Below are 60,948 nucleotides of genomic sequence, written 5' to 3' on the forward strand. Positions count from 1 at the left end.
ATGATATGTTGTCTCCTGAATGAGAGCCTTATTTGACATGACAAGCCAAATCAACCCATTTCCCATGTAATTATGGTGCAAACTAATCTAATACTATAGTTTTTAAATGATGAGTAGTGTAACAAGTCATTTTATTGTCATTATAATATAGAATTTAATATCCTGCACACTCAGATACCCCTTTCTTTTGAGGATACTCAGAAGGACTAAAATATGTAGAATAGGACTATGCAGAAGTTACCTTGCTTTGATTGCCATACCCCTTTTCACAGCATGACTTTAAATCTACCTTCTGTTGTGCAACAACATTCATGTATTAACATGAAAAACTCCCAGGGCACAGAATTTTTTTTTTTTTTTTTTTTTACTTCTCAGCCTCAACATTTACCTGTTGTGGTATATTGCAACGTCCAGGATCTCGTGATTTTAGCCTTCATTTCAACAAATAAATGTTAGCATACCCAATTGCTTCTGCCCTTTATTAATGCTTTATTCATTTACATCTTAGATGATAACTCAGTCATGTCTTTTTTTTTATATAAAATGGTGAAAAGCATGTTCCCTCTGTTACTATGTTTAGGCCCAATGGTTTTCTGGCAATTATGGTGTGGATGAAGCAAGTTTATGAAACATGATGTGGTGACAGCAGAATATTTACTAAGTGGAAAAAGGTTGAGATGTTCCCTGTGGATGTTGCATGCTGAGAAAAATTAATTTGTAATTATTCAAAATAGCTTGGTCAGTTAATTAGTCAGCCAGCTCCCAGTAGAGTAAGTCTAAATTGTCTTGGTTTCAGTCAGGGGACCGAGACGTCTCTTTAACATATACAAGTATGAGTGGTCTCCGACAATGCCTTTGAGAACTTGCCCAGCACACATTTAAGCAAATATAGGCACATTTTAACATGTAGACACTTTTTACATTTGCAGGAAAAATGTTGTGAATTCTTTGGATTTTTTTTTTTTTTTTTACTTAGATCAGTTATGACTAATTTATGCAAAAATATATTGAAATGTATTATTACATACATTCTTCAATATGTAATACTTTTCTTCACATATATTTCTTGTGAGTGCATATTAAATATATAGTCAGTATGATACGTAACCAGATATTATTGTATGCCATTAAAAGTAAAGTCAGAGTTGTGCATTTTATTTTTAGTTGCTATTATTCACCTGTGATAAAAAGATGATCTAAGCACACGGCACTACAACTCTGAATAGGCTTTTGGTCTTTTTGGATAGAGAAAAGAAACAGAGATGTTGTTCATACTGTTAATTTATTCATAAGGCATCTGTAACATTTCCATTTCATGTTCTTATTCAATTGCTAACAATCAAAGATGAAGTGAACTGAGTTGTCCTTATTTCACATAGCAAAGTTGTTACTTTATTTCTGCAAACAATACTCTTTCAGCATAAGCCTGTCACCACAGTTTCATCAATGAGATGATGTATGCTCCTTGAAGTGATTTTTGTGAAAAACAATAATCAGAAATAAGTTAGCTGTGGAGGAACAATATCGTTCTTTCTGAGTTATGATTTTGGTACATAGATTTCAAGGTAATCAATCTCTATCAAGATTCAAGAGCAAGCTTTGAGGAACCCAGCAAATTTAGATGGACAAGGTGTTATTGAAAGCTAAAGTAATGGCTGTTTAAACTGAAATCATATAGTTCAGTGTTTCTGTGTCCCAACATTTTTTATCTTGTAAGTAGTACACTGTCGTTCAAAGCTTTGGAGTTAGCAAGTTTAAAAAATTAGAAAATAAAAAAATAATTTTGCAATGATTCATTAAATTTATCAAAAGTGTCAGTAAATATATTTAAAACGTTACAAAATATTTCTATTTTTCAATAGATGCTGTTCTTTTGAACTTTCTATTTATCAAATAATTCTGAAACAAAAACTTTTATCTCAGTTTTTATTAAAATTTTAAGCAGCACAATTGTTTTAAACATTGATAAGAAATGTTTCTTGAGCACCAAGTCAACATATTATCATTAACATGTTCATTATCATGTGACTCTGAAGACTGGAGTAATGGCTGCTGAAATACAGTTTTGCCATCACAGGAATAAATTACTTAGGAATTATTTTAAAATATATTAAAATAGAAAACTGTTTAATTGAAGTAATATTTCAGTGTTACTGTGAATTCAAATAAATGCATATAATAAAATAAAAATAATAAATAATAAAAAACTTTCAAAAATATAATAAAACATTTTAAATGGTAGTGTATGTCTTTATTTACTAATAAAGCATATATTTTAGACCTGTCATAAATATTGTTAAATGTTTTTATTAGAATTAACATTTAAACTAAAATAATTGATAATGTGGGTGAAAACAGACTCACAAATTGTATTCTACTCAAAGTAAAAAAGAATGTTATTTTATATTAACTGATTAAGTTTGATTAGTTGAGACATTTGGTGAGATAAAAATAGGACAGAGCACTGTGTTTTTTTTGTGGAGATGTGCGAGGGAGATGAAAAATATCACTGTTGCATATGTCTGGAGTCTTAACGGATATTTCTGTAACGGTCATTTCAAATGGACAACTTAAACATAATATCTTGTTTTCTTTACTTGACAAGTTAATTAAAAAATTGTAATCATTGTAATATTTTGATAGCCCCAAAATTTATTTTTAAGTTGCCATTTCTCTTTTATAGTTGTTTTAGATAAAGCAAAATCCAAATCCAAAGGTATCTCGGTAGCATTATAACGGTATAACAGTTTATTTAGTTCATTCCTCTGTGGGAAAAGTACAGCAACCTTTTTGGCTTCTGTTTAAGCTCTGATTTCTCCACTTAACATGCCAGTTTTCAAGGTTATGTCCTCTGCGCCATCCAGGCAGGTTCATCCACTTAATTTTATGATGCATGTAACAATGACACTGTGCTCCCAGTGCCCTACGAGCACCCACAGGCGAGCACTCCGTGCTGCAAAAACGGTGAAAGACGTATTTATGGCACGAGAGGGAGAGACATCCTTTCACATGGCAGTTCATTAAGATGACGCCTCCCACTAGGGGACCTCATAGTCACTGTGACTAATGTGTTTCCTGTAGCACGCTTAGGAAATACAAACCTGGGGTTCATACTGCAGCATAGCCTGAAACCTCCTGGTTTACTAATAAATGCTTTAGCCCTGTCCCTAGACACTACATAGTGTGTGATCTCCAGGGTTTAGTCCTGGACTTAATTAGGCAGGTCTGGCCTGGTTACAAGCAACTGGAAGGGACGTTACAAGAGGAAACTGTACTTCTGCTGTTGCAGTACCAGTGAATGATTTTGGTTCACGCAACCTTCCTCACCAGTGTCATCTCAGTTCTTGTGGATGTGTTTTATGTGCTCAGTGATTTATGGCTTTCATTATGTACACTTGATTCAAATTAGCATGGACTTGTCTTAGCTTCTAGTTGTGCGTTCATTCATTTTGGCAGGAACATCATGGGTCATCTGTCCCCCACTTCTGTAATCGAAGAGGTTAATTGTCTCAGGATAAAGGATATTTTACTGCAGATTCTGGGAGTAAATTTCTCTGTCATCGTTACAAAACCCAAGAGTGCAAGACAAAGGGGTTTATTTGAATTTAACTGTGGTGATTCAGTACAACCAAAGCATTTTTTCTTCATCAAACTAAATATTAGCTAAATAAATGCTCCTCTGTCCAAATCGCAAGCTGTGGGACCGCTGTTGCCTCACTGCTCTCACAAACCCTTCTTCCCATGTTTTCCAATTGATTATGCTGACCAAGACCTTGAGATGAACCATCAGGCTCTCCATTGAGCTCTTGCATGTGTCACACTATTGTCTGCTTTTGCCTTCCTTCATCCATCAACTTAGGAACCCCGCATTACTGGGCAGATGTTCCATTCTCAACAACGCTCCTTGAGAGCATGAGTTTCGGAATGCAGATTTGAGGCGTGGGGGGTGGAGAGGCTTCTTCTCCATCTTTCCCAGCCTCTTCTATAATGGGCCTACTCTGGGGTTGTGCAGTAGCCGTGAGTGTCTCCATTGAACCCTCACAGAGCGCAGGGCAAGAGCCTGGCGTCAGGGTCAAGGTGACAGCGCTTGGGTTGATGAATATGGATGACGTTGCTCCATCTGCTCTCGCTGCTGTGTGTAAACAAACACAAGCGTGTGAATAAGAGGCGGGTGACACGCTCCCACAAAATGACTCTTGTGCGGTAAGTAATAGCAAAGAGGCAACTTTCCCAGGCTTTACTGCGTAAGTGTATGTTTGTGCATTAAACCATCCATGAAAGAAAGCAGAGTCTGCTTTGTTTCAGAGGTGTTGTGAAATGGTACTACATATTGCTATCATGTGGCTCTTTGTAAAGCTCAATGTAACAGGGCTCCGAAATAAAATTACAAAATTTTGACAAAAAAAATAAACATTTGTGACAATTTAAAATCTAGTAAGGGATTGCTTTGTGCACATCCATATTTTTTCCATTTTTAGGTCTTTAGTATTGTGCATGCAACACAGTGCAAGCTGTGATGTCCGATTTACAAACAAATGACTCTTTTGAACCAGGGGCTGGATTCTTAAGAATAAGGGGGCATTCACACCTGGCACATTTTCTGCGGTCTGAGTCCGAGCGCAATTGTTCACATTCCCGATTGAATCATCAGCACTGTTATCTCTTACATATGTTTTGTTGAACGAATGACATCATTATCAACTAAAATGCACGTGCAGGCTACTTTACTTCCTGAACAAGTGCGCACCCGAGTCCGAGTGGGTTTCACATTCCAGTGCAACCGAACTCAGAACACCTGCCACAGGTTTTGAACTAAAATGCTAGTGTAAAAGCACCCTAAAATTCTTTTTTAACGGGTATTTAATAATGTTAAGTATATTTTGTATTACCAAACACAATTCTGAAGAATATTCTAACCTTTTTTTCTTAAGATTGTTCTAAAGACAAAGAATTTGATTTCCTGTAAGGATATTTAAAAAAAAAATCCTCTTAAAGGATAACCTCCAACTTGTATTAAATCCCCAAAGGTAGATGTTTAATTGATTTAGAATAGAATAGAATCCTTGTTGCTTCAGATATTATTCATAAACCTAGATATAATACATATTACTGTTACTAGGGATGTGCACGAGACTCGAGTCCAATTATGATAATGTAAAAATGTTCACGATAATGACTTTTTGCTGAATTTGAGATTCAAGGACTTTCTTGCTTAGGAACATTCTTACAGACATGATTTTTTTCATTAATGGTTTGAAATGAACCAGGAAACCAGTACTGTGATGTACAAGTTTATGTGGGTTATTACTTAGTATATTTTGTGAATTTAAATATCCATATTCACAAGATAGTGATAATACTATAAATAGTGAGGGCTAATAAAGACTGTTGGATATGTTAAAACTATAAACAACACAACATTGATTTTTTATTTCATTTCTTTTCTTCAATTTTTTTAATTTCTAGAACTAAACAGAGTTATACAGAGTTATACAGCTTCAAATTAGAGTCTGTTATCTACCCACAAATAAACCTGAAAAGTGCCCGAGATTTATGCTTGTATTGTTTTACGGCTCTAAGGGGGAGCTTGCGCCTGTCTGCAAATTTAATTTTCTCATCTGATACATCTACGATGTTGTCCTCTTTCATGTGTTACACTGATAAGAATCCCAGAGGAGTCTCACAGCGGACAGCAAATGTCATATTTGTATAAGGCCAGGTCATAATGGCCCTGCATGAAGATTGTGCTTGCATGATATTTTACAAACCACAATGAAAGTGTGTTTGATAATCATGTAATATATAAATCAGTAAAGATTCATTGAATGTCTAAGAGCCCAACAAGAAGCATTTGAGTCATATTAAGACAGAGATTGCAGATGGCACTAAATCAAGATTTCACAGGAGGCAAAATGGATTATAAACGTAAAAGTTGAGAAGAAGCCAATCACAGCACTGTTGTACAAGCGACCATTATAAGTATCTTAAGCTCTTTGCGTTGGGGGGTTTTAACATTGGCTGGTTGTTTGGTCTAGTGTTTGTAAGCCCCATGTGGTCCAACTTTAAGCCCCTTCTGTCTGAAATGCCAATCAGCTGTGCGAAGTGAATGCGTGCAGAATTCACGCATTCTGAATGGCAGTCTAGAGAGTTTAAAGAGGACTATTGTTCCCTGATCCTTTCTGCCTTAAACTAGCAGGTGTAATCCACAGTTTGCATGTAGTTTAGTTAGAATCATCTTAAACTAGGGAGCGTGTGCAAACAATAGCAAAGTGATGCCCATATATGTCTGTATATTTTTAGAAGCAAGACATCTTGATGGGATTTAAAATGGCCTAGGGGGCGAATTTACCACTGTTTTATGTAATATTGTACATAATTGTGTATGTTTGTCATGATTACTGCCACAAGTTTTGTTTTGTACCTTGTTTATATTATGTATTAAAATCATAAAAAAAATGTTGCTTTAAAAGATATCATACATTTTGTGTTTAGTATTAGAAGATGCAAATGATAGCAAAATGTTCAAATAGCCTAATGTTAAATACATTTTGTTACAATACAAATACTTCTGTAAAGCAACCAGAGACTAAAGACTACCATCTGTTACATGGCATGGTAATTCCTAAAATCCTTCTTCGATCTTATGGTTAGCTGCTTTGCCTATTTTGAGAGGAGTGACTACTCTTTGTGAATTACCTGGAATTTTGAGTAATAATTTAAGATAGTTTTCAGTCATTCACTCTTCTTTGGTGGCCTAGCTAACACCGCTCTGCTGGAGAAAATAAATAAATAATGGGAATCTCCAAACTGCAATGGCTTTGGAACAAGACGTCCCATATCTGCTGAAAGCCCTATATTATAGCCCTATATTGTATAAACAAACACCAGGCACAGTGTGAGGAAGCAGTAATGTGAGGGATTCAAGATAAAGGCTTGTCTGGATTTCAATCTGTGATAATTTAATTCTACATAGTGTACATGAGGAAAAAGTCAATATTGAGCCTTTAACGCTTCCTCATTCACGCAAATGACTGAGTTGCTTTCACATTAGTAGTTTTGAAGCATGACCCAAAATATAAAAGCAGCATGGAAATGGCAGCTAAATGACATTATTACAGTTTCATATGCCATGGTCCTTTGTTTGTTTTAATTGCTCTGAAAGGTAATGGTTACTGGCTATACAAGTAGAATCAATAAATCAGTTTCAGTTTTGCTATTTTTGTAGCAGATTTACTTTGTCCTTGTGGCCTTAAGCGAGCCACATATACGCACTGTCAACATTTCTGAGTGCCTTAAGGTGTACTGAAAAAGATTTATCCCAAATGATCTATAGTGTCATTTTAGGATAGGGAATAGTACATACTTTATAAACTGCCAGCTGACTCTCTTCTGCCATGGCAATAAAAAGATTCTGATCTTTTCCAGGAGACCTGATCCTTATCCATTTCTTAATCCATGAACATATTGGTTATTTAATTAAAGAGAAAAAAATGCATTTTGTGCAGATGTCCTAATAATTCTAATAGTCCTTATACCGTGTTTTACTGTATTTGTGCATTCATTTAATTTTATTCAGTGGTTTCAGTGCTTATTAGCTTTCTCCTTTTCTTTCATATATATTTGTAAGGCCGTCTAACTCCAATGGCGGTATTCGAATTAGCGGTGAAGGTCTTTGCGTATTACTGTCTTTTCTCACGGCAAAGTATTTTTGGTAAAATTCAATAAATTTTTTCATATGTATATACTCGTTATTTCATCTGACTCCATAAATGAAAAGGCTTTAATGATATCTGTGCATCATTAAATGTGAGCGAATGTTTTACTATTCTTTTAAACTCTTGAATGAAAATAATGTCAAAGTCAATTAGAATAATCAAATGTCACAATTTAATATGTCAGGTAAATGTATCATTATAATTTCATAATCAATTCAAGGATAATCAATGCAAAACATCAAATGCTCTAGAACAAAGAGGAAAAAGTTTACCCGACAAGAAATGCGTGAGGCTGAGAGTCTCGCAACTCTCAGCCTCACGGGCCGATCTCAGATATAGAAAAGGCCCTGAGCTCTCGCTGCGTTTCATTATATACCCAGACCTCATTTCAAATCTAAACATCAACCACAGTGGTAAGTCACCATTTGCTAGCAGTGGAAAATCAGCATTCAGTCAGTAAATGGTCAGAAGGTGTTAACTCAAAGACACACCCTCCATTGTGGAAGATGTTTCTAAACTTCCCAAGAACTTTATTACCTTTTGGGTTTACTTCTTTGGGAATGAGACATTTGTACCAGTCGCACCGAGACATTTCAAATAATACCAAACATGTATAAAACTTGATTATAATCATTCACATTAAACCATTTAGATTCTTGTGTGAGTTTGGGAGATCTCTGCCAGGATGAAGAATGGGGGAGAGAAATGTAGATCAGGATGAGGGAGGTGAGACCTTCGTCTCAATAGTGCATGAGGGGAGTTCAAATGTTAATTTCCTTTGTTTTCTCAGATAGTTTCCCTCTCTTAAAGTCCTTCCAGTTTTTCCAGTCTTATATTCTTTATTATATTATTATATTTTGCCGGGTGGTGGGGGATCAGTGGTTGAAAGTGGCACACAATCTGATTTGAAACCTATGATAAAAGGTTTGTAGGAATGGTTGACTACTTCTTTTTCGACACTTTTTTTACTTGCTCTCTTTCAGACTCACAGTGGTTTAGAGCTTTTCGAAAGATGATTTTATTACCACTATCCATGGTGCTGAAATCCTGAGGGATAAACTGTCTCCGATTTGGAGCAAAAAAAGGACAGTTAACGAATGCAAATACTTATCTGGTTAGGTTTCTATATATATTCTACTTACATATGCATGCTTATCTGCATTGCTTATCAGATAGCTTTTATTTCTTGTTTGATAAATTATGTTAAATTTTATATATTTGCATAAGAAAATCTTGACATTTTCAGAGGGGGAAAAGGGGGATTTTAAGTCTCACTGAAAGATGACCTACTCTGAACTAGAGGCTGACATTTTTTCGGGAATCCCACGGGTCACGGGATTCCCGTGGGAATCCTGCAGGATGGGAGTCATCTTTGCTATCAATCACGGGATTTGGACGGTACAGGATAAATGGTTAACGGGAGCAGACGGGAGCGGGAATCAACCAATAGCAAAGACGACAAAAAAAGAAAAAAGTAAATGCATCATTTTGTAGTTTCCTTTTAATACGCCTACAATGTAACGCAATTAAAAAATAACTACACGACCCAGCCGTCCCAGAAGCCATCAGTGCTTTTTGTCACGGCTTACCGCCGAAATTCAAAGAGCAGTGATGGAGGGAGCTAACAGCCGCGGAGAAGTCGATGTGGCAAAAAATGATTTACAGCGCAAAGTCAGAAGTAATGACATGTCTATTAAGTTCACAGAACTGGTCGGAAAGTCTGAAATATTAATTAAGTTTATGAGAGTAGAATGTGACGGTGATAGCACAATGTACGCTGCTTGTAAGACATGCTTAGTCTTAGTCAAGTACGCAAGTGATTCAGGGACGAGCGGTCTGAAGAAGCACACTTGCAAGGCAAATTCGGGAAAGAATCAGGCAAGCATCGCTTCGTTCATCAAGCGAAAATTGCCGTATATGGGAGCGGTACAGGAGCGGGAGTCAGTTTAAACAGGAGCGGGATGGGATTGGGAGTCAATTTACCAGGAGCGGGATGGGATGGGATTATTTTTTAAACTTTGGTCTGGGAGTGGGACGGGACAAGATTTCTTTCTATGGGAGTGGGACGGGACAGGAGTGAAAATCCACTCCCGTGTCATCCTCTACTCTGAACCTCAACAGAGTTCCTTGAACATTCTATGAAATATTCACTTTAACCTGTGAGGACTTTTTCCAGCATATTCAGAGACAGCAGTTTCTTTACATTGAATAAACAACTTGCAAAATATTTTCTGTAAAAGGTAGCCAGAATAAAACATAATGTAAATAAAAAATATGTACTGTAGATCTGTATTGAATGGATGCTTTCAAATTTGAATATCAAAATTTCTACTCATATTTATATAAAATGACTCATTAAGTTTTTAAATTTATATTTATGTGCATATATTTGGTTACCAGGTAGAGCTGCTTAATATTTAAACTACTTGTGGGCCAAAGTGAATCGTGGCGAAGACACTGACTCCACTGAGAAAGGAGAAGATTTCAGGAGATGCTCTTGAACAATTAAATATTGAATAGTTCAGCTTTAAATTTTAAATAGGTGAGTATATGGGGGTGTCTCTCCAATATTTAAGCTTTTTGCATCCAAGCACATTTAAACGAAATTTGATTGCTACAAATCCCTTTATTGGTCCTGATTAAAAGTACATTAGGTTCTTCAATATATTAAACGATTTGTTTTTGTAAAATGGTAAGAACATTAACTCTGTTCTTGGTCAACTCACCAATTTCCTTTTTTTATTCCCCTCAATCTACAAATGCAAAACAATTCTTCTTCTGTTAATGAGGCTTCAAGTGTTTTGTTATTGCATTTTCCTGAGTGGAGGAACAATGTCTGTTAGTGCGTGGATGTGATTTTTAGCTCTGCATTGCACCAATTGTACTAATTAATTTTGTACATTCATGATTATGGACCTCCATTTTGAAGAAAGTAAGAAGTATAATTCTGTTTGTAAAAGGGGGAAATTGCAGTCTGACTGTGTATTTTATATAAAGGAGAGAGCAAGATGGAGTTGACATGAGAACATGTTTTGCTATAGCGGATTAGATTCCACCATCAGGAGAATAACTCACATGTTAGCCAGTATCAAGGCATCCAATCTGCCTGGCAACCGTTGCCGTGCAAGCATGAGCTCTCTCAGCTGTATGTGAGAGAATTCCTTGCACTGAAAAGAATGCTCCTATATCTCCCCCACCCTTTCTCTTCTTCTTATCCATTCTCTGTGCAAGGGGTCATAACCCTGACCCTAAACAAGGTCACCATTGTGACACCAAGACAAGAGATTTTCCCTCAAGTCTCTCTCTTTGTTTGGAAGGAGGAAGGGCACCTATGAAGGCACTATCATCCATCTCTAAGAGTTTCATGAGACTCAGTACCATGGTTTTAATGATTAATACTATATATTCTTAAAAGTTGGTATTTGGCATTTTTCTTACAGTAGTTAATGTTAAAATGATGCGACATTTGAGTTTTTAACTACTTCAAATGTTTATCACATTTCTTAATGTACTTCAGTCTTTGAAATAAAAGTAACTGTTATTCCTATAGAGTCAAATGAAACCACTATAATCAATCACCATATCCTTGTAGAGGAGAGACCACAGCGATTTTGCTACCACCCACCCAAGAGAATGAGCAATACAGCTGGTGCTCTCATGCTTTGGATTTAATCTGCTCCTTCACTGCTTCTTGAGCCAACACATCATTCCCCATGACCATTAATCCCCTGGTTAAAGTCACTGATAGAATTCAATTAAAATGAAATGAGGGTGTTATTCTTTCTCTTCACTCAACCCATACCCCTTATTCAAATTAGTCTTAATTTACTGCTCTCTAATGTTACATTTTTCTGACCATATTCACCTGAAAGTGTCGTACATAAACTCTTAATTCAGGCTAGAATGGTAGGCATGGAGACTAGGTTTGGAGCAATGATGATTCTCTCTATGTAGACACTGAGAGGTTTGGTGAGGAAAGCAATGCATTATGGAGGAGGTCTTGGTGTGGGCTGGAAAGATGAGAATGCCTAGAGAAAGAAAAAATGTTCTTGTCTATGAAAAAGTGCGTATGTATTGAGCTATTTAAATTGCTTGTGTGTGTGTGTGTGTGTGTGTGTGTGTGTGTGTGTGTGTGTGTGTGTGTGTGTGTGTGTGTGTGTGTGTGTGTGTGTGTGTGTGTGTGTGTCTGTGTGTGTGTGTGTGTTTGTGTAATTACATTAAATCTATGATGTTGATTCTGTAAAATAGTGAACCACAGGAAAACGGGGGCCTGTCTGCTTTGGATTATGTATCTCTGTGTTTGTGTGTGTGTGGTTGTGTAGGTTTATGTTTAGGCGAGTGTATGAGATTTTGAAAGCTGATCATTTGATCAGGGGTGCACTAAATGAGCTGACATATTTACACAGACACTATACATAAAATAAATATATATATATATATATATATATATATATATATATATATATATATATATATATATATATATATATATATATATATATATATATATATTTATTTATTTTATGTATAGTGTCTGTTTGAAATGGGGGCTTCTCGTCCTGGTCTTAATTTTTCTATAATTATGTCCAATTGTGATTTATTTTAATTTTATTATTAATACGATTTTTAAAAAAAATCATTAATTAATGTTTACAAATATATTTAAAAAATGCACATTCTGATCCAACAAATGGATTTTTTTGGAATAAAATGACTTGCTCTCTTGTTCTCATTGCATCTTAACAAACAACTTTATGGGGGTAAAAATGACGTCACAACTGAAAGGCAATCATAATTTGTGAAAAAAATTATATTTAAATAATAACACATCATTTTTACACAATTAAAATTGAAATAGATTATTTGACTCTTTATTAGATTATTGTTGTTGTTGTAAAAATAAAATATATATAATATGTAATGTAATAAAAATGGTGGATTTTCATACAAGGGTAAAACAAAATAAAAAAGTTGTTTCTCTTGTAAAGGTTTCATCCATTTCACAACCATTTACAAGCACTGAATGCATGTACCAGCATCAACAATTTGCTGTACAGGGCCATGTACAACTTGTCTCACTTCTACAGAACACCAAGGCTTTAATGTGGCCTTATTGACTGACTGACCTCTGCCAGCACCCCACAGCCACAGGTCCCATCTGACTCAGTGCTACTGTGAACCCTCTCACAACAAATTCATGATTTTAAAACTCATTGTGGCAGATTACTCTTACCCCAGGCTACAGTTTAACTTCTCTTAACCTCTGTGTCAGTCTGAAGGAGATGGTGGCCATTCTAAAGCCTGCAGGACTGGTTCAGAGATTCAAGAACTTGATTTTATCCATAGAGTAGGAAACTATTTATCAAATAATTGATAGCTTCAATATTGCATTATAATTATTCGTTTTCCATAATATAATGGTCAAATCTGTCATGAAAAAATGTAGCAAATGGAAAAAATAACTAATTCAAAAGATAGCGCTCATTTTTTGAATATTATGTTCTGTTCTGCTGAATCTTATTTAACATTACTTTATAAACTGCTGTTAAGGGGTAGAAATTTGTGTGTGGGCTGACTAAACCTTTGTTAGGCATGGTTTGGCATGCTGAGGGAATCCTGTGAAACAGACATATCTTACTCTGTTTGCTGTCTGCCTTAATGGAATAAATCAATATCTTCAATCAATGAATGTGACTTGAATATTCCTGCAACTGAAGCAAGACTGTAAAATGTCAATTTGGTCCAATGCGCAGCGGTTTCCTACTTCTTGTGTTTGTGGTGTAACCTGATGTAGTCACATTCATTCAGTCATATGAGATAATATCTTTGACTTGCATGCTATAAAGCAGGGGCATCCAGTCCTGAACCTGGAGGGCCACTGTCCAGCAACGTTTAGCTCCAACCCCAATTAACCACCTGAACCAGCTAATCAAGGTCTTCTAAGATAAAGGTTTAGTTATGTGGGTGCATGTGTTTGATCCTCACCATTATATCACAATTTAAATATAGCCAATGCACCTACAGCATTTCTATTTACCTGCCAGCTAAGGCTTTTAGGGCAACAGTGACCTCAAAAAGTTTCCCTGTTACAACACTCCATCTGTCTGGATCCTTGGGGATAAAGCCTACCATGGGGAGGCAATGCAGGAGCTGTATTCTCTGCTTGCCTCCAGTTCTCTACTTATATGTCTGAAGGTGACTCAGAAAGAGCGCCCACGCATTTATCCAGTGGTTTAAACTCATTGACTCTCTGGGTAATTGTGGTATTTAATTCAGTGGAGATCAGATTATGTTCAGTTACGTATGCTTTTGAATTCGTTTTTTTATTATTTTTGGATGTGTTAAGGCCTGTTCACAACTAGGACGATAAAGATAACTGAAGTTTAATAATCGTTCTAATTATATGAGAATATGGAAGTCACATCAAAAATATGACACAATGGAATGACATCTTTGAAATTACTTTCAGAACGATTTTTTTCCAGCTGATGATCGATAAAAAAATCAGAATCCACCCGACTTTAAAGAGCTCTAACATTTAACCCTCTGGGTCCAAGGTGTTTTTGGGGTCCTTGAGATGTTTTGAAATGCCCTAAAACTTTGTGCTTTTTTCAGTTGCTTATAAACATATTAATAGCAAAGGTGTAATTACACTCTATTTAGCACAAACAGGGCTACCATAATATGTGAGCAAAATGTATGTACATGTTTGCATTTTTGAGAGAATACTGTTTATGCATGGTTATTGAAAAAATTAAAACTTAAAGTGTCAGAAATAAGGTCACAAAACACATACTAAATATGTGTCCACAAGACTTTTGACTAATGGGCATTGTTGGCTAGCGTTTTTGCTTCAAAATGATCTGAAAATCATCCTGCCTAATCATTTACACAAAACAATACATTGATTTAAATTTTATAAGACACCTTTTGTTTGGAAAGGCAATTTCCATTTCATGGAATTGGCAATTTCTATTTCCATTTCATTCCAAAGGGAATTTTCCTTGTTCCCCACCATTTTAAGACAACATTTCCACGCCATTGATGGAAATTTCTGGCTAGTGGGCGCTATTAAGCATCTTCTGAAAGATTACTGATCGAAACACAGGCGAAGAAGCAGAAACAAGCGATATCATACAGTAAACATATCATCTAGGCCTATGTAAAATAACGCGATCATCACCATTAAACACCATAAATCAAAACTGCCTAATGTTCTTAAATGAAATGTCGACCCAAAGCATGCTAGGCCTATGAAGCTCTAGGGGTGTTGATGGACTTGATCTACTACTCCATCTATGTTTTGATCATCGTTCTGAATCCCACAAAAACACAATTTTCTCAGCTTTTTGCTGATTCTAGAAATGATTCTAGAATAAAAGTTTTTTTTTTTTTTTTTTCCAAGCAGAGGGTCTGTTCTTTCTTCTGATATAGTGCATAGTCAAATATCAACACAACAAAAATATTCTGGGGGCCATGAAACTTTTGTGCAAATTATCAAAAAAAATCTATATATTTCTACAAATGAATCTTTTCAAAAGAAAATTAGAAATGAATGACCCCAAATTTCAGACATTCACGCTTAGGCCTACTGCATAATGTTTTTGTTTTTTTTTCTCGTCAAGTGTGCTTATTGTGACCAGACTAATTACAGGCGAATAAATGAGCTCGGAAATGTTTTCATCCACCGGGTCTCATGAGATTTATTTATTTATTAGTATTATTTTGCATGTTATGTAGAGCGTGAAGTTGTATAACACCCTCTTTTTCCATCATAACCACACACACACACAAACACACACACACACACACACACACACACACACACACACACACACACACACACACACACACACACAAATTCATTTGTTTTTATTTTAAGCTATTAACAAATGTAATCTTTGTTTTAAAACAGGAATTTTTGTCTGAAAATGTCCTCTAGCCTAAACAATGCACAAAGATAGATGGATTAGGAAGAAAAAAACTTTCCTCAAAGTGAGACACCGAACAAAGGGACATTGTCTTATTGTAAATCTTTGGTGAGTTGGACACCATGCAGAGTCCTCCATCCTACGTCAAAGAGGAGGAGGGAGTCAGTGGAAGACGTTCTCATAAGAGAATATCACCTCCTTAGCATTTCAGCTTCCACACCCCGCGTTATCCCCACCGCGCTCCACCATGCCCGCCTTTGTTCGCATCACAACAATCCCTGAACAGATGGTACTCTGCTTGGGAATCGAGTGACAGCCACCGTCTAGCAACCAATCGCCTGCTCGGGAATCAGCTGACTCGCCTGGACAGCGCCAGGTGCTGTCATCATATTTTCCTTGGCGACGAAGCCCGGGTTCCACAGTAACACGGAGACGCGGCGGATGGGAGCCAGTCAGCGGATTTCTGTTGCAAGGATCCATGCAAAACCTGACCATGCGCGTGACGAAGGTTGCACATGCATTTTCGCGGAGTGGATGTAACGAAATGATGCCGCTGTAATCGTTAAGCAGTTTATCATACAGAACTTATGAGCAACGTGATTGTGTTAATTATCTATGGATTTTCTTTAAGTGCTCATTCTTCTGTTCACAAGGACATAGATACTGTATCTAGGTATGCTACTGTAAGTGCATGAACCAGTCAGAGCGGAGGGAGGACTTCAATGCCACTCGGAACGTGTAGCAAGCCAAAGAGGTATGTTCAGATATATTCTGAAACATTCAAATAGCTATTCCCTTTGCATGTTAAACCTGAACCATGGGCAAATAGGTTTCATCCTGTGCGGTGCAATAATAAAAAAAAACTATAGCCACTGTAATAATGAGCTGTGCAACTCAGGCCAAAATGTGTTTCCTTGGTTTAATGAAAATAGATATCTGTGTTGCTTTGCTTTTGAGGCTTCTTTTATGGATTGGATGTATGGCAAGCCATTTTTGCATTTATTAATTTAACTGTCTCTTTTCATACTAACAATACTTACTTATTTATGAACAATAGCCTACTTATTTATTGTATTATATAAAAATAGTACTTAGGTTTTTTAAATTTTTAGTAAGCAATCCAATTCAGTTTCACTTGCAACTATTAGATATAGGCTATTTGCGCTTAATCATTAGATACTAGGAACTTTCCCAATATTTAAATATTTAACAGAATTCAGTTACAAAATGTTGCTAATTGTTACCAGCGTGATACTATTAGGATAGCTGACTATTAGCCTAATAAATACCAGTTTGTAGGGGATTAAATGTGGATTGAGTATATAGTCAATATTGGATAACTTACTGGTAATTAAAATATAACTACTAATAATATAAAAAAGTACTAGCAATATCAAAATTGATAATAGTTAGTTTTAAGAAATAACTGTTCAAATGGCTTGCCATGCGGCGTGATTTACTGCATTTAATAGCAAGGACGCATTGGCTGTTGCTTGAGATGTTCAAGGGCAAAACGTGTGCGATTTTTCATAATTTATGGTTTGTTTATGAGTTCACACAATCCATGCGGGGTTTGTCTGAACGATACTGTGGTAAAAGATAGTGCCACAATGTATGCTATGGAGTAAGCAGAACGCAAAGGTAATGGGATACGGTCGACTTTTTTAAAGCTTTGTGTAAAACATGAATGCAACTCTGCATTAACTGAATGGATGAAGCATTGGTTGCGTCTTGTATGTAGTAGCATACCACAGTTTTACTTTTAAATCTTCCTAATTATCCCGTTTGTATAGTTTAAATTCTTCGCAGTGACTAATTTGTTATATTTAGTTTCCTGAGTGTGATTTTACACTGTAATTGTGGTGGAAATCGATCGCAAACTTTGATCTGATCACGCTATTGCTGGCTTACCGCAGGCGCGCGCATGGGGTCTGGTTGGCGATGCAGAAATGTGATTTGCATCTCAATGTCCAGGCACTAGCAGATGTTTCGTTGCTTACTCAATCGAAATAAGACGACACAACTTCCATAGGAAAGACAATAAACACGGGAAGACGTCTTTTAGTCAGGGAAGGATGTATAATGAGGTTTGAGGAGGGGGTTTGTATTGTCCCTGAGGACGCCACCCCTTGTTGCAGCTGTTGCGTCTGTTGCAGAAGTTGTTTTCTGACATTTGAAGAGAAGCGTCCTCATATGCAACAACAACGTAAGGGAAAATGTCGGGCAAATTATGAGATGAGGACAATAGCGTAGGCTGCAGGTGGTTACATCTATGAAAGGTATGTGGAAAAATATATATTTTTCAATTTGTGGAATTTAATTTATTTTTATTTATTACTCTTATGTACTTTTTTAATCGAAATATTAATTCATATTAGATAATGAACATTTTATAATGTCAATAAAAAATAAAATAAGAACAAATTATAATGTGAATAAATAGGTGAAGGGCAGTCGGTGAAATAAAAACTGTTCTATTATTATTATTTTTCGAAATGATATAGCTCTTGTAGTCTTGTTTACCTGTTATATTTATAGCAAACACTACTGTATTGTTTAAATATGAGTGTAGAAAGCCCTTTAATATATACATATATAAAAGTTTTTTTTTCTTTGTCATTCAAATAGTCATTGAAATATTATTATGTCACTATCTTGTAGACTGTGGTTTATCATGACATAATATATTATAGACAGATGTAAGGCTGTCTGGAGCTGTAAAAGGCCTGTTATTGTTTTTTCCTATAAATGTGCATTTGAATGTATCTGTCTGTTGATTAGAAGCAACAGTGGTCAGTTCCATGTAGTGGTGAAAAGAACAAGTCTGGCTCTTGTGTTGGTCACTGAGATAAAGAGTGGAATAGACCAAGCAGCTGTTTGACTAATTCTGTGACCATAATCTGGTTAAGAAATCACTCTGCAAAGGATCTGTTTGGAGAGCAGGTAAAGGAGGAAAATACATTCTGCTCTTATAAATAAGACAGGACTGTATAAATTGTAATTATTCTGTTTTGTAAAATCATACATTATGAATGTAATGCATTTTTAAATAAAATTGAATTTAAGTATTTAAAATAAATTTAAAATAGTTATGTATTTAGATATTTATTTTAAACAGCATTAGTAATGTACAGATATGAATTTTAAATTTATAAACTAGAAGAAACAAAAATCTATGTTCACATGCCATTATAGGCTATTTGAGGTTTTGAGTTTTAGATAATCCAAATTCTGGGATTCACTTAGCAACATTTATAAGTGCTAATAGTTGGAAACTGAAATGGGACCTTTGGGGACTCCTGTGCATTTACTCCTCAGCACTTATCCTTGTGTAGTGTCACAGAGACTCAATTTGATCGGCAATCAATGTTTTTATGCCATTCACAGTAGTCCCCATCTCTACAGCACTGTACCGCCCATGCCATTACCCCACAGTTAAACCCTGGGTAAAGCTATGATTCACCATGCAATTAATAATACCCCTCAGATTAAGAGTTGGCAAGCGTAAAGGGTCTTGGAGGTTGGATGTGAAAAGATCTGCTCACTTGGCCCTTTGCAAACCCTTTTTGATCCAAGAATAAAATTAATTACCATTAATTTCTCACTCACTTTCTGTGAAGGTTTTCAGGAAGCGAATCCTTTGGGGAGATTAGCGGAGAAAAGGCTGTGGAGTTAGAGACAAGATGTTTTTTTTTTATGATGTCAAAATCATTTTAGCAGGCCTTTTGAGTTTCTCCACTTGTTTATTTGGACTTTCATATTGTATAATGGGAATGTATTTCTGGTGTTTCCTCTGCCGCAAACTGTGTGCATATAGAGTTAGAAAAGCAAATTTATTTTTGGTCATGTAGGCTGTGAGAAACATCAACAAAATCAGCCCTGTTTATATCTGTAGCAACAAGAGAATTTCTGTTGCTATTCAGTAAGTGGCTTGATGAATCACTGAATCAAATCATGAACAACAAATGATGTGTTCTAATGTTTGTGTAGATCCTGGCCATTAGTAGCTTAGGCTTGTGTACCAATCCAAATACCCTTATTTTTTATACAAGCATAAACCCATTAGTGTTGTTTGTTAGAATATTGATTTTCTGCTAAGATTTAAAAACTGCACTTTACCATGCTCAAGTTGAGATTTTGAAAGCATAGTGAGGTTGCTTAGAAGATAGGAGAATGTATCTTCATTACCTAAATATATTTAGGGTTTGTTTTTACAGCCATCTTGTAAGTTTCATTGACAGACTTGTATGGTTGTAATCATCTGAGCTATTAGAATTTGAGGCTATTTAGGATTTCTCTCAAATCTCAGTTTAGCTTTTAGTGTACAGTTCAAATAAAACTGGTAGCTTAAAGTATACATTTTCTTCAAACTTCAAACACAGACACTAGCAGTACTGTGACCCATAGATCAGATGTGCCTTCAAAACAGAAGTCTTCACTCTCTGCAGAGAATAGATCTGCATCTGTCGGTGATCTGAAATGGCAGGTGTTTCAAATAGGCTCCCATTGAATTTCACAGCTGTCATTTGTTATCTAAAACAAGGGGAAGTTCTGGATGACAGTCTGGACAACAGGAAGCAAGCTGGCTGCAGAAGTTTACATAATGAAGTTGGAATGGCGTAAATAGCCATTAATTTGCCTGCATATTTGGACTCAGATCCTGTTTACTTATAAAGAGTAAATATTAATGAAGATCATCAGGATGTTCTATTTGTGGTCCTTAGGCAAATGGTGCTTTGAGAAACATTTTGTTACATCACATTTCTTCGATTCATAATTGCAGCTTGGACACATTTTTCCCCAAATACTTCTACTGAAATGTGAAAAGAGTTATTGTCTGTTGTTTGTATTAATTTCCTTATGAGGATTTCATTTTTAACCCTCATATTATAATAACTAATGTACTAATCTATAAGGCCATACTTAAAACATTTAAAGCCTTTGGGTAATTTTAAAACACTATGCATCAACATTAGTTTTACTTTGATTAGTTTGGCTGCCAAAAGATCAATAGAAGGCTCACAGAAGACTTAATGAAACTGAAGGGATGTTTCTGAACTACAGACAGACAACTAGGCCTTAATCGAAAAAACATAGAGCTGACATTGTGGCTTAATTTTAAGCCCCAGTATTCTGTCTTAAATGAAATTGTGATCGCTGGATTACTTTATCCTACTTACTGAAAAGGTTTTGGCCTCCACTTTGGTAAATACTGCTATTAAGAGCTGAATCTGAGATTGACCTCAATGTTGGCAAAAATGAAACGTAATTCGTGTGAAAATGGCAAAATATAAGGGCACATTTGACCCATTGTTTACTGATTTTAAGCAATGGAAAATACTGTAATAGTACGGTATATTTAAACAGACTGAAAATTGTCATTTATACTCACCTTCATGTCGTTCCAAACCTGTATGACTTTCTTTCTTCTGTGAGAAGATACTCTAAAAAAGTTTTTTTTTCTTCCATACAATGAAAGTCAGTGGGATCCATTGTTGTTTTGGACCCCATTGACTGTCATTGTTTGGACAAAAATATTTTTCAAAAAATCATATATAGGTTGGATAGGTTACAATGATGAAAGAATTTTCATTTTTGGTTGAACTATCCCTTTAAAGCAGTGGTTCTCAATCCTGGTCCTAGGGAGGCACTGCTCTGCACAGTTTGTATTGTATATTTGGAGTGTTTATAAGTACAGAAAAGTTGAAATTAGTCTCTTCAGGTGCTTTTATCTTTATATTCTGTTTTGGTCATATTTTGCAACCTGTTCCGATTTTTCTATTCTCTATGACGTTTTTTGAACAATTATGTCACAGTATTTGCAGCGGAACTGCCAAATAAGGACATCGACTCCCGGCCCAACACTTCGAGCAATCCGCCATTTTTATTTCTCACTGCGATTTTGTAGTCCAAGCTCAAGGATGCAGAAGTTACGAGAGGGTAAGTCAAAATGTTCGGTTGTTGGATGTAGTAACCCACACGCTTTATTACACCGTCTCCTAGCATCAGAACCTCTTCGAAGTGCCGGGTTGAGTTTTATTTTTCATGGAAATGTACCCACATCTGTGGGTAAAGTCATTTTTGTGTACGCGAAGCACTATAACTACTTCAGCAACCTCTGCCAGTATAAAGGATTTGCCGATAGACTTCGTCTGATTGAGGGGTCAATTCCTTTATCTTTGGAGATGACGAACAGAGCACTTCGGTAAGCTGTAAATAACGTTAATAAAAATAAAGTACTTTACTTTCTTAAAGGGGTGATGAACTGAGAAATCAAATTTTCCTTGAGCTTTTGACATCTAAAAGGTCACCATATTATAAGAATATCCTGTAAGTTTCAGAACTGAAAACGTCCTTGTTAGTCCAATAAATGCTTTTATTGACACCAGGCTCAGCAAACGACTCGTTTTTCAAACTGGGGAACTATGACGTCAAAGAGGATAAAACACCACCCCCGCAGAAGAAGATCAACGCCTACTTCAACACGGCCGGTTTAGCCCCGCCCACCGATTCGCGCATTACAGGCATAGCTAAATAACATAGGCCTACCTCGTGATGACAAACCGGATCGAGCTACCGAGCAGTAAACATGCCGTTTACTAAATATTTTGCAGTGCCTGGTTGTGGAAGAAGACAGTCGCTGCATAAGCTTCCTCTGGATTACAATAGGAATGCATGGTTAAAATTTATTTTTAATGAGGTTCCAGCTGATGTGGGTAAAACATTGTCCGTTTGTTCGCTTCATTTCGCCGAGGACTGTTTTGTAAACAAGACACAGGTCGAGACAGGATTTGCAGACCGATTAAGATTGAAAAACGGTGCTGTGCCTTCTATATTGGATCCGACAGGAATGGTGCAACACACTTATGTGAGTAAAATTTCTATAAAAACATTAAAGATGGCCTACATTAGAAGTAGCATAAACAATTAAAAATAACTTACCACGCTGTCACAGGCTGAAGTATCCGTTGTATTTGAGGTGTTGTTGGTTCATTGTCCTGCGATTCGGGATCGGACTCTGGGTCGAACATGTATGGGCGAATCTACAACATTGGAAGTTTTCAAAACAATTTCCCCCATGTGCACTGACGAGTGAGTTGAAACTCATTATTATGGAAAACTGTTATCCACTCACAGCAGTGGGCGTTTACTTCCAAGTCTTCAATGCGAGACGCCCATAAAAACCCGAGCGTTTTTGAGCTAGGCTCAAAACTAGGGTAGAAAATAGCCTATTACTTATTCATTTTGATGTTTTTGAATGTAAAAACCAAGCTAACGTCATAAGTTCACCTCAGACAACAATATAATTTTTTTTAAAAAGCCAGTTCATGACCCCTTTAAAACACACGGTGGTCATGGTTTAGCAGTACCTTTGTATTTCTTTTTTTTTTTTTAAGTACACGTCTGTAGCAGTATTACTGTTGTTGAGTTTCATCATGACAATGGTCATTTAGTAGCCTGGATGCCAGGCCGAACCCCGCCCACAAAATTTTTAGGTCGGGAAGTTCGGTCTGGACTCGATCCGTTGAGGAGCTATTATGCCCGAAAAAAAAATTGTTCGGACCAATCAAATTGTCAGGGCGGGCTTTATACGATGATGGACAGATGAGCAACGGTACCGTAACCATCCACGTCATCAGAGCGCTTGGGATGAATTCATGGCTGCCGCTGGAGAATTGAGTTTTGTATATTCCGCTATCGCGTGTGTTATAGAAGATAAAGACAGCGCATTCATTTTAGAAGAGGAACAGAGAACCGCGATCAAGGCATTTGTCGATGGGTAAGATGTTTTTGCCGTCCTTCCTACGGGATTCGGAAAAAGTTTAATCTATCAACTTTAATCTATCTCTCAACATACGTCACTTACTCCGTTGCTCTGATTGGTTCTAGGTCTATTCAAATTGAGTGCAGAGGCCTTATTTCCTGGTTCGGTTGACATGCGGCCCATAATCACAGCCCAATGGAGCAGTTTCAGACTCACATTCTGACTAGAATCTGAGTATGACGACGTCAGGCTAGTCATTTAGCTGCTGTGTTTTCTGATGCTTTTCTAAACGTAGCATATTATACTTTAGTGCTTTTCTTTAATTGTTTATAATATAACATATTTTGTTTAGTGAGTGTTAAATAATCGTTGTAAAATATGCAGTATTGGAGCAGTGGGCATGGATGGAGAAGTTACTGTAAATACAGTAACATACCATTACGATACATCTATATGAAGACGTTGTTCTGCAGGTTCGTCATCTTCATTTTCATCTCGCTCGGGGTCTGGCTCTGGCTCGCACAATGTAAGGCTTGATGGACAAGTCTTCCGTTGTTGACATTTTGTTAATAACGTGTGAATAAAAAGTTTCTGTGCCGCTAGATAGGTCCGTGTGAAGTGTCTCATTTGCATTTAAAGAGACCGCACCAAAACGAGTTGCTCTCAGACGCAAATCAGTAAAGGGGTAGAAAAGGGGCCTGTGGAGCTATAATAATGAGGAATTCAGACCCAAGCATTGCAGTTCCGCTTTATACAAATCTATGATTTATATGTAAAAAGGAACGATTTAAAAGCATGATATGTCCCCTTTAAGAAATTAGACATCTAATGGATCATATTCTGGAAAAAAAAATTGGTAGTTGCTATTCCTGGAAAATGAGGGAACACTTTAGTCCTTCTATTTTTCTTTCCTTTCATTCGTCTGCCGCTCTTTAAATTTTACAGAAAAAGTTTAATCTTCCATCTTAATTACCTTATTATGATATTTCACGTCATTGTGTGATATATTACAAGCTATAATTACTATAGATAATGTATATTTTGATTGTATTATTTTTATTGTCCAAACCCATGCAATCAACTGAATTAAATTCTCCCTCTGATTGACCTTTGCAGTGTTAAAATAGTGAATTGCCCTTAAAATATTGTTGGTTTAGCTCCCGTCTTTACTAGTTTAGTTCCACTTTCAGTGCGAGGTGTCATTTTGTATTGCATTACGAAACACTTTAAGGACGTTGCTGATATCTCCGATAACACAGGCCGGGTCCATCTGTGTACTGCACTCTTTTATGAGAATTGCTGATACTGGCAGTTACAGTCAGCTTTCATTCGAGATTGCCCTGATGCTCTTTTGGCCACAGGGGGGAGATCAGGCCTCTTATTGATTTCCACTCTCACATTAAAGGACTCATTTACACCAGCTGTACCATGTTTCCTCCATTCATTGGCTTGGGGAGTTCAACCTGTCCAAGCATGTATTTGTTGGTTTGTCAACTTCATGAGAGAATCCATAGCTCTGAAGTGAGGTTGGCATATTGTTGCCTCTTGTACTCTACATATGATGTGTGTGAATTTTTTTTATATCTTCGTATGCTTTCAGTTAAACTGTTTTGATAATTGCAGTTAAAACATGAACAAGGCTGAGCAATGTTTGTGGAGGAGTATATGTTCTTAATGAAGGTGGTATTTGGCATGGACTAAAACCCCCTGGCTTGCGGTTTGTGTGATTGAATCAGCATTATCACCATATGGGATAACAGATGCCCCGTTCACTGCTCTGTCAAAGGCACAATAACATGCCACCTTTTTGTGCCTATTGCTTGCGATGGATGCTTAATATGCTTGGTTATTTCATTCCAAACTTCAACAAAACCCTTTCTAGTAATCTTCAGTAATCTAGGACAAAACATTTCCTGCAAAATCAAGTAAAGCTTACCTGATTTGATAATGTTGATTTGAAATGGTTCACATTTCTTATTTTTCATAATATCTTATTTTTATTTTATTTACATAAATGCTGCAAATAGGTAGTACTGTAGGTATTTAACTTAGATGGAAAACCATTTTGAATCAGTATTATGGTAATATCTTGACAGGAAAGACTGGATAAATGTATAGAATTATTTCTACACCTCACTATGTTCAGTCTTTGTGTACAATAGTAATTGTTTGAGATAATACCTGAGATAATATTTCCTTTCTTTTCGGTCACCCTTTCTTTCCACTTTGATTCACCCCTTCAAGCATATCAGATTGCTGTAAACAAAAGCCCCTGCCTCTGGTTTTCACATATTACCTTTATATTTATATAGTGGTTTATTCTATATGTTGTATTTAGAGGAAAAGATATCTAGCAATTATTATCTAGCAAGTATATATATATCTACATAATGTATATCTGTTCTAACACTGTTTTATAGTTGAAAATGTATCAACTAAAAAGCTTAGATATATTCATATTATATATGAATATATATAATTTCTGTTTCATATAATGTTAATTGCAAAATGTCTTTAATTTTTTTACTTGTTTACCAGTAAAAATCTTTAAAACAAGATAAGTTTACTTGTTTTTTAAAAAGGTGTCTTGAAAATAAGATATTTTTCCTTGTTTATTTTTTAAACAAGTGTTGTTTCAAGTATGTATATATATTTTACCTAGAAAATTAGACAAACATTTTAGTGAAATGTTTGCTTCAGTTGTGCTTTAGTTATGTGAATTTGACATTTTTTCCATTGTTTGAATCCATACTTTCTGCTTTCATCTCATATACTTTACGTTTATTTGAAAATGCTTATATAACATAAGTTTTCATGTCATGGAATTGTTCCATTGATTATTGTAACAAAATCTTTTTTGTTTGTTATTTTTCCTATAGGCCAACTCTCCAGTCTAAGGTTCACACTGTGAGGAAGTTTCAAACCTATATGAGCCCATGGGAACTACACCCTTTTAAATCTTCGGAAGCTCTTTGACTTCGCTGTTCAAGCTTGCAGAGGGATAAAAGGACTGTTTTGCAACACTTCTATTGAATGAGAATCTCACCTCACCATCTCTTTGAAGCTATAGGAATTCCAACTCAGATCTGAAAGGGATAAACACTTACAGTCAGAATGGCAAGAGGGACATTCTTTTTTGTTTTGCAGGGCCAGATTTGTTTCTTCCTGTTTTTGGCTTTACTTGGCCTTTCTTCTGTTCAGAGTACAGAATGTCCGCAGCTTTGTGTGTGTGAGATCCGGCCTTGGTTCACACCCCAGTCCACCTACAGAGAAGCAACTACCGTTGATTGCAATGACCTTCACCTTACACGCATCCCTGGGAACCTGTCCGCTGACACACAGGTGTTGCTTCTGCAAAGTAACTACATTGCCAGAACTAGTGAGGAACTGGAGCAGTTACTGAATCTCACAGAACTCGACCTGTCCCAGAACAACTTCAGCAACATCCGTGATATCGGCCTGAACAATATGTCACAACTCACGACACTTCACCTGGAGGAAAACCAAATAGTCGAGATGCCTGACTTCAGTTTGCAAGACCTCACCAATCTACAGGAGCTGTACATTAATCACAATCAGATCAGCTCCATTGCACCCAATGCCTTTGCCGGATTGCGTAACCTTCTGAGACTCCATCTGAACTCCAACAGACTCAAGGCCATTGACAGTCGTTGGTTTGAATCAACCCCCAACCTGGAGATCCTGATGATTGGGGAAAATCCTGTGGTCGGCATCCTGAATTTGAACTTCAGACCTCTTACCAACTTGAGAAGCCTGGTCCTGGCAGGAATGGAGCTCACTGATATCCCAGGCAATGCGTTTATTGGACTAGACAACCTGGAGAGTCTCTCCTTCTATGACAATAAACTGGTTCGGGTGCCACAGACTGCTCTGCAGAAGCTTCCAAACCTGAAGTTCCTGGATTTGAACAAGAACCCAATACATAAAATTCAAGAGGGGGACTTTAAAAACATGCTAAGGCTGAAAGAACTTGGCATTAACAACATGGGAGATCTTGTGTCTATTGATCGCTTTGCCCTGGATAACCTCCCAGAGTTGACCAAACTCGAAGCCACCAACAACCCCAAGTTTTCCTATGTGAGCCGTTTAGCGTTCCATGAATTGCCGTCACTAGAGAGTCTAATGCTCAATAACAATGCTCTAAACTCTCTCTACCAGGCTACAACAGAGTCCCTGCCCAACCTGAGGGAGATCAGTATCCACAGCAACCCGCTACGCTGCGACTGTGTAATTCAGTGGATGAGCTCAAACAAGACAACCATTCGATTTATGGAGCCTCTTTCCATGTTTTGCACAATGCCACTTGAGGTTAGAGGTCAGCGTGTGAGAGAAATACTTTCTCTTGAAACTTCAGGCCAGTGTCTGCCCATGATTTCTCACGACACATTCCCCAATCACCTCAACCTAGACATCGGGATGACAGTAAACCTTGACTGTCGTGCTATGGCTGAACCTGAACCAGAAATATACTGGGTGACCCCATCTGGTAACAAAGTCATGATAGATACAGTGTCCAATAAATACCAACTCAGCAGCACAGGAACTCTGCGCATATCACATATTCAGGTGGACGACTCTGGCCACTACACCTGTGTGGCCCAAAATACAGAAGGAGCGGACACTCGAGTGACTGCCATTCGAGTCAATGGAACTCTCCTGGATAGCACCCAGCTTATGAAGATCTACGTGAAACATACCGAGTCCCACTCAATTTTAGTGTCCTGGAAAGTGAACTCGAATGTCATGACGTCCAATCTAAAGTGGTCATCTGCCACCATGAAAATCGACAACCCTCACATTACCTATACAGCTAAAGTTCCTGTAGATGTTCATGAGTACAACCTCACACACCTTCAGCCTGCTACTGAGTATGAGGTCTGTCTCTCGGTCTCCAATATCCACCAGCAGACCCAAAAGTCATGCGTCAACGTCACAACCAAGCACGCCACATTTGCTGTGGAAATCTCAGAGCAAGGCACCAATACGGCTCTGGCAGGTGTCATGGGCACAATACTGGCCATCATCAGCCTAGGCTCCATCACGGTGTACATTGCTAAGAGATGGAAGAGGAAGAACTACCATCACTCCTTAAAGAAGTACATGCAGAAAACCTCCTCCATCCCCCTAAACGAACTGTATCCTCCCCTCATTAACTTATGGGAGGCAGACAGTGAAAAGGACAAGGACGGTTCTTCAGACACTAAGCCGACACAAGTGGACACAACAAGAAGTTATTACATGTGGTGAAGCTGAAGCTTACCAGACTTTTTTTCTTCTTTAGAGCACAAAGACACATCTTTACTTAATTGTGCAAAAAAAGACATGGATTTCTTTTTTCTGCTATGCTTACTTGCAAGCAACTATTCAGACTGATATCTCTAACTTTTTAGTAGGGTGTATTGCCTTTTCATCTTCTTTGACTTTCAATAAGGCAGCTTTGTTTAGCTTCCGAGACATGTTAGTAGCTGTGCTTTTTCTTTTTGTTCATTATATTTTCATAGCACAGCATAGATAATGTCAAGGATTGACTTTGGGTCGATTGAAGCTGTAGTACTGTATCTGATCCAATATTGATATGTCTTTGGCAGTATTAATAGAGAATGCATTGTTTCCTTCTCTCTTGCGTAAAACAGTTTAACTGTTGTGCACTGAAATATATTAACACATTTGTCTTTGACTCCAGTGTAAGCTGACAAGGTGAGTTTAGACTTGATACACTGTCTATTGAAAAATGTTAGCAATTGTTCTGTAATGTTGTATCAACTATAATTTGAACATTTTTGATTTTCTAAAAAGTAATTTTTGATTTAGAACTTAACTTTGCAGATTTAAGAATTGTAAACCAGCAATAGAAATGTGAATGTTAAATAATTAGGCAGTAGAAAAATGCTTTTTTTAATTACTCAGATTCTTCTTTTTTTAATTGGCTAGAATCTGTTAATCATTTAATTTAGTTGTAATTTACACGTGCAAAATATGTTGCATATTACAGCGCAAACAAAAATAAAATACAGTTTTGTTCTGATATTTTTTATACAATGATTTTCAAGTGTCATTATTTTAATTTTCTGTTCTATCGTTTGTAATTATTATTTCGGACATCTTATTTTCTTATTTCAGCTTGGTTTTAATCAACCAAATGCTACGTCTCTTGCTAATATCAAACATTCACAGGTTTCAGTATGTGAATTACCTAAGGAGATTCATAAATTAAAAGAATTCCCCAAAACTACATTAAAGGGGTATATTGAGCCTTTGAAACATTGCTCATGCCTGCAGTTTGATTGCCTCTTTGCAATTCAGTAGCTCTCAAATTGGAAATTATGACCCATTCACAAATCTGGCCTAGAGACTAGGAAATAATGCAATCAGTTTTTACTTATCAATATAATTATTGGAGTGGGATATCCCTCAGTATTCTCTGACTGAGAAGACAATTTCTGGAAATGTCTAATCAATTAAAGACTCCCACCTTTGGTGTCAAGGATCCTTGCTATATTGTATCATATTTGGTTATGCATTCACTCTCTATACGAAATATCTATTGTTTGATAGAATATTTTATTAAACTAATCTCTAGAATATGCTACTTGGTTCTGATTGGTCAATTGTGGCATTCATATATTTTCTAGTAATATCAAATAATTTCAACTCATCAATATTAAATGTCTACATATTTCTTGGAGGGTATGCAATAAACTAATGAGCTGGTCATTATCCCAGATGATTGATTACATTTAACAATAACTAAGGAGAAACGTTCAATCAATCAGTCAAATCATTCAACTGTTAGATGAAGTTAAGGCTATATCTATCTTACAGTTTCTCATACTTTCTTCCTTACTAAAGAAACTTTTATCAGCAATTACCAGTTCATTTCATCACAGAGAGAACATTACTTTCTAATGAAGCTCTTTTGCCTCTTTGGGGACATAACCTATACCTCTTTCATGAGCCAAGACTGAAAGATTGCTAGACTCAATACGTTGAGCCAGGTGAAAATGACTGAGGAATAATTAAGAATCACCCACACAGAGCTAAGGATTTGCCAAAGAATTAAACTGGAGGAGGTTCCTCCTTGGGCTGTTCAGGTATTTAATTGCTTTCTGTCAGCTACCCTTGACTTCATGCCAAGTGTTCTCATACTGACAGGATGCAATAGTCTTGGAAAAAAAAGATGAATTGGTGAAATACCCAACAATACTGGCCTAAGTGTAATACAGTAATCTAAAGTTGATATATGACTTTATATTTTATTGTTAATTTTTCTGTTTTTATACAAATATAAATGAATACCAATAATAATAATAATTCAAATAAAATCTGCGCTACTTGGCTTGCAATAATGATAATAAAATGCCAGGTCGTTTTCTTTAGACTCGATTTTTAGGTATAACGTTTTTGTCTTTTAGTACTAAAATCAGGAGTGTTGCAGCATGGGTCTTGAAGTAAGTGTTACATGTGGAATATCATAAGGTCTGGACAGAAACGATCTAACAGGTCATCCAAGCTGTTGCTCCTTAGTGTTGATAAAAAGGGGAGATCTTTCTGATGCAGCTGAGGCTGTGAAATCTCCCCAGGGAATCCCATATTGATCTGACTCAACAGCATTGATTTTGTTTTAAAAAGGCCAATTTGAGGAAAGTCATGTCAGTCAGTCAGTCAAGTCACCTTTATGTATATAGTGCTTTATACAATATAGATTGTTTCAAAGCAGCTTTACAGTGATAATGATGAATTTCATCTGTTGTTCAGCTGAAGTTTAAAGTTGATTTAGTTCCATTCTAAAAATCACCCATTATTAAATTAGTTCATTTCTTCTATAAAGCAGTTTAGCAAAAAATTATGTCATCGTCCAGCTCAGTTCTGTTCTTATAGGACAGCGTCAGAGAGAATTGGAAACATTGGAAACCATTGCTTATGTTACTCCATTGGGAACACAAGTGGATCATTATTTTACCTGAACCCAAAAAGACTTTAGCTGAATTCATTTTTCTGATTACCCCTTTTGTGTTTTAGCTTGAATTTTTCAATTGAATTTCAGTTTACTTATCTCGATTGTACTCACAATAATATATACAATATATAATTATTATAATGATGATACCACAAGCATGGCCTTATGGAATGGATGAGGTGTGCCGTTGAATCTGCACCAGCATCATGCTAGCTGTAGATATAGGTCATCACAGCCACAGCTGTTGGTTAAAGAGCATAAGAGATAAGTCACTGGAGCTGGAATAAATTAACAGACCTTTCATGCTCCTCCAACAAGATTTTTCCATTAGGAAAGCTCCATTTCTTATGCTCAGCCAGCTGACTGGTGGGATCTCTTAAGTAAATTAGCTCATATAGATGACGATATCTATTTGCTTGAGGTGGAGCTACAAGCAAGTGTACTTGACCTGTTGACCGTAGATTGTAGCCACTGATTTGAGACTCTAAACGACTAGAAAAGGGCCGGTTATGAGCTGGAAGGATGTAATATTACTTTGTAAATATCAAAAGAGTGTCCATTCAGCCATTGATGTTGTTGACTTTTGAAAGGGTAGGAATATACTTTAAATGTCACTGATACCCCTTTTCCACCAAAGCGTTTTGAGAGCCGGTTCGAGCCGGTGCCTGCGCGCGAACCAGTTCTTTGTGTTTCGACAGCCAAAGAACCGGTTCTCGGCCAGGAAAACTGGTTCCAAAGCGGCACCAACTCTTTGCTGGACTAGAACCAGAGAACCGTTCTTTTACCACGTCATGCTTACGTCGGGGGCTGGGGGCGGGTTTAGATGTGTCCTAAACATCTTTTCTGACCGCAAAGCCAGGAGAAACATTTGCAGAAACACGATGTAGTCCGGCATTGTAATTGTTATGCTTGAAGTTGGCGCAAGCGTTTCTAGCTTTTTTTAAATTTGTTTTATTGAAAACATTATGTAAGCAAAGAAGAAAACAGTCACAAAATAGAACAAATAAACGGAGAGAAAAAAAAAACAAGACAGGTGTACATAACTATTCAGAAAAGATTACATATCAAAGGAAAAGATTAAAAGACTTACATATTTCAATTGTTTTTAAAGCCTTCTTGGTTCACGAGTTAGAGATAATCCCAAAGTAATGTTGTACTTGCAAGCGTTTCTAGCTGAGACGTAAAGCGACGTACACAGTGACGTAACGACGTCGTTCGCTGGACGCTCTAGAAGTGGAAAAACAAACAGGTTCTGAGGAGGTTCGCAAGTTGAACCAACTCCGAACCAACTTTGAACCAGCACCAGTTCCGAACCCGTTCTTTTTTGGTGGAAAAGGGGTAAGCATGTCATCGCTTGTTCTAGCAGTGTTCAAGTCTTGATCTTGAATGCATAATGGTCTTGATGTTGTGGTCTAGTTCTTTTTAAAGTCAACATAAAAAAGAAGTTGCAATAGTCTTCTCTTCCCTATCGAGACACATATCCGAAGCCCCTTTCACACAGAGATTCTGGAAAATACACTGATAATGTGAAACCAGGAATTTTACTAGGTCCCCACCCTGGGACGTGTTTGCGTTCAAACAGAAGGCACTCTAGCAATTTGATGGGAATTTTCTGGGATCAATGCGCTGTGTGAAAGGGGCTCGAGTGAAACTGCTTCTAGGACAAGAAAAAATGTAGGGCGGGACTTGATTTTGTCCATCAGGAATTGATTGGATGGTTGTGGTTTGCTATTGTGATCTCATGTTTCCCCACCCTCTCACCAGTAAACACATCACCAGAGAAGGCAAGCGAAGGGGACATTATTTTGATTAAAGATTACGAGGTCTCATGAATAAAAAATAAATAAAAAATGATGTGCACAGATAAATGCGGTATAATAAATACTGCAATATTCCCAAAAAAATAAGAATTGTCAATATGGATTTCATGGTGACTTTAAAACATAAATTCATTGTTTACTGCACGATTGCTTTTCATTTACTCTGTATACATTTTTTATTGTTTATAATTTATGTGGATTTTTTAGAAGGTTTTTTTAGTTTTAAAATAGTTAATATTCATAATAAAATAATAAAGAGAATTAAATAAAAAATAATAAATGTAATTGCTGCTAGGTATCATTTTATTTTTTACTTTTTCATCACATTTTAAATTCTAATAAATTACTGAATAAATTTAATGAAAGTTTGAAGCATATTTTTATCAGATCAACATTAAAAGACCAATATCCTACAGTGATGGCTGCAGTTGCTCTTTACAGTCAATCTTTATTCTGCGGACGAGCTGAAATCCTGTCTGCAGGAATCTGCTGTATGTCCCCTCCCGGCGGTCCTGTTTCTGCGGCAACCCGCCATTTCTCTACCTGCCAAAACTGGCAGTGGCGTCTGTGAGATGCCTCTAGGCACTCAGACAGAAATATCACTGACAAGGTCAACTCCCTGCAGGGAAAGAGCTGCAAAAAACACCTTGTAGCCTCTCAGAGGTGTAAAAAAAAAAAGACTTCAGTGAGAAGCGACTGAATACTGATGGCAAATTAACCATGATAGAAATCTGCCGTAATCCTTTCTGCATGCATCCCGAAGAAGAATCTGACAGGCATGTGCGATGTGTTTTATGTGTGAATATTGTCAGTCCATGCAGAAGCATCATGCCTATTCAAACAGGTTTTTGAGCCTTGTGGAATTTAAATGCAACTTCAAAAAAAATGCATCCTGTCATGTTTTTAGACTACATCAAGTGTCTCAAAAATGCTGGACTTTCTGAAGGTGTTGCAGACAGTTCTCGTATCCCACAATGTCGATTTCTCATTTATTTTATCCCCTACAAGTATCTAATCAACACCCAATTATCACCTGAGAATATATAGAAAAAAAATTCTTAAGTTGGCTATACAGTTGAAATCACATTAGGTTTCCATCATGCACAACTTAAAGGTAGGGCTGGGTATCGTAACAAAATTTTCGATACCGATACCGATATCGATACCGGTTCCTGAACGATACTTTTTTTGATACCAATATAACATTACCTAAAAAAAAACTTTTATTTTTTCAGTTTGTTGACTTTTTTACACTCATATTTTGAGTCTGTAAAAAAGCACCAATGCTAAAGTTTTCTATGTTTCCTAATCATTTAACAACATGTATTCTTTACTTCAATGAGCTCATTGTTTCTGCCTTAACTTAATGCATTGTTTAACAATGAAACACAGTCACCCCTGATAACAGATCACTCTAAATTGTAATTTATTTAGACACATGCATTTTCTGTAAAGCTCCTTTGAAACGATATGTATTGTGAAAATGCTATACAAATAAATGTGAATTGAATTAAATATAGGCTACTGGGGTGCGGGATACATGCCTCGCGCTCAGCACACATGAAGCTTGCCGCAAAGCACTGGCAAAAGTAGCCTAATGATTATGGATGTGTCGGGAAACGAGCAAGGAGCAAGGAGATATTTTAATTGTTTATTAATGAACAAGTGTTTACTAAACGTGTTGGCTGCAAAGATGATTATTGCGAATTTGCGATGCTGACTCGTCATCCCTGCAGTAGTGAACGCGCGCGCGCCTATATGGATTAGGTAATCAAACTATTTATTTCTAATTGTTTCGTTTAAAAGTAGACATATTTTGAACATATATAGAACTATTTCTCATGTCTGTGAGGCAGGTAGGCCTCCTATACGCTGAGTTTTGGTTTATATGTGACGCGCTCCAGTTCTTGTAGTCGAAGGCTGATAAACTTTCTACTCTCGAGTGTATTCTGTGCGCTTTTAAGTGCCTTATCAGATTTACCGTGTTATCGGTCTTGGCAGCAATTATCTTGTCGAAAATATTGCATCGTGTGCTTATGGCATCGAGTCGGGTACATAAGTACACTTTTGATCATTTCCACATATTTTCTATCTATCTGGGTTGGACGCTTACACACACACACACACACACACACACTACAGCCTCACGAGCGACGAGCCACGTCTCTGGGCAGCCGCGTAAACTAGTGTTTTTCCGCCACAGCCAATCATACTGCATGTTTATTGTTTCACTGACGTTGACGAGATTAACCACTTAGCTACCGAAACTTGGTACCGAAAAACAAGACATGTTTCGATACTCGGTAGTATAGAGGCAATTCGGTCGGTACCTAAAAAGTAAGGGTAATCCATGTGACTGTGGTTTTACCTCAATTTTATGAAGTGACGCGTGCTTTGCGCAAAGCCCCCCCCCCCCCCCCCCCCACACACACACACACATACACACATACCCCACACAGTTTACCACTTTATTTAAGAAAATATTAATCTGCAACGCGCGTTCATGAGAGCATCATGCATGCGTGTTGTGTTCAGACTCGCGCATCAACGCACACATGCGCAGGTGTTTAAGAGCACTGCGCGTGTATTTTGTGTTCACACGAGAGCTGGCATAGTTGCCTGCCGTGAACACGCTTTGGATAATATTATTTTGTACATATAGAGGTAAATTATGTTTTATTTTGCATAAACAAAATTATGTTTTATTTTGCATAAACAAAGTAGTCTACTCGCGTCACTTGAGGTTAACAAATGGAGTCATATGGATTACTTTTCTAGACATGAGGGACAGAATTAATGACAGAATTTCCATTTTTGGTTGAACTAACCTTTTAAAGTCAGTTACTAACGGTAGGCTTCTGTTGAATAAAACACAAGAATCATGGGTTGATTGACCCAGGTCAGGCTAGAGTCGAGTGAATCTTTAGTGACCTCCCTTCTGCCATGGATCACCAACACTGCTCATCAAACTAGCCCATAACCGCCACCTCTAGCTGTGAGAAATGAATCAAAATTTAATCTCCCCTCACATTGTGTGGAAAGGCAAGACTTTGTGCGTTGCCTGACATCTTCAGTTTGGCTTACGTAAATAAAAATAAAATACCCTTGAAAGCAGCCCTCAATCCACTTTAGACCTTTATGGAAAAAGATCATTTTGGTAAAAATGCTGTAGCATATAATTAATGTAGTTGGAACACAATGATCTGCGGAAAACATATTTTATCTGATAATATACTTTCTTTTGTTCAGCTTATTTGTTTAAATTATCTAAATATGTCCTCGGAAATTGGGAGAGATGTTTTAAATAGAATCTGTCTTTTTCCAAATGATGAAACTGTCCTACTTTGAAAAAAACTTGTTTACCAAGCCAATCACCCACACGGCCACAGCAGCCATTTTTAGAACTCGATTAATCTTTTCGGAGGGCTTCTGAGGGTTGGGAAAAATAGCGCACTTTCAATTCCCTTTTAAGTTTACAGGTACAGCAGCTCCTGCATTGTAAACCCTTTAAATGGGTTATTAGCGTTAAGTGCCATAAAGATAAACTGTAAGTGGTTTCATGTTTTGTGGCCTATTAAACAGCTGTGAGCTATTGTATGTCTCTTTGCAGGACAGAAATATGGTGCATAATAAAGTACAGAAGCTTTGTGCACTTGAAAGAAACATTTTCATAGAGTAATATAGTGATATAGTATATATATATATATATATATATATATATATATATATATATATATATATATATATATATATATGAAGATATATTAGAATTATTTCTGAAGGATCATGTGAGACTGAAGACTGTGTATTCCTAAAAATTAACCTAATTTTAGGCAATGACTAGTGCTGTTTCTTTTCGTAAATTTAATATCTGATCCTTGCAGCCAAACAATCTTTGATTAAAATATATTTAGCTTTTTATCTGAGAGCTTCACTTTCAGCACCTGAGTATTTTTAAGGATCTTGACCTTTTCTTGTTTAATTCATATTTTTTTTAAAGAGAGACAGATGGAGACAGTGACAGTGACAGAGAGATGAAGCGAGGGAGTTCTCTGACCCATGTGTCAACATAACCTCTGCTACGATGAAAGGGTGAGGATGAAAGGATGGGTTTGGTATTACTCAACAGCGGACACTGACTGAGAGAGTTTCATCTTTACAGAGTGATGTTTATTCTGTTGCAGTGGGACTTCACACTCATACTGTGGACCTCCATGACTTCCTGCAGAGAGTGCACCTGTCCCTCCCTCTCTGTTTTTCTGTCTTATGACAGTCCATCTGTGCTTTGTCCCCAACAACGCCCTTTAGTTGAACAGCATGTCATGATTGCCTAGCTATCTATGTTATTTATGCATATACTTATACATATAATAACAACCCAATGTTTATTAAAAAATGTATGTGTATAAATATCTAAAAAGCTATATTTAATTATTATTATATAGCCTATTATTTATTTAAATATAAAACATTTTTGCAAGAAATTAATAGCCTACTTCTATTCAGCAAAGATGCATTAAATTGATCAAAGTGACAGAAAAGGCATTTATAATGTTACATAAAAATATTTTTCAAATAAATTATTGAGCACTAAATCAGCATATTAGAATAATTTCTGAAGGATCATATTGGACTAAAGACTGGAGTAGCCTAATGACTGCTAAAAAAATAGCATTTTCCTGGTTAAATAAACATTATATTAGGCTATATCAAAAAAAGAAATGAAAAGAGAAAGAAATCAATACAGTTCTATTTTGTATTTTTACATTACTGTAAGACTGAAGAAACTGGAAGAGAGGGCTACTCTCTGAGAAAACAGATAAAATTAACATTTGAACTCTCTTGCTATATTACCATCCCCATTCGAGTCACGATCACACTTTAGTTGATCACCTCCCAATTTAAACAACATTCCCTTCACCCAATCCCTACCTGAATTCACCCAAAAATCTATATCGTTTAATATGAACAATTATTATAGATTATTATGTTTGGTATCATTTGAAATGTCTCAGTGCGACTGGTACAAAGGTCTCATTCACCCAGAAATAAACCAAAAAGGTAATAAGGTGTGGAGAGTTTCGAGATATCTTGTTAACTGCTGTGTGTATGCCCCCGTAAATCAACTTCTGTCCCCAGTAAGTCTGGGACGTTGATTAATGCAAATTCCCTCTCTGAACTCATGTTTACATTTGAAAAGAGGTTTCTGCCTTGGTCTGAGTATTTAGGGAGATGCTGAAGAAGGCTTGTAGCGATTTGTAACTCAGATTTATGGTGACCGGGAGGGGACATTTTCGTTTCACTTATTTTTGTCGTGGCCACAACATATAAACTCATGGGAACCTGATATTAAGTCGTGGGAACGTATTATTAAGTCGTGGGAACGTGATTATAAGTCGTGTCCACGAGATCATTTTGTTGAGGTAGCGACATAATTATGTCGTGGCCACGCCATGCAAAGTCGTAGCCTCGAGATCATATGTTGAGGGAACAATAGCCTATATTTTTGCTCGTGGCCACGACTTCATATTTTGAGAGAACGACATCTATTTGTCGTGGCCACGAGTTATATCGAGGGAGCCAATACCGTAGGCTACCATAGCATTTTTTTTTACAGTCTATAGACTGGGCTACAGCAGAGATGGAGATGACAGAAGAAATAACATTTTACTTTAAATTACGAATGTCATATAAAGATATAGTGCGGTCTTTGGCATTAAGACATGGGTACGTTATAAGTGAAAGACACCTGAAGCACATTCTTAAAGTGAATGGGCTTTTTTGTCGCAGCTTTGCACTGGCATGAAGTTGGTTTGACGTTGGACTTTCACTTATAACGTACCCATGTCTTAATGCCAAAGACCGCACTATATATTTATATGACATTCCTAATTTAAAGTAAAATGTTATTTCTTCTGTCATCTCCATCTCTGTAGCCCAATCTATGTTAGCCTATATGGTACGGTTACAGTATTGGCCGCTGTGGCTCCCTCAACATAACTCGTGGCCACGACAAATACATGTCGTTCTCTCAAAATATGAAGTCGTGGCCACGAGAAAAAATATATCGTTCCCTCAACATATGATCTCGAGGCTACGACTTTGCATCGTGTGGCCACGACATGTCGTTACCTCAACAAAATGATTTCGTGGCCACGACTTATAATCACGTTCCCACGACTTAATATGATGTTCTCACGAATCACGTTCCCACGAGTTTATATGTTGTGGCCATGCACGACAAAAAAAAGTGAACCGAACATGTGCCCTCCAGGTCACCGTACAAATTAGCCCGTGATGCGGAGTGTATGCAGGCACGATCCGCATGTATTTTATAATGTCAGGTTGGCATCTTCTCTCTTTATTCCAGAGCATTTGATGTTTTGTATTTATTATCTTTGAACTGGGAAATTGGCACGATACATTTACCTGACATAATAAATTGTTAGGGTTAGATTTTTGATTTGATTTTATTTGATTTTATTCCGACTGACTCTGAAATTGTTTTCCCAGGTAGATTAAACGGATTCGTATGTTACCGCAAGTTTTGCGTCGGATTAGTGATGACTATTTGGCACTAATTCAAGTGTACGTGTTTTGCAAAGACAAGAAGTGAATTTCCGTTGAGGGCAGCAAAAGTGATGCTTGACCAACCTAAACGTGGGTGTCTTATAGCCTACTCTGTTTTAATTTAACGTTATTTTAGATTAGTGTATGGGAAACCAAGGCATGGCCAATCCAAAGTTATTTTTAGACAAGTAAAGTTGGTTGATTTATATCTGTAGTAGCCTAGTGGCCATACCTCTACTGAAGTAAACGTTACTTTAATTTCCAATGTATGCAATCACAGGGGCCAAAGTACCAAAAGTATCTTTGATTGTGTAAGCGTGAATGCAACCAATCTTGGTATATATAGTTAATTAATAATGATCTCTGTTTAGTGAACGAAGCTGACGAGATTGTGATCGTGAGACCCACAACAAGGTGTGATGACCTCTGAGCGACATATCTTCCTAATATGAACGGGTAAAATATAATAAAAGAGTTAAATAGAACAATCAAATGAATTGCTAAACTATTATATAATTGACCAATAACCAATTGGCAATTTAACCTAAATTCGAAGCTGTGATAAAATAGAGTCAGATTACACTTTTAAATGTAGGCCTAAGTATTGGATTTCAATTTAATCGAGTAATCTAATGTATCTAATGATAAAAAATGAAAGAAAAATATATAATAAAGGTTAAAATGTTGACTTATTTTAGTTATTTACCAGCATGTGATTTTATATAGGCTGGGTTATACTCTTTAGACTTTATTATGTAGGCTACATAAATTGACCATGGTGAACATTTTTAGATTTTGTTTTTAGGCAGTTATAATTTTAAAAATAAGTCCAGTACAAATGTTACTGCCGCTCGTCACAACGGCTGTCACCAGTCGCTAGGCGACAAAAACCAGACCATCCCATTGGACCAACTCCCGGGACACAGCTAGCAACAATTTGTTAATGTGACAATAATTTAATAATTAGTGTAATTTTCCAAATAACCAGTGTTGGAATGTAACGAAATACATTTACTCTGTATTTAAGTATAAATTTGAAGTACTTTAGATTGTTATTCAACTCAGGTTTGTTATTTCCCCAGGCCGCAAAGGAGGACGGTAGTTAGGGTTGCCAGGTCTGTGCAACAAAAGCTTTTCTCTGGCTTTTCTCCATCAGGCGGCCGAATTATTCACAGGATTTGTGAGTATGAAGGATGTTTTGGGGGTGTTGGAGCGCCGAAATCATAGGCTACTTACGGGGGTGGAAATCAACCTGTGGAAAAAAAGTTTACCTGCGGCAACAACTTAAAAGTAGCCCAAAACCTCGGACTTCGGCAACACTAACGGTAGGCCGCATTCGAAGGATCCTTCGAATTGACCCTTCGCAGGGAGTTTGATTGACTGGTGATCTGACCAATCATAATCCACCGAATCTGCCATTTTTGTCCAAGAAAGCAGTCAGGAGAGTTATCGGAGTTCCCACTAGGAATACAGACGTTGCCTAGCAACACGCACCTTCCTTGGATTTCCCAGCTCGGAAGTCGGACAACTGTGAGGACACCGAGCAAGAATTCCGATACGGAATCCAAGATGGCTGCGCCCTGTGTGACTTGTATGAATTGTTTTCATTGTTTTTGGACCGCTTTGGTTGTTTAAATGATGATTTTAATCACTCGTATTACTGCAATACCTTACTGCGTCCATGTCACTGCCTGTGGGTATGGGAATCGGTCTTGTTGTGAGTGCAATATTGAATGAAGCCTTGTTTCAAATGAGTGTTACTAACGTGGCTAGCGTTGCTATCAGAAGATAAACTAAAACATGAAATAAATTGAAAATTTTAGAAGTTCAAATAAGTCTTTGATAAGTCCCTGGTACTCGGCCAGTGCTACCATAGCGACAGCTTTCTGGGTGGCGTCAATGTTTTTTCTCCGACTCCGGATGCGCAAAACATACCAGAACCTTGAAGCGTGGAAGTGATGTCATATCCGAGGGCCGAGTCGGTTCGCTGACAATAATAGAATGCAGAGTTTATTAACGTTGGAGGATTTTAACTTGAAAAACTAAGTGTACTGACGTCTTTCCGCGGTATAACATTCCTTCTTATGTTCATTCATGTTAATTTGATGCTATAAATTAACTAGAAGGAAGAGATGATCGGTTCACGAGCAGCTTTAACTGAGGCTCGACAGCGATAAACGGTTATTGTTTAAATTTCTTAAAAAAATTACCAAATTTGAAATTTGAGACTTTGTTTCATATCAAAAGTAACCTTTATCCTGTCTGTCAGCGTGTTGTCAGTGTCCTCTCTGCTCCGTGATGTATTTTTTCACTTGTTTTTTGTGGCTTGTCGGACATAGCAACAGTAACTAAAGGGGGCCATAATCAGCCTTCAAATTCAGATTTCGGACTGATTCGCGAATGCGAAACTCGCATGAAAACCAGAGGCGGCACTTATCGCACGAACGGTCATATCCCATCATAACCAATCATAGCGAGATGGAGCAGCAGTTGCTTTCTCTAACGTGAGAGACCAAACCCACCACACGCTTTAGACAGACCTATACTTTTTTTTGCCATTTTATTTAAATACCATGGGTTACAAATAAATAGGAGAAGCAAAGTTTCACAGATATTAAAAATATTACAGCATTGTTAATTAACTGATAAATGTATGAATTGTGTGCTGTGATTTCGCACTGGAGGAGATTTCTCTTAGGACCTAATTAACAGTTTCAATTGGCTTGCGGAGTGTTTTTAGGTTCCCAGGCAGCCATTGCTCTGAGATTAATCAGGCATTTGTCTGTACTCTACCCTGTTCCATGTCAAGCCCATTTTTACATTTCGAATGAGAAAAAATAAGCTTTTTAGATTGTGTTTATTTTATGTATTTTTGCTGAATTTATTTATTTTATTTTATTTTATTTATTTTTTTGATAGGGACAAAGCATGTTGATGAACATTTGTACAGAATACAAGATGTAAACAAGCCGGATTACAGCAGTATTGCTAATTTACGTCCGTAGTCCCTAGGCAGGTACACACAATAACAAATACTCACTATACACAAGACTCAACTAAAAACACAATACATAAAAACACATCACAAAAATTACTTAGAAAAATGAGTACAGAATTTTCATTTTTGGGTGAACTATCCCTTTAAGCAAAATATTTAATTTTTACCTCCAGATCTGCACATAATGAGCATTAAGTGAGTTACTTATCTTGAACAGATGCTTCATCACTTTCCCTCAGCGCTGACATTTGAAGACAGCTGTGATGAATATGCAGCCTGTAAAAGCAGAGATGATTTGACCATGGCAGATTCTCACTTCCTGCTCAAATGGGACAATGATGTGGTATTTGTGGGACAGCTTGATTATGGGATGAGGGGAACCTCTAGCCCTTATCAGGTGTCCCTGGACAATAAAAGTGCCACGGTACAGATAAAAGCCATCAATCCTTACCTCTTGCTTTCCAGGCGCTCCTCTCCACCATATTCCCACCCTCAATGCAGAATTTATGGGTTAAAGAACAGCATCAAAGGCAGCCCCACTCCATCATATTTCTGTTGACCTAATTTCTGTGACGGTTTAAAGTTATATCTATAATGTGATGGAGAAAGAGTTATCTTAAGGGTGTGCTTCTTCTCTTTAAACATCTCTGGTTTCCTTTACCTTTTGTGTGCCTGAGTATGAAAATTGTTTGTGTTTTACAGACAGAGAGTGGATGCAGCTGTCCATACCGGTGTTGTAGTGCATGCTTCAGAGGAGGAAACATTTGCAGAATCTCCATTTCCTGACATAACTGTAAGCATTTATGTGTGACCTTATGTTGACTTTGACTCTATTGCCCTGTCCCAAATGGCACCCTAAACACTTGCGGTCTTCCTCTGAGTGCGCACTTTCGTGACGTAACAAGTCTGCTGCAGAGATCGCTTCAGTGCAGGATCGCCAAAAAAGTGCGACTCGAGGGCGCATATCGACTGCAAAGAATGGAATAAAAAATCGCAAGCACCTCTTCTGAAACTTAAAACGTTTGTTTTTGTACGATTCACATTGTACAGAATTATATGAAAATTAGAAATGATGCCTTGACAATTATGTAAAATAAGTAGGCCTATAAGTAGGCTGTTAACGCATGCAATTAATTTTTGTCCGTTCTAACGTGTTCAAATATTCAACTCAATTAACGCAGCATCTGTATTTTCTGCCATCCTTTGGATAACGCTACATTATATGATCACGCTCTTATTCATGCAAAGGGTTTTAAACCATTCAAGCGCGACAAGACAAAGAGAACGGCTGTTTTGGGAAAAATCATTTTCATCAAGACATCTTTATCAGTGATATTGGCCTTCATTCATAAAAACTATTTAAAATATACTGTCTTTATGTTCTTTCTACATTAATTTGGAGATTAACTGTGAAATTATTATATTATAAAATATTTTTTAAAACGTATAAAAACTAGTTTTAAAAATAAGCTTAAATTGAAGCAGATTACTTACTGGAAAAAAATAAAAAATAAAAAAATAAAATAAAAATCACCCAAAATAGCAATAGCCTATTTAAAAATACAAAACGACAAAAGCACATAGCAAAATTAGTAAAAGCTAATTCAAAATATGAATACAAACTATAGTAGGCTATATAAATATGACTAAAATAACACTGATGAAAATCTATAATCTGATTAATTATATAATGAATGTAATTAGTGAATATTCTTATGAAATAACGGAGTATACTGTGTGATATTGGTAAATTTAGGAAGATGATGTGTACGAGCAAATTAAGCATTTATTCATAGTTAAATTGAGCTATTATACACATAGTGGTTTGCCAATTAGACAATTAGACAAAAAAATGCCTGCAAAGAAATATGGAAACTGTTTTCCATAACCACATCTATGTAATGTACCTCAGCTTAATGAAGTGGTCTGGTAAATAAGATCCAGAAAATATTCTAATGCACAAGCACTAAAAAACACAAGGCTATTTTGGGCTCTGCTAAATGTGTTATGTTGACAGAAAAATCTTTAGGATTCACTCGATCTTTAGGATTCACTGGATTAAGCCATCCGTCTTGTGAAAGAAGAAGAAGGGAAGAAATGTTTCAAGTTCTTTGTAGTTTTATCACGGTTAATCCTGCAGTGTTATTCAAAGATGGAGGGGGATAAAGCTGTGAAATCCTTGAGTTGTTCAGAATAAGGAACGAGATTTAGGAAGAACGGACAAGCAGTGAATGTTTTAACCAATGATTTGCTATATATATACCCTAAAGAGCAAAGTGTGTGTGTGCGCTGCAGATTCAATCTTTGTTTTCTGGCTGATTGTGCACCCCTGGGTTTGTTTCGCACTCGACCCAGAGAGGGGTCCCTGATAACAGTAATTATGCTGCCACAGCATTGGACCCCTCTGGTGAAGATGATGTTGAATTATTACATGTGTCTACAGGAAACATCCTTAAAAACCTCAGTTGACCCATACAGTAGTTCATATTTCAGAGAAAATATGCAATACTTGCTATGTTTTATGTCCTGTTGTCTCAAGAGATCAATGAAAACCATTTTATTTATTAGTTAGATTTACATTCACTTGATACTGCTGTCACAATATATTCACACTGACATAATTTACATTATTTGTAAATACAGATGGGTGCGTATACTTCCAGAGTGAAGGGGATGCTCTTAAACGTCATTATGGCCTGAGTTATTTCAGTTTCTGTTTGCCTAGACATGATTTAGATCCCATTGAATTATTAAAAGACAGTAAAACTGTCAAAAAGGAGACAGTCTCTGAATACAGGGGTGCATGTGATTGGTTTCAACCCATGGGGAGTGTATGTGGGATCTGATTTTCTATCTGCCTTGGTCAAAGGTCATTGGAAGCTCACGTTCATCTTCTCTTAGCTTAAAAAGGCTGGAATCACTGAAACAGATTCCTTACAATGAGAGATTTTTATGTATTGTCAAGCATATTTTACAGCAGTGACGGCTCGAAGCACTGTCTCTGGAGTCATTCTGGTAATAAATAGCATTTTAGCATCCAGTTTTCTTTTTTGTTTACCTTGAAACTGACTGACAGTTTTTTTTAGCAGCAACCACCCTTGAACAAAGTATATAAATCAAATTTAATCATTCAACACTTTCAGCACTTTGTTTATAAAGGTCCATAAAAGGGCAACACTCTTCCTGCACTGGCATCATAATCTCTACATATCTCTGTTTCTGTTACTCAAATGTGCAGAGTAATGGAATTGTCCATTAGAAGATACCAAGGGTTCTGCTTAAGCAAACTAACTGAACAGGAAGCAGGATGTGGTTGGTGCTCAGAGGAACTATGCTATCGTCATGACTGAAAGGTCACTTCTCGTTCAAAAGCATGCATGCTACAAAAGTTTGACGAGCAAGTCACAAAAAGAACAAAGAGCTTATTCAGACAGCTTGAATTCAGTATATTAATTAGTTTATATATATATTAATGTACATAACTGTTCAATATTTTGTAGGAACATAATACTTTTATTCAGCAAGGATACATTAAATTGATCAAAAGTGACAGTAAAAAATGCATAAATGTTCTATTTATCAAAAAATCCTGAAAGAATGTATCATGGTTTCCACTAAAATAATAAGCAGCACAACTGTTTCCAACATTGATAATAATAAGAAATATTTCTTGAGCTCCAATTCAGCATATTAGAATGATTTCTGAAGGATCACGTGATACTGAAAACCGGAGTAATGATGCTGAAAATTCATCCATCACAGGATTATTCACATTACACAATATTGGTCTTTTTACTGTATTTTTGATCGAATAAATACAGCCTTGGTGAGAATAAAAACTAAAAAAAAAAAAAATAATCTTACAGATCCCAGACTTTTGAAAGGTAGTGTATTTTATTTATGCCTTAATCATCATAAATAAAATGATAATAATTTACAAAATGACAGTCCAAAATTAATTTAAGCATTTCTTTCATGGCGCGATAGCGAAAACTGCACTTGTGCAGATGTGGTATTCAAACCAATTTTTCCAATTTTGTTCACTGCTATTAACACAGATCATAACAGATCAGTGCATGTCATTTTTAATGTAGGCTATCAATGTGGATGTACGGAATTGCAGAACCAAGGCCAGGCTGAAAGGGAATGAGCTCATTGGGATTCCCTCTGTCTGCATTAGCAGATTTAAGATTAAAAAAAAAAAAAAAATACTGGGCACTCAGGAAAAAAGTTGAATGTTCTGAATTTGTCCTATAATTGCTTCAGAAGAAATGTTGTCATGTGAAGAGTCACATAGTGCCCAAGCAGTTGCCTAGCAGCAGAGCACACGAAGCTGCCCTATGGAGATTTACCTGCATCCCGTTGCCCAATATATTCATTATATTTCCTTCATAAAGATTCATCTTTACAATACTATTTAAATATTATTTATGTAACTAAAATTTCAATTAGATTACTATTGTGTTTGTTTTCTTCTTCCTTCAGCCTCTCCCGTTTCCAAATTATCCACATATTTCTCTTTTGTCTCTGTCCATCTGTCTCTTTCATTACGTGACATGGATTCTTCTATTCAGTCTATTTATTGTAAAAACTCTAAGCTGTCAGAAGACCTGAGACCTTTTGAGGAACTTTAGGAGAGTCACTGTAGGTGGCCTTTCTGAGAAGTTGGCAAAGGCATAGTCACAATAATAATCAGCCTTTTAAGGTAATGAAGAGAGACAGGAAGTCTGTGAAATCTCTTTGGTTCTGTGAGGCCCTGCAAAAACAGCTAACTGACAGGGAACAGCATGACATGGTTTGTGTTTTATTTCTTTTTTTATTCGCGGGATCATGTGTAATAGGTTGACATATCCTCTCGTCCAGACAACCCATCAGTGAACCTTCAGACTTTTTTGAGCCATGTGATTTTTGAAAGCAACTTCATAAAAGAAAAGAAAAATATAATGATTTTTTTATTTTTTATTTACAGTTTTAGGGGTAACACATTACAAGTAACGCAAGGTATGTAATCAGATTACTTTTCAAGTAGCCTAACTAGTAGAGTAACACATTACTTTTACATTTAAAACAATAAATCTGTGTTAAGTTTTTTTTTTTATAAAACATTGTTTTTTTTAATAAAATGTTTTTCTATGTATTGACTGATACCTCTCCTTTCCACATGTAGAGAGAAATCAGGAGTAAGTGTAGAGGCGCTGTGTGAACATGATGGTTATTGTAGTTCTAGACTAAATGTGATCATGGATTTTCATCTTGCACAGAGATTCATTATTCCTCAAATTGAATAACAACAGTGAAATACAAACCTGCAATAATTAAATATGTTAAATTACACAAATATACTTTATGTATTTAATCTCACTTGATTAACCAATGACTTTGCTGCTGACCTTCGATGATCCAAATCAACCATATTAATATGCAAAAAAAAAACTTTAGATAAACATCATATTTGTCCATTTATTTAGTTTTATTGCTGAATTTTGAACCAGAGATGGTCTTATTATTGGGAGATAAGAGGGTCCGTGATTCTAACATTGAAGAAAATAAGAGATCATGGGTGCCTTAATAACCAATCACATCGCAGCCTAATGTTTAAGAGCAAACATGTTGAAGATTAGCTAATAGATTTATTCAGATTTATAGATAGATTTATTAAATGATAAGCTGTTTTTCCACAGAAGCATTTTTTTTAGCGTAGTGAAGCCTCTCCTCCAATTGAGAACCATTAAAAAAAAAAGACTTCTGGTCTCTTCCCCTGCGTACCACAGCGTTGCGCTATTTTTATTTTTTTGCTAACCTTGGAGGCTTTCATAGATATACTGTATACACTAGATGTCGCCTTGGGTACGGCAAGTTCATTGGAACAAATGCGTCAATAGAGCCGCCATCATGGAACAGGGGAGCCCCTCCTCTTTAATGCACCAGCGTCAATGTAGGAAAAGGTCTAACGGAAATAAAATCACCATAAATCGTCATGAATGCGATTTTCTAGTTGTTTTGGTTCGTTCCAACAGTCAGACATGTATTTATCATTGAGTCCAGATAAATTTTAAAAAATTTACAAAATTTCACATTCTTGTGAAATGTTATCCCTTGCTGTCTGGTTTTAGATTTCGTTCGTGTGAACATCCATTCGCAGCACAAAAGTCCGGCATCATCCATTAATTCAGCGTTAGCTAGCTGCTTCCTATGACAAGACCCCTGTTCCAAGATGGCGGCGGTTTTGACGCATGCTTTAGAACCCCAAGGCGACATCTAGTGTATATATCTATGGGAGGCTTTGGTTGAACCAGAGAATGTCTAATCTGGGGAGAACGTTAACTCAGTAAACTTCCGGCTTCTGAACTGGAGGCAGTTCCACTCTGGTTCCATATGAGGGCGCTCACAGGAGGAGTGCAGAATGAATGGAGGTCAACGGAGCTATACCCCTAAAAATCCACTTTTCTCAGGATATAATTTTTTGTCTAGTAATTTGAATGTTGTATTCGAAAGGAGATGCAAAGAAATTACTCATTGCTGGGAGTTAGATTTTTTAGAGTCACTCATTTGGTTTAAAAAGTCTTTTAAAATGTCAATGACGTCATACACATCGTTCCATCAGAGATACTGCTTTACGGCAATCCTGAGCCCGATCTCATGAAAGTGCGCATCAATACAACGAATGTTATTTCTCGTGCCATTTATACGCCTAAAAGAGTTTTTGCGTGTCTATGATACGCAGTTTGCGCGTGCATATGATACGCACTTTATGGCGTGTAATTCGCACTCACCGACCAATCAGCTTTCATTAGCAGAATGCTAGCGCCTAATGGGCAACAACAACTCAACCTGTAAGAAATCGAAAGGACATAACTATTCGTTCATTCAACTTTCGACCTATAACCCATGTTGAACCTGCAAAATCTACAATCAAATCTGAGATTTCTCAATGGCAATCGGGTGAAAGAGACAAATTTAGCCGTTTAGCTCCATAGACTCCCATTCATTTTTCACTCAGGGCGATCGCCCCCCAGTGGAACTTTTGTGGAACTACAACCAAAATTCGGTACAATAGGGCTTCATAGGGAGTGAACAGGGGTGCTTCTCAATATCCCTCCTCATCTCCTCGCTCCTCTGTCCTCCATCCTATGACCCGGAAACCAATCAAGCACAGCCATCTTGAAGGACATTTCAATTCTCTAATTGCACCCAAGGGGGTAATCCATCAGCCGGAAGTTGTAGCCTCGCGGGAGCCGCCATTGTAGCAGAACTTCACCTGTTGTTAGCATTCCATTGACTCCCATTCATTTTGGCGTCACTTTGACAGCGAATAACTTTACATCTGAGGCGTCCAAAGACTTCATTTGTCCATTATATATTTCTAAATAAACACGACAATGTATAAAAGGCTCCATTACTTTGTATCTTACGTTATCGCCCCGTAGAAGCCGTTTTTGTTAAAAACAGGCTAACGATTGCGTCATAACCACGCGACTTTTTGTCGCACAATAGAGACATTACCGTATAGACAGGAGGAGAAGCTCGCAGGCAATCGGGGGGACGTCCCGTCAAGGGAGAAGCCCATAGATAATGAGTCCATAAAAGCAACGGGACAAAATATTTCAACAACGTTTTTGGGGAATTAGAAATAATTCGGTATGTGGCAAGTGAATACATATGAAGTGATTAACGTTGGCAATTTTCACGCACAGCTACTAGAAGATTTACGTCTGTCAGACGGGTTGCTCACGTCATCAAGCTTAGTTTGAGTCGGTTTGAGTTTGCGCGTCTGGAACGGAAGTGCTAAAAAATCGCTAAAAATGGGCTTCAACTGTCTCAACTGAGTTCCAATGAGATGGCTCTGTCCACTTCTTATACTGTCTATGATTGCACCGCGAGGAGTCGAGGATCGAGAAGTGAGGAGGCTTTCAGAGGAGTTATGAGCGAGGATACACAGGTGTATCCTATGCGGAAGTGTTTTGTTGACTGAACGTGACGCACGTATACATTCTCCTCCCCCTTCACATCGGTCACAATCTTTTTAATTTATAGTTTACCTTTACAGTTTATATAAACCACACATATCACATATTTCAACAGGGTATCTTGCTTTATTATTATTCATTATGAATTTCTTAAATAAACAAACTTCAACAACATAAGGGCAGATCCTTTGAGCGCTGCTGATGACGCTGTGAAATGACGCTCGAGTGATCAAATATACCAATGTATAAAAAAAAGCTTTCATTCGATTCCTCCGTCCTCATTTTCTTTCCTTGCGTCCTTCCCTCACAACCTACAGGGGGAGGAGCTGAGGCGCTAGGAAAGGAAGCGAGGAAAGGAAACGAGGATGCACAAATAAGAAATGAGAAGCACCCAAGGCTTTCCGTATACGGGCTTTGGTTGAACTTTGTTCTCCTGCATCCTATTCTTCTGCGATCAAGAATGGAAGTACAGCTGAAAGGTTTGTTTGAGCTGCGACCTCTACAGTACAGAGACTTTTTTCAAATAAAAAAACAAACAGGCAAGCTCGGCCCAGGTAAGAAAAAGTAACACATTGCTTTCAATGAAAAGTAGGCTAACTAAGTAATGCAATTAGTTACATTTTTTAGGAAGTAGCGCAATATTGTAACGCATTACTTTAAAAGTAACTTTCCCCAACACTGCTTATTTATTGATTGATTTATTCCAGGGAGGTCTAAATTTGGTAGGTATAATTGAGTTACATTTTCTGCAGATCATTTGCTTTAAATCTGAAAATTCTGTTATCATCAACACACTGTAATGTTAAAAAATTATACATTTTTTTTAACCCTGACACAAAATTAATTAAAGCTAATTTAAATAAATATTAAAGCTATAATATTTTTGCTATAAGAGCGAAAATATTAAAACTCTTTTCCATACAACAATTGAAATGCATGATGATCTCTGTCTGCAAAGTTCAGTCGCAATTTGGTTTGTTTAATTAAAATATTTATTAAAATGGTTGCATGGTTCCCCTGCTCTCACCCCAAGGTTTATTTATTTTATCTTTGTCATGGTAAAATCTCTACATAATCCTCAGTGCATGCATGATGATTGTGTTGAGCATATGACATTATGGGCTGTTATTCAAATGAAAATATTCCACAATCTGAACCCCACAAAGCATCAAAGAACTTTGCTTCACGCATATTCTGCATAATATATGAATGTAGATCACAGCCAGAGATTGCATGATATTTAAAGAACAAAAGCAATAAGATGGCCACTCACAAGCCAAATACAGTTATAAGAAAGAGTGATTTCTCTTTGTTTTTGCTGTAATTGAATAACAGGAGCGATGGTGCAATCAGGGAAAAACCTTGGTGATGAATGTGCAATGGAATATGATAAAGTATTCGGGCCTGCTAATTCTGTTTCCATCTTCTCCATTATTATTCCCTATATTGGCTTTAATGAAAAAGTGGGAAGATCTAATTCCACACAGTAAAGTGATTCATCTTAGTCACTTACTGGAAGTGAGAGTTCAGCCACCTCAGAGAGTTAAGTTTGTCCCCTGCGCTGATGCCAGATACCCTCTGGTCATGCAAATTATGCTGCTTATTGCTGAGTATTCATAAATCGCAGCCTCTCTTAGTATCCGCTGAAAGTCATCTGCCAACTCTTTGCCATCTGTACAGTTGTCGTTCCATCATCCTCTCACACCAGGCCTCAGGTGAATAAGTGATCACTGATGGAAAACTTCCAATGGCTTGATACATTCTACCCAACACAGCCAAATCTGAGCCCTTTATAAAACAGCGGAGCATATGATTGCCACAAGGACGGAAGAGACGAAGGGGATGCGAAGGGAGTGTACGCATAGAGGATGACAAAGGGTCACTGGTGCTGCAGAATTGAAATATCAGCCAGCACAGTGACCTCTTCCCATCTGCTATCTGCAGCCACCTGAGAATTACATAGCCTTCTGCACATCAATTATCCATGACAACACAAAAAAGTGCTGCAATAGATAGTACAACAAACAAACATGGCAAAACTGCAACGCAAACTAACAAGAACAGCTCTTTTAACTAGCTTTGTGTCTGCAAGGCTTTAAATATGTCCATTAAATTTAGTTGCATATAAACAAATAAAACATTATAAAATTACAAATTATGACATGATAAATATGCCAAATTAGCTTAAACAGTTAAAACTTATATTTACATTATACTTTAGATACTTTTATATTAATTAATGAAATAATGACTGTTCATTTCTCTTAAAGTCTGCATGAAACTGAAGTTGCGATAGTCTTTTCTTCCATATTGTGACATATCAGAGATAGGCTAAATGGCTTCTCGAACACAAAAAAAAATTTGTCCATTAGGAATTGAATGGATGGTTGTGGTTTGCTAGCCTATGCTGTGGTCTCGTGTGAGTGACAGGTTGAAAAAAAGATTTGTCCATTTTGATTTCATGTTGACTTTAAGGCTATCATTTCTGGCCAATGGAGAACATGGTTTTGAGTTATGTTTTAGTTTAGTTTAGCTGACTTATTGAATACTGCCACCTTCTGAAGAAGATATGTCATTGCTTCTTCAAAACAGATCACGAAATTGTGTGCTGAAGTATGTTTCATGATTCAACTTGAATTTCTAACTTTATTAGTGTGTAATAGAAGGTCATTTGACTTTAAACTCGGAAGCTGTTTTTAGACGAATAATTTATGCAAACGAATCGTTCTTGTTCTCTGCTGACTTGTTTTCCTGCCTTAAATGATTGCCTCAAGATCCAGCCAATGGCATTCCAGTGTGGGCTGTGAAGGAGCATTTGGTTCTGCGAACAATCCACCTTCACAGAACGAGTCGACGTTTTAAACGATTTGTTCACAAAAGATTCGTTCAAAACACCGATTTGGAGCGGCACTATTTCGTTCGGCAATGATGGTCTGTTGGCCGACCGATGGAGACGGTATTTTATTTCGTTAATTCATTCGTAATGTTTGTGAACCTTGTTAACAACAAGGAGAGAAAGGGGGCGGAGGAATTATGAATGTGTAAACATGTAACGTTATGACTATCAAGACGTATGGGTATTTACTCCTGTTGTCTTATTTTATTTTTTATGTTGTTTTCTATAGCTGAAGTGACCAGAAGTGTGCGAATGGAAAAAATAATTGAGGTAAAAATTATCCTTTGTTGTCATTTGTGTGGGGAAATACGTATGTTTTCAATGCAGTCTGTAAGGGTGGTGCACTGACCCCTCAGCACTTTAACTGGACTTAGCCTAAAACTTAAGTCAACAAGTGTCAAAGGCTATTGTCGTGCCCCCTCTGTACTTTTTTTGGATTGACCCTTGATGAATCCATAAACCTCTTGTTACTGACTAGCTCTGAAACTACTCTGCCCTATGGTCAACTGTAGTCAATCATTACTCGTTCAGTACACAGGCTCGTCAGTGTAAAGCAGTTCTCAAAAGTTTTGTCAGTTCATAAAAAAGCTTCAGAGCTTCAGAATTCCCAGGAACAGTGTGTAGGTACGTTTTCCTAAAATCATGATATGTCACTAGAATGGTGTTTGGGGCAGAGGGACAGAAAGGGACATAAAATGTATATTATGAATTCACACTGTTTCTAGTTGACTACAATTGGTAATTTAGTTGTAGTTTAGAGATTTTTGTTATTGAGAGCATTATCAGCATTAGTTGATAACTGTTCCTGCTTGGTAAAATTTTGTAAATGAGTAAATATCGGGAGTATGTAAAGCCTACTGAAAATATTAAATATTTAAGGGGTCTCCAAATCTGACAAGGCACAATTAGAGGTTTCCAAAATCTGTAACCCCCTCTATTATTTCAAACACAATGCCTTTAATGTTATGCAAATTTGCTGTGGTGATGTTTAAATTATTTATTTTTCTTAGAAAGCATGTTGCTCTGCTGTGAACAGCTGCAGACAGCAGGGCCACCGAATCCCACAAGGTAGCATTAGATTTGGTGACCCTACTGTATAAATGCAGCTATTCACATCAGAGCATATGCCTTCTAATATTGTTTGAATGTATATTTTAAATAGAGGGGGATAGATTTCAGTAACCTCTAATGCCTGGTTGGTGACCCTGGCCTGCATATCTGTGTCTGTTCACATAAGAGATGCTTTTTAGGATCTGAAATAAGTTTAATGCTAAATGCTAACCTCTTATGCTTCCTTGTCAGTTTTGGTAACTGCAGCGGTTCAGATCCAACTAAAATGGTTTTTGGGGTATGAAACTGAAGATTTGACATCACCAGAGTGAATTTGGGTAACATTTAAGACATTGTGTGTGAAATAAAAGAGGGTAACAGATTTCGGTAACCTCTAATGCTACCTTTAGACGTCAACAGAGTGAATTTCGATAACAATCAAGTAATTGTGAGTGAAACAGAGGGGGTAATAAATAAGATACAAATCAATGCTAATTAAAATCTGTGTAATTGGTTATTAATAACCAGCCTGGTTTTAATCTCTTTCTCTCCTCAGGTGTTAAGTTGCTCTCTTTATCTGATGTGGATAGTTTGAGTGGTACATGGCTCAGATTCTTGCTCTCTCACGTTCTCTTCACCTGCAGCACCCACTGCGGGTGGGCTTAGCATCATTGTCCTCTCGCAGTATGTCGTCATTAGACACGCGAGCCCGGGCTGTATTTTCTGCTGCGGTTGAAGCTGTGCAGCCAGACATAGTGGTTCGCAGGGGTCTGGAGCGACATGGAGACAAACTACTCGTGGGTGGACAGAGTTTCACGCTTACCAATAACCTTTATTTGGTGGGGTTTGGTAAGGCGGTGCTGGGCATGGCAGCAGAAGCAGAAAGGATTGTAGGGGACCATCTAATTAAAGGGGTTGTCAGTGTGCCTCATGGTATCCAGAATACACTGCGAAATCATGGGAAAGCGTAAGTATTTTACTGTTTTAAAAAACATATAGATATTTTACTGTGCCTGAGTTCTGTTAAATGAGCTTTATAGGTAGTTTATATAGCAATAAACTGGGATTTGCAATTTACCATGAAAATGCTTAGTGGTTAGGCAGAAATGCCTAACTGAATAAAACTGAAGGATGCATTTAATAAAAGTAGACCCTTTGTGAAAAAGGAATGAAATTTGTTGTGGACACTTCATGAGATTTACCCATATAGCCTTGACATCAAACTGGCTTCCAGTTTTCAGCTAGGTCTTTCACTGAGAAACTCTAGTTTGTATGTCTGCTCAGGAAGATGTTGCTTGAAAGTCACAGCAGAATAACAGTGATGGAAGGAGCAAAGCACAATTTACCAGATAAAGATGCCCTGAAGTCAGCAGAGTGTATACGAGAACTGGCCAGTGGTTTGACTGAGAAAGATGTGCTGCTTGTGCTCATCTCTGGTACTGTGACTTATTTTCTTCCTGTATAATCAATTTTCCCTTTACAACATGCACTACCGTATAATTTTAGTATAAAATTATACTATCAGTACAATACTATCATCAATATAATTGTAATGAAATATTATTATTATTATTTCTTTTTTTTAAAGCAGTCTCACCAAGGCTGCATTTATTTGATCCAAAATACAGTACAAACAGTAATATTGTGAAATTATTACTCCAGGCATCAGTGTCACATGAACATTCTATTAAGTTAATTTGGTGCTCAAGTTTATTATTATCAAAGTTGAAAACAGTTCTTTGACAAATGGAAAGTCCAAAGATCAGCCTTTATTTGAAATATAAATATTGTGTAACATTATACATGTCTTTACTGTCAGTTTTGATCAATTTAAGGCATCCTTGCTCAAAAAAAGTATTAATTTCTTTCAAAATAAAAAGTTTGCAAAAAAAAAAAAAAAAATAGTTGTGTATTTGTTGAAATGTTCATGTTTTTACATGCATCTATGCACAGGTGGTGGTTCTGCTCTTTTGCCTGCTCCAGCCCCACCCATGTCCTTGCAGGAGAAACAGGATGTGACACGAAAACTCGCAGCAGCAGGTGCAACAATTCAGGAGTTAAATACAGTGAGACGAGCCCTGTCATTGTTAAAGGGTGGAGGCCTTGCCCAATGTGCCAACCCAGCCAAGGTAACACAATTACATAATCAAAAAATAGGTGTACACTCCCAAATCCCAGAATTGTGCTTATTTATGTACAAAAAAAGAAAAAAACTTACACGAAAAAAGATAGATGTCCACACACTGAACTTCAGCTCCAGAATATGTATTAGTAAAACACCACTATTACATAAAAACACAACACCATTACATATCAAAGACATAGAACACGTTTAAAAGATATTTTAAATGAATCCATTCAGCATGCTTGTGCTCATATTGCAAATTATTGTTTTTTGAATAGCTTTCCCCTGTTTCATTAAAGAAAAATGAATATTAAGCAATACCCCATGATGTTAGTAAAGCATATTTACTCTCTCTGACATTACATTGTCTTGAAGGTGGTGTCTCTGATTCTGTCAGATGTTATTGGAGATCCTCTGGATTTGATAGCCAGCGGTCCAACAGTCAGGAGTGACTCCCGGCCAGAGGAGGTCTGGGCTATTTTGGATCGTTATAAGCTCTCCGACTCTCTTCCTTCCTCTGTAAAAGAGGTGCTTAGCAAAGCTAGGCCTTGTGAATTGCAGGTGCAGGAACAGCCACATGAAGTCAAAGACCATGTTTCAAACGTTATAATTGGCTCAAACACCATTGCTCTTGAATGTGCAAGCCGTAAGGCCATTGAATTAGGACTTCGACCTGTCATTCTAGCTCCAGGAGTATGTGGTGACGTTCGCTCCGTTGCTCGACTATACGGGCTGCTCTCAAGTTTTGCATGCTCCCCAGGAAAGGAACCTCCTCCAGAGCTTGCTGCAGAGATCCTTCAGCTAGGGCCAGATACTGGGATTGAAAGCTGGGATTTGTGTCGCACCATGAACGTGCTTGTAGAGGAGAGGAAGGAAGGCTGGGGTGCGACCTGTCTGCTAGCTGGAGGGGAACCCACTGTGCAACTGATAGGAAAGGGCAGGGGAGGGAGGAACCAGGAGTTGGCTCTGCGGGTGGGGCTTGAGCTCAGTGGTGGTGAAGTGAAGAGTGGTGCAGTGTTTCTCAGTGGAGGAACCGATGGACAGGACGGCCCCACTGAGGCAGCTGGTGCTGTCACAGATGGGGAACTGATGGAAGAGGCTCTGTCTCAAGGTCTGGACATTGATGGCTTTCTCACCAATAATGATTCGTTCACATTTTTCTCACAGCTCTCTGAAGGACGACGGTTACTCACGCCTGGACTGACAGGAACCAATGTGATGGATGTGCATGTTATGCTGCTGCCACCGTCACCCCAGACACTTCCAATAATTTAACTTTAGGTTGATTTGTGTTTGGAAGCAACAAAAGTATGGGGGAATAAACAATTTTTTCCTCCAAGGTAGTCTACCAGAAGTGCACTTTTTAAGATTTTTCACTATATTACTTATTTTAACCACTTTTAATGTTTTCTTTTTCCCCCATTAATGAGTCCTGAAACAAAGTAAGGTGCTTTTTAATGTGTACTGCAATACATTGAAATACAATTTACTCATGAAATAAATAACAGGAAACCAATACACAAAATTAGGTACAAATTGTATTTATTATTTGCACTGCAAAAAGACAGCTGTAACCTTTCGGACACAGAGGTACTACATGTCTTCTTATTTCTGTACAACCAAGTCTATTTTCTTATATAACTGGAATCAGTTTGATTTCTACAAATATACCAAATGACTGCGAACATCTGGGACCTGCATTTTGACTAGTATTCCTGTCAGTTTTTAGTCAAATTATATGGTGTGAGAATTGTTTAAGTCTTGCTATCTACTAGCTTCAAGAGTTCAATCCAAACAAACATCCTAAAAGAGCAAGAGCTGCTATACATCACAGTATCCAACTTATCAGGCTCCCTATCCAGTGCACAGCCCCTATCAGTCGTGTATTTTTGAGCTCATATTCATGTGTTTGGGCCTTGAGTTTTGCACCACAGTCCATCACAGACATCTTCACAAGTTAAAATGATTTAATAGCACAAATTCTGAAGTATTTAATGTTCTTGAAGGAATACAATGAATTGCTTTTCTCCATCGTGTGTGTGCTCTTAATCCAGTTGCAGGTACATCACTCACGGTGGGTTTTCTTGGCATCACCAGCTGCACTTTCCCTTGGAAAAATGGAAAACATTGGATTTAACAAGCGTTTTCATAAAAAGGCTATGCACAAATTAGCCTACATACTAAACCAAAATATTAATGTTTATAATATCAAGCTACTTTTTAGTTTTATTTATAGTGCAGCTGTTTATTACAGTTTCAGTGAAGCCATTCTCTGTCCATCAGTAAAATCCTAGGCAGAGTCATATATGCTTCCAGCTCACTCATTGGTTCACGTCTCATTATGAGACGCTTTAGCGAATGAAATGCTCGGAACGATTTGATTTGTCTTGTCAGTGAATTGTTCAGTCCATTTGAGTTAATATGTTATATTTTTTAAATATTCAAAAATTTCTATATTCTAATTTTCCACACGCAAAATTGTTGATCCTAATCCAAATAAGAAGGAGGAAATCATCATAATGCAGCAAAAGATAAATGAAATCCTGAGTCTTTAGTTCATTTGTAACTTAAGGTCAACAAATCTTTCATGAAGAGAACAACAGAAAGGTGGGTCAACTACCATCCGCTCAGGTGCGGGGATGTGTCAGGGGTCCCGCCATTCTGTCCTCCAGTCCCTGAGAAATGATTACAAACATCTTTAGTCCAAGTACTACTTTTTAAAATGCACAATATACACTGTAAGGCCGAAAACAATCTGATTTAATAGGCAAGTGCGTAATTGGATCATTACTGCAGCAATTATTATGTTTCTAGCATGTTATATGTTTGGCAACAGTTCTTCTAACCCTAACCGAAGGAGTGTATAGCTTTTCCTTTCTAAACCATGTAGGAAGACACATCATGACCATATTCCAAGATGACAATGTCAAGATTCCTCAGGCTCAAATTGTGAAAGAATAGTTAAGAGGGAGCATGAAGAATCATTTTCACACATGAATTGGCACCTATGAGTCCAGAACTTAAACTCATTGAAAGTCTTTGGGATCTGCTGGACGAAACAGAGTAACGTTACTGGACTCTTGCATTGTCAATACAAGATCTTGTAGTTTGATGCACCTTGATGGAAATAAATGTTGTGATGTTATTTCCATCAAGTGGTGCATCAATTTATGGTTGGTTGTTCAAACAAAAAAAGTTAACGTTACACACTCCCTCAATTAGTGTTAGAGGAACTGTTTCCAAACATATAACATGCTAGAAACTAGCATTTGCTTATTTAAATCCAAACAGCGACCTTTTTTTGGCACGGCAGTGTATGGCCAGAAAACGTATTATACAGTAGTAAGTTACTTATTATTACGGATTACGCGGAGCACCTCAGAACATACTCACCCTGTCGGTAGTACATATCGTTCACAGTGTTCCCGTACACTTTCCATGCAAAGTGGATAGCAACGAGACTGATGACAAGCCAGCTGAACAGGATTTTAAACACTGCAACTCTCATGTCGTTGGCCAGCCAATCGTCCACAAATTCGGACAAAAAGGAAACCAAACTATCAACCATACGAGACAAGAATTCAAAATCCCACGATTCCTCCATGATGTGTTTTTTCTACCTTACATTCTAATGTCAGTTGTTAAATCAGATAGTCAGTGCTTTCAGAAACTAAATGTGATTGAACATCCATCTTTAAAAGTAAACAAAGCGGAGCAATCGTCGTCCTCTTCGCGTAGAGATGTCGTCACCGTATGGCGGTTTTAAAATATTTGCAGTGTCATTGTCGCCATCTGTCGACCTGGAGTGAGTACTTAAATCTCAAATTATTTAAAGTATTTGAAGAATTAAATCTGTGATTCTCCATAGAAATTAGTGGATATATGGGTTTCTTCTACATCAGTTACTTTTATGTTCAATCGACACATTTTTGTGAAATCAAATCTTTTTTCCCTTTTTTTTAATTACTATTTTACCCTTTTTTACTCCCTATTCAATTTTTTTTTACTATTCATAATTTATTTTTCTACAAATATGTGTTTTATATACTTCGATATTGTTTTATCCATGTTCAAGACTCGGATTTTACAGACTATGAATATCCATAACAATAATAATAATAATAATAATATTA

General features: G+C 37.1%; 3 protein-coding genes across 8 annotated transcripts; 2 read left to right on the forward strand and 1 right to left on the reverse strand.

The window, feature by feature from the left end:
• The first annotated feature begins 15,810 nt into the window (after nt 1–15,810).
• lrrn1 (leucine rich repeat neuronal 1) lies at nt 15,811–29,471 on the forward strand. Of its 2 annotated transcripts, none has more exons than XM_077198124.1 (2): nt 15,811–16,400; nt 26,291–29,471. In XM_077198124.1, the coding sequence occupies exon 2, from the start codon at nt 26,526–26,528 to the stop codon at nt 28,677–28,679; it is 2,154 nt and encodes a 717-aa protein (XP_077054239.1). In that variant the 5' UTR covers nt 15,811–16,400; nt 26,291–26,525; the 3' UTR covers nt 28,680–29,471. The 2 variants fall into 2 exon arrangements, with proteins under 2 accessions (XP_077054239.1, XP_077054240.1); XM_077198125.1 differs by lacking the exon at nt 15,811–16,400 and adding an exon at nt 17,436–17,925.
• On the forward strand, nt 16,064–58,340 carry glyctk (glycerate kinase). 5 transcript variants are annotated; one of them, XM_077198128.1, is made up of 7 exons: nt 16,064–16,400; nt 43,480–43,570; nt 53,870–53,910; nt 55,247–55,657; nt 55,975–56,126; nt 56,644–56,819; nt 57,191–58,340. In XM_077198128.1, exons 4-7 carry the CDS (start codon nt 55,293–55,295, stop codon nt 58,088–58,090), a joined length of 1,593 nt encoding a protein of 530 aa, XP_077054243.1. In that variant the 5' UTR covers nt 16,064–16,400; nt 43,480–43,570; nt 53,870–53,910; nt 55,247–55,292; the 3' UTR covers nt 58,091–58,340. The 5 variants fall into 5 exon arrangements, with proteins under 5 accessions (XP_077054243.1, XP_077054242.1, XP_077054241.1 ...); XM_077198127.1 differs by lacking the exons at nt 16,064–16,400; nt 43,480–43,570 and adding exons at nt 53,305–53,357; nt 53,519–53,700; XM_077198126.1 differs by lacking the exons at nt 16,064–16,400; nt 43,480–43,570 and adding an exon at nt 53,399–53,700 and having other exon boundaries at nt 53,876–53,910.
• tcta (T cell leukemia translocation altered) lies at nt 58,341–60,591 on the reverse strand. Its single transcript, XM_077198132.1, has 3 exons — nt 60,209–60,591; nt 59,436–59,490; nt 58,341–58,923 (listed from the first exon to the last, which is right to left on the reverse strand). Exons 1-3 carry the CDS (start codon nt 60,417–60,419, stop codon nt 58,881–58,883), a joined length of 309 nt encoding a protein of 102 aa, XP_077054247.1. The 5' UTR covers nt 60,420–60,591; the 3' UTR covers nt 58,341–58,880.
• Nucleotides 60,592–60,948: the final 357 nt, after the last annotated feature.

This window comes from Siphateles boraxobius, unplaced genomic scaffold (genome assembly GCF_051911475.1).
Source record: "Siphateles boraxobius isolate OS27281-9 unplaced genomic scaffold, OSU_SipBor_1 41, whole genome shotgun sequence".
Taxonomy (NCBI): Eukaryota; Metazoa; Chordata; class Actinopteri; order Cypriniformes; family Leuciscidae; genus Siphateles; species Siphateles boraxobius.

Excerpts from the sequence above, each read along its gene's own strand:
- lrrn1 (XM_077198124.1), top strand. The coding sequence starts at position 26,526 with ATGGCAAGAGGGACATTCTTTTTTGTTTTGCAGGGCCAGATTTGTTTC.
- glyctk (XM_077198128.1), top strand. The coding sequence starts at position 55,293 with ATGGCTCAGATTCTTGCTCTCTCACGTTCTCTTCACCTGCAGCACCCA. Across the intron at positions 56,127-56,643 it reads GCTGCTTGTGCTCATCTCTG|GTGGTGGTTCTGCTCTTTTG; the intron begins GTACTGTGACTT and ends ATCTATGCACAG. Across the intron at positions 56,820-57,190 it reads AATGTGCCAACCCAGCCAAG|GTGGTGTCTCTGATTCTGTC; the intron begins GTAACACAATTA and ends ATTGTCTTGAAG.
- tcta (XM_077198132.1), bottom strand. The coding sequence starts at position 60,419 with ATGGAGGAATCGTGGGATTTTGAATTCTTGTCTCGTATGGTTGATAGT. Across the intron at positions 59,491-60,208 it reads CGATATGTACTACCGACAGG|GGACTGGAGGACAGAATGGC; the intron begins GTGAGTATGTTC and ends ATCATTTCTCAG. Across the intron at positions 58,924-59,435 it reads TCCCCGCACCTGAGCGGATG|GGAAAGTGCAGCTGGTGATG; the intron begins GTAGTTGACCCA and ends CATTTTTCCAAG.